General features: G+C 37.6%; 5 protein-coding genes and 1 non-coding gene across 8 annotated transcripts in view; 3 read left to right on the top strand and 3 right to left on the bottom strand.

The window, feature by feature from the left end:
* Positions 1-19876: 19876 nt before the first annotated feature.
* LOC104236879 (CSC1-like protein HYP1) lies at positions 19877-30112 on the bottom strand. 2 transcript variants are annotated; one of them, XM_009790922.2, is made up of 11 exons: positions 29926-30112; positions 28812-29216; positions 26931-27083; positions 25350-25413; positions 25054-25263; positions 24112-24297; positions 23169-23467; positions 22786-23062; positions 21952-22227; positions 20680-20913; positions 19877-20257 (listed from the first exon to the last, which is right to left on the bottom strand). In XM_009790922.2, the coding sequence occupies exons 2-11, from the start codon at positions 29090-29092 to the stop codon at positions 20090-20092; spliced, it is 2148 nt and encodes a 715-aa protein (XP_009789224.1). In that variant the 5' UTR covers positions 29093-29216; positions 29926-30112; the 3' UTR covers positions 19877-20089. The 2 variants fall into 2 exon arrangements, with proteins under 2 accessions (XP_009789224.1, XP_009789223.1); XM_009790921.2 differs by having other exon boundaries at positions 29837-30014.
* Positions 30113-36967: 6855 nt separating this feature from the next.
* On the top strand, positions 36968-43720 carry LOC104236878 (ARF guanine-nucleotide exchange factor GNOM-like). The gene is made up of 3 exons (XM_009790920.2): positions 36968-37095; positions 38303-39102; positions 39585-43720. Exons 2-3 carry the CDS (start codon positions 38392-38394, stop codon positions 43200-43202), a joined length of 4329 nt encoding a protein of 1442 aa, XP_009789222.1. The 5' UTR covers positions 36968-37095; positions 38303-38391; the 3' UTR covers positions 43203-43720.
* Positions 43721-44176: 456 nt separating this feature from the next.
* LOC104236877 (uncharacterized) lies at positions 44177-47123 on the bottom strand. The gene is made up of 6 exons (XM_009790919.2): positions 46947-47123; positions 45690-45813; positions 45225-45390; positions 45021-45083; positions 44850-44927; positions 44177-44751 (listed from the first exon to the last, which is right to left on the bottom strand). Exons 2-6 carry the CDS (start codon positions 45806-45808, stop codon positions 44641-44643), a joined length of 537 nt encoding a protein of 178 aa, XP_009789221.1. The 5' UTR covers positions 45809-45813; positions 46947-47123; the 3' UTR covers positions 44177-44640.
* A 6064-nt stretch (positions 47124-53187) lies between these two features.
* Positions 53188-53901, top strand: LOC138882354 (uncharacterized). Its single transcript, XM_070163037.1, has one exon. It carries the CDS (start codon positions 53188-53190, stop codon positions 53899-53901), a length of 714 nt encoding a protein of 237 aa, XP_070019138.1.
* A 15725-nt stretch (positions 53902-69626) lies between these two features.
* On the top strand, positions 69627-69699 carry TRNAA-UGC (transfer RNA alanine (anticodon UGC)). The gene has a single exon. It is a non-coding gene; the product is annotated as a tRNA-Ala (tRNA).
* A 662-nt stretch (positions 69700-70361) lies between these two features.
* Positions 70362-72089, bottom strand: part of LOC104214001 (uncharacterized) — a 2690-nt gene continuing 962 nt past the window's right edge. The window contains exons 3-5 of one of the 2 annotated variants that reach the window (XM_009763589.2): positions 71615-71764; positions 71305-71505; positions 70362-70671 (exon numbers count right to left, since the gene is read on the bottom strand). In XM_009763589.2, coding sequence (XP_009761891.1) covers positions 70561-70671; positions 71305-71505; positions 71615-71764 — 462 coding nt within the window. In that variant the 3' untranslated portion in view covers positions 70362-70560. The remainder of the gene's footprint in view (positions 70672-71304; positions 71506-71614; positions 71765-72089) is intronic. The other variant, XM_009763590.2, reaches the window with a different exon arrangement.

Here is a 72089-nt window from a genome sequence, read left to right as displayed (position 1 = left end):
GTCCATTCTATTTGTCCCGCAGTGATGGAACGAAGGCGGGATACCCAATCTCCAAAACCCTCTGGCAGCTTGAACCCTGAAATCCTTGTGTCAAACTCTTCAATGCAACTTTTCTCTGTGGATCCGTAACTCATATACTGAGGGCGATGACACAGGTGCTCGATCATCCATATCTGTAATAGCAAATTGCATCCCTCGAAGAAATCTGCCATAACTTTACAAGCTGTGGGAGCTCGATAAATCTCAGACACTATCATAGGGGCAAGAGTGCTCTTAGCGTTGGTAATCAGGACCTTGACGACTCTAGCCACCCGCAAATCGATATTCCCGTCTTTTCGGGGAAACACAACAAGGCCTAAGAAAGCTACCATGAAGGCGAAACGCCTATGCTCATCCTATTTTGTTCGGTTCCATTTGCTACAAACCCCGCTTTCTGGATCGTTGAACCCTCCTATATGCCCGTACCTCTGGTATATAAAACGTAGAGTGGAAAAACCACCCTCCAACTCGAAGTACGGGACTCCCTTGCTTATCTTTAGCAAATCCATAAATTTGTGAGAGTTAACGTCTCTTGGCGCGATCAGATACTTATGCCTCAGGTTGGGGTGAGTTCAAAATCCGAGAAGTGAAATACGTTATGGGTCGGGTCCCAAAACGTAACCAAAGCCTTTATGATATCTTCTCTAAGTCTGATCTTTAACAACCCGGTGACACCTCCCAAATGTAGACTGAACTTATCTTGCTCCAATTTTCCTAGATCCTCCCACCACATATGCAACTCCAAAGGGATCTTGTTCCTAAAGGTTATTGGCAAACTTTGACTCGTGCTCATTCTGCACATTTATTAGGGTGATTAAGTTAAAAAAATCAAGACTCATTTGACTCAAGGACAAAGTTGACACTTTTCTTTTTATTTTCAAATTAAAAATAAAATCCGGTTTTGCAAATACGGCCTTTCAGCACCTCGAAGACGAAAATTTTAAGGTTGTGTTGGCTAACCGGCGAAAACCTTGAAAAATGACCACAGACGGCTATTCTTGCAAAAGTAGCTTTCCGGCACCCTTTTAAGGACATTCGGCTATTTTTGATAAGAATGGCATCACCCTAATTATTTTCAAATAAAAGTAAAATTTTTGTTCTTTTGGGCTATTTTTGCAAAAAGGGAAGTTGGACCCGATGAGGGTTGCCTACATATACCACACCCTGTGAGAATCAAACTGGCGTAGTTCGGGCAATTTTGACAAAAACCAACTTTTCTTTTTTCTTGAAAACAATAAAAAATTCTCTTTTGTTGTTTTTTTTTTCTTCAAAATCTCGGCAGAGTTTCGGGATATTTTGGGACATTGGTTTTCAAAACAGGTAATTACCTCTCTTAGCCCTTACACCGCTATTTTTTTCAAACTCTCTCCTTTTATTCAAAAGCCGATCATCATGCAAATCCGAAGTAAATAAATGCACAAGTAGCAAGTAAGATGCATCATGATGGTCTTTTCATTTTTGGTACACCTGTCCTAGACAGACCCAACCCCTGTGTTGAGTCTCCAAAGTCAAAATGCACATGATGCAAACAAACGTCCTACTAGGGATCCAGCATGAGGTATTGTTATACTAGGTTTAAAACCTGAGTTTATTTGTTCTAGACATGGCTTACCCAAGCGGACAACTCGAGCCGGGGGGCTGCGTATCGGTAACCAAAAGATCATCTGGCTTTGCAACTTGTCCGAACCTCGTCCTATTTGGGATATGACACTAACAGAAAGAAGTCACGACCAGTGTGCACTCCTCAGGAGAGAGAAGAGAGAGGTTTCGTAGCAGTTTATATATACAGTTCAAATAATATCAAAGCGGTAAAAAGCAACTTTTAGCACATTAGGCCCAAACATGAAATAAAATCAGATAAAGCCGAATATAACAATTTATCTAAGCTCGAATTCTGAACCCTGAACCAGAGATTCTGGGTTCGGTCCCCAGCAGAATTGCCAGAGCTGTCACACCTCCTTTTTCCCACACCCCCATGAAGGGAGTTTTTCCCAACTTAAAGTGACAATCGAAACGGAATTATTTATTTATTAAATTCAGAGTCACCACTTGGGATAATTTATGGTATCCCAAGTCACCGGTTCGAATCCCGAATCGAGGAAAAGATTGACTCTGTATTACAGTCCGCGAACACAGAAATCCGGATAAGGAATTCTGTTAACCCGGGAGAAGGTGTTAGACATTCCCGAGTTCCGTAGTTCTAACACGGTCGCTCAATTGTTATTATTGGCCTAATTATCTGATTTTAAACATTTTTAGCCTATGTGCATTTTATTCTTTTAAACCGATTTTATTTAATTATTTTTAGGAGAGATTCAACGTCATCTAAAACACGTCTTGAACCACGTCACATAAATGTACCCGCAGTCCACGGCACATTTTATTTAACGTTGTTAGGATTTTGATTTGGGTCACATAAATGCGCACCCGAGTGTAGGAAAGTAATTTTTAAAATAGCGCGCCTAAAGCAACTACGCGTTTTTCAACTTTGCGAGGGCCATGGAAAATTCGCTAAATGGCGCGCCTCGGTTCCTAAGGACAAAACATTAATTAAATGAGGGCCGTGCATTTAAGATTTTTGTTTGGCACGGCACGCCTCGAATTATTCTAACCAAGAGGTTGCTAAACTAAATTATGAGGGCCATAATTATATCTTACCTAATACAGCTCACCTCAAATTTGTTTTTAAGAGCCCAATTAATTGACTAAGGCAAGGTTTAATGTGATTCTGATATTTTGCCAAAGGTTCGAACCTGTCAACAACTAATGGGCCTTGGTTAACGCGTACTCTTAGCCAGAAAACGGGGCATAAGGGGCGAAAATGATCCAAGTCCTATTCACAAGTATTTGGGCCCAAGGTGAGCCCAATTTCAGAACCCCCGAGCTACCTCAAACAGGACTCAACATCGAGCTTTCACAACGTATAAGCAGCGATTGAAACAACAAAAGAACGAGATAACTCCAAATGGCTAAACAAAGAATTACCATATACAGTTTTAAAATCATCCTTTAATTTACCAATGGATAATTACATGAAAGCTTTAGCAATGTCATGATTTTGAAAACAATTAGAAGTCTAATTCTTGGGCAACTGCACAACAGATGACTCTAAAATTTCGAAGCCTAAATTAACTAGAAGTGCTGATATGGAATTTAAACCTTAATTAGACTTCAAATTAATATAACTTATAGGATTAAATAGCCAAGGTCTTACAATAACCGAACATGCTCAATTAAATACTGACAGTATATAACCCAGCAATTAAAATCCCATTTCCCCTGAACCTCAACAATTAGACCAAAGTTCTCAACATGGCTTAGGCATTTCACACTTAGTAAACAACAAATGCAGAATACAAAGCATGCCTGTAATCGTAGCTAATACTTTAATTAGCAGAAAAACAACTGTGAAACACCATATACATTTTGATCCCAAATAGGAGTCCCAACCTATATACATATTCAATTGCCTATACAAGACTTGCTTACACCACTTCGGAATATGCTATTTACCTTGAGACTAAACATTTAACTGTAACCCAAACCAGATTTATAATATGCAAATGTCAGCTCATATGACACTTATCATTACAATTTACTACATAACGTTAAAGCAGTAGGAACAGGGAAACACTAAATTAAGCACAGCTTGTATTCCATCAAGTTTCTACTCGAATTACACAGTCAACATGAGCCAGAGAGATACTTGGAAAACAAAAAATAATAGAAAGATGAGAAGGTCAGCAACAGGCAATAGCAGTCAGCCTAGATTCAACCATTCAGCAGATGAAATCAACTCAGGAATGCCAATGGAACAGTAGAAAAAATAGTCCAAAAACCCAGCTCTATACCAACTCTTGAATTCCCAGATTCAAAACCTCTCTAATCAGATGCCATGACTTGAAAATAACCTTCTCAGAAAAATTTTAAACTAACACCAGAAATCCAGAAGCTGAATTTTGATGTAATTCAAGCAGTCTCAACAAAAGAATCCAGAAAATCAAGTTGTCAGTCTTTTTTCCTCTCAAAAAAAATCCCCTTGAGATTTAAGAAATGGATACCTTTATAGGCAAGGCACTAGGGCAGCCTAAAGAAATCAGATTTTTCATTTTGACCTTTTTCATATTTTCGTTTTTGCTCCAAGGTCCTTAGTCTAAAACATCAGAGTTCATATTAGTCCCCACCCCAGCTTCCTAGAAGCTTCCTAATTCAGTTACAAGAGATTTTTTCACCTAGACTCTCTGAACTACCCCTTAAACCTAAGTTATTTACCCTTCAACTCCTGGGTCAAATTGACCCAAATAGCAATCCCAAATCAGCTTTGCAAACCTAGCCTTATTCCCCTTTCTGGGCTTCTATTGACAGAGCCCAAATCCCACTCAAAATAAAAACTCACAAAAGAATTAATGAGCTGAATGGATTTGCCCAAAACCGGAAAACTTCAAAATAGAACCCAAAACAAACGAGGCAGAATTAAAACTAAACATGAATCGCAACTAACATGCTTTTACCCTAATCATGCAAAACAGAACAATGCTTACAGAACGAAAAATAATGACAAAAGAACAGATGAAGCAGAAGGAGATGAGGTCGGGGAGAAGAACAAAAGGACGAAAAAAAACAAAGTAAAAGAGAGATGATACCTACGGTAGACAGCAAACGAATATGGCTTAAAGAAAGATTCTAAAGTTTTTCGATTTCAAGCCGAAATCGGCCTCAATCACGTGTTCTTGTTAAGAACAAACGAGCAAGGCCAGTTTCGACTCTTAATCACTTTGTCAAAACTAGAAAACACTCAAGTAATTTTATTTTCCTTTCTGCCTTCCTAGATCCGAAATTGGCCTTGTTTGGTGATGAATTGAGGGAATATGGTGATGGGTTAGGGGTCAGGGGTGAGTGAGGGTTGTATGGTGTAATTTTGGTAGTGGTTTGAGTAAGAACCACTGTGACAATGGCGGATTGGGGTTCAACGGAGGAGGAGATGAAGTACAGGGATTTTGGATGAACTGAAGGGTCTCTGAAATGTTCGGACATTATTATGTGAAAAGGGGTGGAGTTCCTTGGCCGTTGGATGAAACAATATCAATGGCTGAGATTCAACCAATGTTAAACGGGGTCGTTTGGTGTTAATGGGGAAAGGGTCCGGTTTTGGACGGGTCAGGGGCTGGGTTATGGGCTGGCCTGGGCGGATTCAAGGGTTTTGGGAAGGGAATTGGAATTGGGCTTAGGCATTGAATTAAAATCAGTCCAAAGGTTGATTCACATTTCTTTCTTTTAATCCACTTTTTTTTAAAAAAAAATTAAAACTAAAAATGAAACAAAAATTAATTCCTAAATCAAATTGTCCTACCACATTAAATTAATTAACTTTATTAATTAAAACCCGAATTAAAGGAAAACTACCAAAGTTCAAAAATTAAAAGTGCAAAAAATAACTATTTTTGTGATTTTCCCTTATTAGAAAACATCTAAATTACTAATTAATTCTTACAAATGCAAAGTTAAATCCTAAATGTGAATGCAACATATATATTTTTTTTTGCATTTTTCATTAATCAAATAAAACAAACATGCACAGATAAATGCAAATAATTGACAGAAAATGTCACAAAAATCCACAAAATTGCAAACACTGAAAGAAATTATTTTGTTTTGAATTTCTGGGAGTAATTCATATAGGGCAAAAATCATGTGCTCACAGCGACCAAATGAAGCTGGGAAATTAAATGACCCAAATTACTGCAAATATCACCGACTTGTAAGCCACCCTCTGGAGAAGCGCTTTGTCTTCAAGGACAAAGTCATGGACTTGGCTCGCGAAAAGAAGATCGTGCTTGAAGATGAGAAAGCAAGCGCAAACCAAGTCTCTATCACCTTTGGCTCATTTAGTCCGGATGAATTATGCGGTATTAAAGAAAGTAAAGATGAAGAATTACTAGAGAATGACAAAGCTAAAGTCAATCAACCTGAGGATGATGAAGGATGGACATTGGTGACTCGTCGTAGGTGCCACAAAAGGAGCCCACAAAAAGAATCAATAGAACAACCAACAAGGAAAATAATGGCGAAAAGACCGAGGAGATGGAATCCAGTTAAGCACATAAAGAAAGCAAAAGTGGAGGTGCACCACCTTTAAAAGCCACAACATCCAGTGACCTTGGAGGATTTCTTGCCATGTTGGTTCCTCATGAAGATTTTCCGTGATGGTATTGAAGCCTCTTGTTGCAATGCTGATAAAGGGGAAGAAAAGAGTGACGACCTACCATTGGCACCATATGCAGAAAAGCTCATCGAGCCTATCCCTTAAGAAGCTAATGCGTGCGAGGAAAAGGTTACGTTCAGAAACGATAATCTTCTACTTGGTGACGCTCTTCACAATCGCCCATTATACTTGGTAGGCTATATAAGCGATGAAAGAATAAATAGAATTTTGGTTGATGGGGGATCCTCAGTGAACATTTTGTCAATTTGCACTATGAAAGAACTTGGTATTCCCATGAGTGAACTCTCAGAAAGTCGTGTGATGATCCAAGGATTCAACCAAGCCGGGCAAGAGCCATAGGCGCGATCAGACTGTAAATCACCATTGAAGATATGCAATCAAGTGCATGCCTACATGTGATCGATGCAAAGACTTCATACAATGTCTTGCTTGGAAGGCCTTGGATACATGAGAACAAAGTGGTCCCATCTACCTACCATCAATTTTTGAAATAATACGAGGGTGAAGTCGAGAAGAAGATAGTTGCTGATGATGAGCCATTCACCGAGGCAAAGTCACACTTCGCCGACACAAAATTCTACTTGATGAACCGTATTGTGAAGGAGATAAAAGTTGATGACGGCATCAAAAGCAAGAATGACAAGCCCACAACTAAAAGACCAGAGGTGACTACTCGTGAAGCCAAAGTTGTTACTGAGGAGATACATGCCAACGTGAATAAATCTCATAAAGGGGGTATTGCGTCTTATGGCAAGAAAGTAAGTCTTATGCTCCAATATGTCCCTAAAAGGAAGAAAGACGAGGGCATCTAATCTCCAAAGCAAGACGCTAAAGGAGTTAACTCTTCCGGTAAAATGAATTGAGGCAGTAAAGTTGTCCTCAAAGCCGCTTGCAAGGTTTGTAGCCCAAAATTGTTTGCAGAATGTGGCACTCCCTCAAAGTGAATAGACGAAGGTTTTGATCCTAATGCTTACAAGCTATTTGCAAAAGCTGGATACAATCCCAATTAGCCATCAAAGTTAGGGAAGCTTCCATCAGAAGCTACAACAAGGCAACCACGTGAAGGTCTGGGATACAAGCAACTGTCACCAGTGTGCATCTCAATAAGAAGGGCGAGTAGCAATTATATCACTGTAGAAGATGAATCTGCCGCTTCTAACAAGCCTTTTGTCTTTGATCGACTTGGAAAATCAACTGTGAGAACTTCTGTATTTGAGAGATTGGGTCCATTAAAGAAGGGGAATAAGTTCCAGAGAAATTTTCAAAGCATAAGAACACCCGTTTCGCCCAAAATCCAGAAGATCTCTAAGGATTTCCAAAGTTTGGTTCCTTCTAGAATGAGGCGACAAACAAAACTTGTGGTTTCATGTAAAGAAGTACTGAAGGTAAAGCCATATATTGTGGTATACACTAAGGAGCATGACGAAGATGAAAAAAGTATGAGTTCTTTGTATCATGTTACTGTGCAAGGTGAGAATGATGTTCCATCTTCAATGGAGGATAATGCAGAATTGGAGGATGTTTCACCATATTATCACATATCCTTCAACGAGTGGGACCCTCAAGAAGATGAAGATGCGAAAGACGTTCCACCCAAACTTGAAGAAGGAGTGAAGACGACAGTTGATGCCTTAAAAGAAGTTAACCTTGGCACCGATGGGGAACCAAGACCCACCTACCTAAGTGCTTTACTAGAAGCTGATGAAAAGAGCACTTATATTGAGTTACTCAAGGAGTTTAGGGATGTCTTCTCTTAGAGTTACAAAGCGATGCCTGGCTTGGACCCGAAAGTAGCAGTCCATCACTTTGCAGTCAAAAATGGTGCTCGCCCCGTTAAACAAGCTCAAAGGAGTTTTAGGCTGGACTTGGTTCCCTTGATTGAAACCGAAGTTAACAAACCCATCGAAGTTGGATTTATTCGTGAAGTTAAATACCCAACATGGGTTTCATTTATGGACGGTTCATCAGGCTATAACCAAATTCGCGTGGCGCCAAAAGATGAAGAGCTTACTGCATTCCGTACCCCCAAGGGTATTTATTGCTACAAGGTAATGCCTTTTGGCTTGAAAAACGCTGGTGCTACTTACCAAAGGGCTATGCAGAATATTTTGACGATCTTCTCCACAAGAATGTCGAATGTTATGTTGACGATTTGGTGGTAAAATCAAGAGAGAAGGGCGACCACTTGAAAGACTTGAGAATGGTATTTGAGTTGCTCTGGAGGTACCAACTTAGGATGAACCCATTGAAATGCGCCTTTACAGCTACTTCCAGAAAGTTCCTTGGTTTCATTATTCAACATCGAAGAATTGAAATTGATCAAGCCAAAGTAGATGCAATCTTGAAAATACTTGAATCGCGGGACATTCACGAATTGGAAAGTCTACAGGGAAAGTTAGAGTACCTTAGGAGATTCATCTCAAACCTAGCTGAGAGGTGCCAACCATTCAGTCGCCTTATGAAGAAAGGTGTCCCATTCAAATGGGACCAAGCGTGTAGCAATGCCTTTGAGAGAATTAAATCCTACTTGATGAAGACTCCAGTTTTGCCAGCCCCTATACTTGGAAAGCCATTGATACTATACATTTCAGCACAAGAAAAGTCTGTTGGAGCGCTACTAGCCCAAGAAAATAGTGAAGGGAAAGAAAACTCCCTTTACTACTTGAGCAGGATGATGACACCAAATGAGCTGAATTATTCGCCAATTGAAAAGTTATGTTTGGCGCTAGTCTTCTCAATCCAAAAGTTGAAACACTACTTTCAAGCTCATGTCGTTCGTTTGTTTCTAGTGCAAATCTCATCAAGTTCGTGATGTCAAAACCTGTCCTTAGTGATCGACTAGCAAGGTGGTACCTCCAGTTTTAACATTTTGAAATCGTGTACATCCCTCAAAAGGCTATAAAAGGACAAGCGTTAGCGGACTTCTTGGAAGATCAACCTATACCTGATGATTGGGAGCTAACTGACGAACTACCTGATGAGGACGCCATGGTCATTGAAGTTCAGCGTCTATGGAAGATGTACTTTGATGGTGCTGCACATCACAGAGGAGCTGGTGTTGGTGTAGTATTTGTCACTTCTCAAGGCGAAGTTTTGCCCTACTCGTTTATGTTGATGCAACTCTGCTCTAACAACGTTGCTGAGTATCAAGCACTAATACTTGGGCTCGAAATGGCTATCGAAATGAAGTGGTTGCAATTGCAAGTCTTTGGTGACTCTCAGTTAGTGGTCAATCAGCTTTTAGGTAGTTATAAGGTCAAGAAGCCTGAACTACGCCCATATCATGATTACGCTAAAAAGTTAATGGGGTGGCTCGATGATGTGACTATTCAGCATGTGCCAAGAAAAGAAAATAAGAAGGCGGACGCTTCAGCTGCCCTAGCTTCATCTTTAACCATGCCTGATCAAGCGCAAGTTACTGTCTGCCAAAAATGGGTAGTACCGCTGCCAAATAAGGCTGAAGGTGAAGAAAATGAACTCAAGCATCTTGTCGCTGTTTCTGAAGTCGAGAAAGAAGAGTGGAGACAACCCATTATCGACTACTTGTGTTATGGGATACTTCCAGAAAATCCGCGGAGAAGAACTAAAATCCATCGTCGTGCACCTCGCTTCCTTTACTACAAAGATACTCTATACAGAAGATCAATCGAGGGAGTACTCTTGCGATGCTTAGGGGAAGATGAAGCACTCCAAGCTTTGCAAGAAGCGCATTCTGGGGTATGTGGGTCACACCAGTCTGGACCAAAGCTCCACTTACATATAAAAAGTATGGGATATTATTGGCCAACGATGATAAAAGATTGCTTGGACTACGCTCGAAGATGCAAGGCTTGTCAATTCCATGCGAATTTTATTCATCAACCTCCTGAAGTGTTGCATCCAACTGTGCATCCTGGCTATTTGACGCTTAGGGATTGGATGTTGTTGGACCACTACCAAAGTCCTCTGGTGGGCACCTATACATCTTGGTTGCAACTGACTACTTCTCAAAATGGGCTGAAGTTGTTGCTCTTAAGGAGGTAAAGAAGGAAAATATTGCAAGTTTCATCCAAGTAAACATCATCTATTGCTTTGGCATTCCCCGTTACATAATAACGGATAATGGCAAGTCGTTCGACAATAGATTGATGAACAAGATTTGTGAGCTCTTTGGCTTCAAGCAATGTAACTCTTCGATGTATAATGTTGCTGCCAATGGTCTAGCCGAGGCATTCAACAAGACACTATGCAACTTGTTAAAGAAAGTCGTCTCCAAATCCAAACGAGATTGGAATGACCGTATGGAAGAAGCTCTATGGGCATATAGGACGACTTATCGCACGCCAACACAATCGACTCCTTATTCACTCGTTTATGGAGTCGAAGTCGTCTTACCACTTGAGCGTCAAATACCTTCATTACGACTGGATATTCAAGAAGGCATCACTGATGAAGAAAATGCTCGACTTCGATTAGTAGAGTTGGAGGCTCTTGATGAGAAGAGGTTGGAAGCTCAATAGAGTCTTGAATGTTATCAAGCTCGATTGTCTCGTGCCTTCAATAAAAAAGTTCGCCCGAGATCCTTTCAAGTAGGAGATCAAGTCCTTGCCGTATGAAGACCCATAATTACTTCTCATAACCCTGTAGGGAAGTTCACTTCAAAATGGGATGGGTCATATGCCGTACAAGAAGTTTACTCAAGTGGGGCTTACATGTTGGTTGATGCAGATGGCATGAGAATCGTCCCTATCAATGGCAAGTTTTTAAAGAAGTATTATCCTTGAAGTTGCTATGCTCCTTGATGCACAAGCCTAAACTGCATGTTGCTATGCTCCTTGATGCACGAGCCTAAACTGCATGTTGCTACACTCCTGGCCCGCATGAGTCTAAACTGTGTACGAACCCTGCAAAAAAAAAGAGTCCGCTAGGTTGAAAACTTCGAAAGAGGCGGCCTAGGCAAAAGTTAGGACATAAAAAAAAATAAAAAAATAAAATAAAAATTACCCAGTTTGAACTACGGTATGACTTGAACCTCTTCACCGAGGTACGTAGGCAGCTTAGAGTTTCATTCTAAGTCCAGTCGAATAAGTTCAAAAGATACATATTGCCCCAATTATTGTTCGAATGAAGTATGAAGGAATATAAGATCAAGCTGAAATGCCAGCCTCCTGTTGAACTTTGATCTCATTTGATTTAAAGGGGGCAACCCTCCATGGTAAAGTGATATCTTCAAGGTGCCGATTTTAGGAGGATGTCAAGTATTTGCATTGAAGTCCAGGGATTCTTTGTGCCTTCAGGTTCTCCAAACCTTCAAGTTTGTTGGTGTCCAAGTCCGCCCTCTGCCTTAAAAAAAGGGGATGTTTGTATCGGACTTCTTTTAACGGTGTTCGTTGTGAACTTTTAAATGTGTTCGTCTCGAACTTTTGAAGGCATCCGAGTTTTTAATGGTTTTCGTTGCGAACTTTTAAAGGTGTTCGTCTCGAACTTTTAAAGGCATCCGAATTTTTAACGGTTTTCGTTGCGAACATTTAACGGTGTCTGCTAGAACTATTAAAGGCATCCGAATTTTTTAAAGGTTTTCGTGGCGAACTTTTAAAGGTGTTCGTCTCGAACTTTTAAAGGCATCCGAATTTTTTAAAAGTTTTCATGGCGAACTTTTAAAGGCATCCGAATTTTTAAAGGTGTTCATCTCGAATTTTAAAGGCATTCGGATTTTTAAGGTTTTCGTTCTGAACTTTTAAAAGGCGCGTGTTTTGAACTTTTAAAGGCGCTCGTAGCAAATTTTAAAGGGTACCCCGCTGCCGACTTTTAAGGATTTCTACCACAAGCTTTAAGGATCTTTGCACGGACTTTTATGGGTCTTTGCTGCAAATTTTAAAGGTAGTCATTGTGAACTTTTAAAGGTCATCACCGCGAACTTTTAAAGGTCTTGACCACGAGCTTTTAGGCCTTAGCACAAACTTTTATGGGTCTTCCCCGTAAATTTTAATGGTATTCATCGCGAAATTTTAAAGATCTTTACTGAGAGCTTTTAAAGGTCTCTACCGCGAGCTTTTAAAGGTCTTCACCGCGAACTTTTAAAGGTTTTGACCACGAGCTTTTAAGGATCATTGCGCGAATTTTTAAATGTCTTCACCGCAAATTTTAAAGATCTTCACCACGTTAAAGGCCTTCATCTCGAACTTTTTGAGTGTTATAGGCATAGTTAAGTGATTTGTTGTTACAAACGAAAAAATATATAATTTTAGTAGGTAATTTTGGATAGTTGAGTGACCATTTGAGTAATGGACTCATGTAATGTAGGGGGAAGTTGCAGCCGGTATACTACAACTCAAATGTGTACGTAGTAGTATTACCCTCGTGTGGGCATATAAATTTTATTTAAATTAAATCCATAAAATAATTTGGACTATATTTTAAATTCAAGATATATTGATCCAAATAAATATTATGGGCTAATATATAAATAAATTAATTATATAGGTCCAACATATCTTAATCCGTTGGGCTAGCCTATTTAATTGGTCTAAAGTGATGAGCCCACTTCATTAGGCCCAAAATGTCATCTTCCTAAAAGCCTAGTTTGGTGTCACATGTCAAATGATGTGGCGCGCCAAGTCAAATGGAAGAGCCAATAGGATCGTGCCACGTGTGAAATGACAAGGCATGCCAAGTCACACTAAAAGGCCAATAAAATCGTGCCACATGGCAATTGACATGTTCTGGCCAATCAAATGCGGTCATGTCACACTTTAATTTGATTGGTCGGAAAGAGTTTGTTCTTATCATAACTCTTCCCTTCCACGACTATAAATAAGAGTTTTCATAACTCAGAAAAGGGACCAGAAGTTATAACAAGAAGCAAGAGAGAGCTCGTGGATCAAACGCTGCAAATTTCTCTACAAGTTTCAAGCTTCAAACAATCAAGTCAAGTTCAAGAAATCAAGTTCAAGCTCAAGAACGAAGAACAAATCAAGGTCAAGTTCAAGTAATCAAGCTCAAGAACAAGATCATCGTTCATGGCAATAAACATAGATTCAAGATCAAGCTCAAAGGCCCTTGAATTTAATTATAATTGGAAAGTAGAATCAGAGGAATCATAGAGATTGTAACACTCACATATTCAAAATAAAATACTACGATTGTTGCGATATTTTTCGGTCTTGATTTTATTTTCTTGACAATTTATTATCTACAAATTGGCATGCCCAGTGGGACTAGTCCTACCCTTCATCTCTTCCTCCTATAAATCGTAAAGTCCAAGTTTCAAAAGCAGCGATTTTATGGTCGAGTACTTCAAGTCTTGTCTTCAAATTTCGCAAGCCTACACCCCGGCAAACCTTAAAGTTGGGGGCATTTGTAGACATCGAAATTTTAATGGATCGAGCTAAATCCTATATTCAAGATACTAGAAGACCTCTTGAAATTCTAGGAGCCTGTTAGTGTTGCTTGGAGGCTACTCTACCAAAACCCTATGTCACTCCTATAAAAAGGGTTACATAATCCTTTAAAAAATATCTCAAAAAATAGAGATCATCTCGAAAATCCTATAAACTCATGGGATATTCACATATAATTCTTGATAATCAAATAATTCAAGAAGATCCACAACATACTTCATGGATATCAAATAAATCCATAAAAGCCCACAACTTCCTACGTTCGAGAAACACGTTGTTCTAGCCCTTGAATCACGGAGATAATCAGGAGAGAAGAATCAAGGGAACAAACAGAATTGTACCCGCATTATTTTATCAATAAAACTATGAACTTCATATTTATATTGTGGTTGCAATTCATTTTTGTATTCACAAATAATTTGTTACAAACACCTCGATCCATTTTTAATGTTTCCTTTTGTCAAACAAATTTAATTTCAAATAAGTGCTCTTTTAAAAAACAAAACAGAAATTAGTTATCTTTTTTCAAATCAACCCTTGCTCTAATTAATGTTGATATAATTTTCTACCAAGTCTAATTATTAGGATAGATGAAAGTGGTGTACTCACATAATCCTTATAATTAATGCCATTAAATAATTTTTGTGCTAAAACTTGAAAGGACACTTAAAAATAACTAGAGACAGTTAATGTACTTTTCTTTTTATACCTTTTCCCTATTTATGTGTCTAATTTTTTTTGGAGTGACTAGCTTCGCTCTTATTTACCCATGTTACTAATTATGCTTACTGCAGTCAGATAATTTTTTATGATAAGATTATATAATACTTTTAATATCATGAGTGAATACACTATAAACTAATTTTTTGAGACATCAAAGTGCACAATGGTAAATCAGAATAAATTAAGTAGCCGGAGTTGCATACAATATTATCACTCTGAAATGTGAAATGGCAACAAAACTTTATATGATTAACCAACGGTCAAAAACATATAGAGATAAGGGTGTCTCCATAAAATTAGTGGCATAAAGTCAAATTTTAATAAGAAACCTTATACTTTTTTTTATTAAGAAAATACATATATAGAAAAAAGTTAGCGTTACTATTATTTTCTTACTTGTTATTTTAGTATAACATTCTTAAATGATAAAGCTTTTAACTTCACATAAAAATATTATTATCTATATTAAGAAGAGGTAACTTAAATAAATAAGATGTTAGACATGTATTTTCAATATGTTACGTTTGATATTGTTGTAATATATATATATATATATATATATTTACTATTATGAAGATTTAAGTAATTTAATTTAAAGTTCTAAAATATTTTTAGAGTTAAAGAGTAGACAACTTTCTTTTTTTTGTCCAAGGTTTTTTGTACTTTTCTTTTTCGCAAACTTTAATATTGTCTAACTTGAAATAAAATCATATGATCCATTACTGAAAAATTTTGGGGACCTAAATCAAAGCTTTACTAGTCTCCTACTTGAGCCACCTGTCCACGCCTGACATTCTCAATCAAATTTTATAGAGTCTCAATTAAGATATGACAACAATCAATGAATGTGTTATTTAATTACCAAATGTGAATGAAGCTGGTTGAACAATACATTCATGGGACAACGATCTATAATAATTGTTGAACATTAATCAGGATGGCTCAATGGAACAGATGGCTTAAAACTAAAATATATTAAAAGACCCTGAAATTTCTTTCATAAAATTCATATAATATTGAGACCAAAAAAAAAGTCTACATGGCTTTGATTTAGTGGTGAGAGAGCAATGTATAATGTGTGGGATAGACACATGTCATATAGTATTGAACTCTCCCCTATACAAAAATATAGCATTAAGGGGTCGTTTGGCAGGGTGCACAAGAATAATGTTAAATATGAAGTATTAATGATGTTGGTATTAGTTATGCTTGTATTAATTATGCTGGCATTAGTTATGCTGACATATTTCTTATCCATTGTTTAGTTTGATGTATTAAAGCATTGCATAATTTCTAAAAGAATTATACTAGTCCATCACTTTATCTTTTTAAATATATATATATATATATATATATATATATATATATATATATATATTGAGGAATGTTTTTACGAAAAAGATGTAAAACAATTATTTGATTTGTCTACCTATATTATAGTATAGAACTAAATATTTATTTATAAAAAAAATATGCTAAGTATTTATTTACTAGGGTTATAATTTTATTTGTCACTTTCTTGGATTATTTCAAACTTGCATTAATATAATAACATATTTTAATCAAACATAAATTTTAAAAAATAATATTGTCTTTAGTTAAGCTAATGCATGCACTAAAACCCATTGTATTGTTAATACCATGGTTTCCTATGCATTAGTTATGCATAGGATAATACTAAATATGGTGTATAACTAATGCATAGGTCCAAAAGGTGTACCAAACAAGGTATTATTAATAGGAAAAATTTCACATAAGAACAACTGAGCTTCCTGCTTTTCAATTTTATAGCTCATATTTCAATTTACAACCAACTAGTCCAAAAATAAAGGCTAAGATTCAACATCCAACTCCAATAGGTTCTAGAAATTGCTATTTAATTTTTAAAAAAGATTGCTCGAGCTTTTAAGTTAATTTTCGAATTAGTAACTGTGACTCAAATATTAGTTCAACAAACCAAATCCATTTGGATGGTGAAAATTAAATTTTTAACAAGCTTAAACATGTGGGTTTAAATTTCGAATTTGATTTTGTGAGAAATTTGGAGTGGGTATTATTTAAACTTGTTAGAAATAGTATAAGGAGGTTGTATATAAAATTTGAAGTCATTTAATGGAGATTTGGACTGGTTTTGAATAAGAATTGCAATTGAAAATCGTGAAAGAAGTTCGTCTACATACGCTTGTATAAAGGTGTATAAAAGTGTATAATAGTGTATAAGATGTGTTTATACACTTATATACACTATTATACAAGATTATACATAATTATATAAAAAACTGACTTAGTCTTCTTCCTTGAGTCTTTTCTAAAATTTAACTCAAATCTTGCTCAAATCTACTCCAAATCACTTCAAATTTAAATTTTGAACTTCTTTTGATATTTTGAATCAATTGGAACAACACGCAATCCAAACAATTAACAAAGTCAAAAAATCCTATTTTCGAAAGCAAAGTTTTGAATAGTCTTCAATGATGAATTTCTACTCTTCAATTTTCTTACATTGCAACCAGGTGACACAGGGTAAGAAGCAGCAATGGCAGACGGCCCTTTGAAGCATATGTAGAAGATGAGAGAAGAAGAGAGAGTGAAAGTAATGTTTGTAAGAACACATATTTAACTCTGTAGCTTTTAGAAGTATTGGTTGTAAGAACATAAATTTTGAATTTGCTAGTGCTTTCAAAATATGTACAATATGGGCTAGGTTGGGTACACTACTACAAAAAAGACCTTTAGCGGCAATAACATGGGTCATTTTTGTTATGGTGTGAAATCATGTGCATTTTCTTATAATTCTTTCTTATTAATACACAAAGCCAATGCATGCATTATTATATCTAATGCATCCTACCATACGACCCGTAAGTGAAAATAGTAAAGGGGTTGAGCATATTATTCATCGTGTTTGAAACCTTATGCCACTTGTCTCGGGAATTTCTTATTTAAAAAAGATGAGACACAAAAGAACTTGTTTTCTGATGTGTAGATCAATCAAATGTAACAAAAATGAATAGCTAATTTAGAGAATTTGAGCTGAAATTAATTTAGTGAGAGAATAGTTTTATCTTATTAACTCATTCAATATTGTCTACCAAATTTTAAAAAAAAATATTTAAATTTAATATACTTTATCAATAATTATATAAATATAAACGTATATATATAATGATATAGTAATCCTTTATATTTTTGGGACTTTAAATATTTGGGAGCTTCATTTGCCTAACCCTAGAGCCGCCCTCGTATAGATAACTAGAAAAAGAACAGAAAAGAAATTCAAGAAAGAGCAGTTTTGTCACTTGCAAATGGAAGGACAAAGAAAAACGGTCTCTCCAAAGCGGCCAACCAGTAAGCCAATGGTCTTTTAAACTTCAACATAAAACTTAGCAACCACTCCGAATTCCAATTTTTATCTTCTCTTTTTGTCTTTTGGTATTATGTTCGATAAATGCGTTTATTGAGAGATTTTTGGGAAAAACTCTTATGTTATACCTGGAATATCCCACAAATGTAAGTTAAAAGGAAAAAAAAAATTACGGCATCGAACTTTTTCACTGTCGTTTTTGCTGGTAGTTACTGCAAAACTGTAAGTCCAATCAAAAGGATCATAGCACCCTTTTTTGAGTCAGAAGATCAAACAAATTGCACGGCTAAAATTTAAGTTTATGGGTTCAGAATTTTAATCGTTTTACAGTAATAGATTCTAAATTAATAATGTATATATATTCAATAAATTTTTAAAACAAATATAGAGTTCGAACCAAAGATATTGGATTCCGCCGAACCCGTACCCGAGATTCTAGCTCCGCCCCTGAATTGCACAGTGCAATGCCAAAACTTGCCCTTAGTTGGATTTCTTCAAATCCTTTGCACCAAATTTCTTCATCCAAATTTCTCTAACAATATTTTTCTTTTCTTCTTTCTTTTAGTTTCAGTTTCGCATTCCGCAATTTTTAGCTTCACATCAATTAGTAATATAATCTTCTAATAACCATTGTCAATGCCAAAACCAAACAAAACAAAAAAGGAGAAAAAGATAAGAAATAGCCTTCTAACACCAGTCTTGAACAGAAATGAATTTCTTTTTCCCTTTTTTTTTCTTTTGGCGTCAGACGCCTAAAAACAACCAACAAAGGCAAAACGAAAAACAGCTATAAAAGGTGACAAAATGTCATTGCGTCCGTTGTGCTGGTTTTGCTTATTTTGCTCGCTGCGAAATGGCCGTAAAACTCCCACTAGTAGTTAATGCAGAGTGGAACACCTTATTTTTAACCATGGAGAGGTGTTCTCACATGATTGGATTTGTCTACTTTTATCTAGAGGTTTAAGATTCAAGCTCTAAGAATTAATCTTTTTTTTTTAAAGAAGATAGCCTTTTTTGAGGCCATTATTTAAATTCTGTCCCCGTTAACTTGGTGCTCTAAAATTTACTTACAACAAGCAGAATTCATCCAACATTTTAAAGGCAAAAATTAGCCCACTGGGTTAACGGGGATAGGGTCAAAGAGTGGCTTCAAGGAAGGCCATGCGGTACAAATGTTTCATGAATTATTACTTTATTAGTATAGAAAAAATGAGAAAGAAGAGTAGCTAATTTTTAAAAATCAAGAAAAGAGATGTCAACGGCCACTTTAAATCCTCCACGTGGAAGTTTCAAAACAATCAAGAACACTTCTACTTGTGACGTAACTTCTCGTATTAGTTCATTATGACTAGTTTTTTCAACCCCTAACCTATTATATACGGTCTCCTTGACTTCTTCCATCTGTTTAAAGCACACACGCTAAAAACGTCCCACTCAAAGTAACTATATAGGAATCAATCAGCAAGAGAAGAGACCATATGTCAAATGATCAGCAAAAGGTCGGATTAACTCGGACAATTAGCGAAGCCAGAATGGCAAGATATAGTAATTTTTTTTATAAGATTCCAACAAGAAGGCATTAAAAGAACTGAAGCCAAAAAAAAAAATCACATACAAATGGAGGCGTCAAGCAAGAAGAGAATATTTAATGCAATTATCAAACAATTGACCAATCAAGTAACTATAGGGAAGCATTTGGTGTTATCCACAATTTGGCACTTTCTAGTTCGTCCGTATTAAAAATACAGACTATGAACATTTCAGAAGGATCAGGTTTTCCAGTTGGTTGCCAACTTTAATTAGCCATCTCCAGTTAGTTGTTGCCTACCTTGCATGCATCGTGAAGATTCTTGATCAAGTCTCTTGTCTTGACAATAAAAATACCGTAAAAACTTGCCTCAGTACACCTTTGGAGAATTTTTGAATTACTTGTTTCTAATTCTAACGACTTAAAGTATATCAATCTAGCTTGAAAAGAACAATTTTCTTCAGGCATGAACCCGCCTCGCAGTAGGCAGCAGAGAACCAGAGTTGGTCATGGAAAACTGAAAAGAATATAAGCATGTGAAAAACAGCCGTAGTTGCACCATCATGGTTTCAAGGTACATACCGCGCAACGTCAACTAGAATATGGTGTTATCCAAAGTATCATGCAAATCTCAAACTATATAATTTATTACTCGAGCTAAATCATTGAACAATCGCACAACTAAAAGATGGTGTTATACAGAGTAGCAGATTGAACTCAAAACTACGTATTGGTGAGTCCCATAATCAGATCATCTTACAAACCTGTAAAATTCACATGTTTGCCAACTAAAAGTATGACATAACTACAACTAGCAATAGCTCAATTACATCCTAAGTATCAGCTTCAGAAGTGCGGAGAAGGGGAGCATTGATACTTTCACTATTTCCAGAATATCGGGCACGCATTAGTGCTGGATCTTGATAAGCTGTGGCTAATCTATCATGAAAACTTGCCATTGTAGGATCATTTTGCTCCTCTCTATCCTTTTTTAGCAAGCTCTGTAGTGTTTGTGGAAAGGCAGAAAATGAATCACTATACACGTTAGGAAAGGACAACACACGTAAGGAGCCAATAGAACTTTAAGAACTGAGAAGACTGCATTAAGAATCAATCGATCACTATGGTTAAGAATCAATCACTTATCAGATTAAGTGCCAGTACTGTTTTTTTAAAATCACTATACATTAGCAAAACACAACTAGTTATCACAAAGTAACCGAATAAGTCAATTGCTAAATTGAAAAGTTTGTCAAGTCCACTCATTTCTCTTAGGGCACAAATAGGACGAACATATTAACAATGGCTAACAGAAAAGAAATAACTTCTGCACTAGTTGCTTACTTAATAACTAAAAGGATTTAGGGGAAAAACCTTAAAAAAACAAGAGCTAGATAACAAGTACAGAACTACGCAGATGTACCTCGACAGAATAAGACTTGAACATAGGTAGGAAACGTCTCCGGCAATAGCTGTTGAACACAAGAGTAAGGATTGGAAGGGGAACTATTAAGCTTGAAGCAAGAGGAAGTTTCTTTAGCCCAAATATTCCAATGGCTATAACATGCATCAGTATCAAGGAGAAGATCATCGAATCGTGCACTATAGGCCACAACTTTCCACCAGTCTCATACTTGGGTGCATAAACATTAAGCAGCTGCTTGGAAAAATAATAGAACATAATCAATGCCAAAGCAAGGCCAATAGAAATTTTGGTACTTCACAAAGATCTCTCCAACAGCCAAAATAAAACAAGTAATAGTAATTTTCAGGCAGTCAACTTGGACAAAACTCTTAAAACAAAGAACTCTGAGGTCCTAAAAAGTCAAGCAACCTGCTCCTCTCTTTAATACATACTAAGTGACTCCTAATCATGACTTGCCCTGACATACAGCACACTAACAATAGGTTTTACGGAGTTTTTCAGTGACCATATTGATGTAGTCGCACCTAATAGAAATAAATATATGTGTCCTCTCTCTAACAACATCTTTTTGATGAGGTGGTCACATAATTTAACATGGTACCAAAGCAGAGCATGTAGAAGTCATGACTTCAAGTCTCACCGCCTTCAGTGGATTTAAATTGAAAAGAAGGAAATAACTAGCACTGAACTTAAAAAAGCACAAAATAAGGTGTAAGGTGATCCAAGAGAACATAAAGCAACTGAAAACAATATGCTTCAACCTGGCATCATTTCAAAAGACAGAAGATCAAACCTATAGGACTAAAGGAATGATATAAAAAAAGAGAGGGAATTTATTCATATTAAATAAGTATGAAGTAGAAGAACCCAGATTCCAAATGAACAAATTCAAATTTGAAAAGGATCTTCCTTATTCTTGAAGAATGAGGGGCAAAGGGATTGATCAAGAAAGATCTTTTGTTCTTTTATATAAGATCGAGATTGGATTCGCATATGTTTGGTAAAGAGAATAATCTTATCCTTTGAGAATAATAAAAAATGGACAGTGTTCAATTGGAACATGAAAATGTGACTAAATTGGTCCTGACCTAGTAGGAAAACTAATCCATCAACTCTGAGAATTGACATAAACATGGCATGTTACAAGAGGAATATTTGGTAAATAATTTGAAGATCTCAACATTCCATTTTCTCTTTTTAATACTTCCTAGTTCCCAGAATATAGAATTCATCATTATGTACCCAAAGAATCAGAAGAAAACAACCAACCTGGTTCCGGTAGATGAGATATCCCAGACAGTAGTAAACCAAGAGGAATGGCAGAATTAGGGGAGCGAGGAAGAAGTATGTTATACCAAGGAGGCCAAACAAAAGAATCCTGGGAATCTCACTGTGGTAAGGAACTGAAGGGACCTCAAACTCATCATCAAATTTCCTACAAATATTTCTCTTTATAAAATTGAAAATGAGGGTCGTCAGACGAAAAAGTTCTGAAGAAGTGCTGGTCCATCCAGATGTAACCACATATGCAATAAAGAAAGTTGCCTGCAAGAACAATAGGAAATCAATCTTCTCTAGTAGTAACTGCTGATTATTCAATGAGTATATATCATTCAAACATTGAACATTTGTCATCTTTCCCATTAGAGTCATTCAGCATAACAAATAGTACTAAAAGAAGCATGTCAGATCCATAATACACATATGAGGTGTCAGAATTTTCTGCCTTCCAATTAGCATTCTACTACATTTCTTTCCTGTTTTGTCTGAATTGCAAGGACTTGCAGCTTATCCTCTCAACCAGGGCATAGGTTTGACTGGCACACTTGGTTTCTATCTTCTCTTTGTTAAACAGTTCTTATCTTCTCTTCACCCAACTCTTTTTGTAGCTTAAAAATAGTGGTATCTTATTATGGTTGCTTGTCAAAGTAGCTTGTTTGTCCCAAAAGGCTCCTTCCATTTTTCACTCAAAAGTTGATAGCAATTTAGCCAAAACCAATAGATTGAGCTACCCTTGATATTGTACAAAATGTCGGAACACATTTTAAGGATCAACTTCTTCTGCTCCAATAAGACGATTGACATAATAACTGAAACACTCACCTGTCCAGGAACTGCTACAGCTAATACAGCAGGTATTTTCTTGGGCTCAAGAAAAATTTCAGCACGATAGAGAGCTGTTCCGGAGAGCACATTTGCAAAGAAAATGTTCCATATAGTAAACCACAGAACTTTGATGCATGCACTTTTCTCTATCTGGCTCAAAGCAATGTACCCTTGTATGGATGAGAGCATAATCATTATGGATGGAACAAGATATAGAAACAGCTGAAGTACAAGACTAGGAAGATATCCGGTAATCACTTGGCTAACAAATGCTCTGCAAGGGACATTAACTTATTTTACCACCACGCAAAGACATCAATAAGTATAGTAACATGCTCGTTAAGCAGAAAATTTCCGAAGTATTCAGTTTTACCACTTACATTCTAAGTAAACCTTTCAAAAAAGGAAACCAGGTTTCCAACTGCTCAAGATGTGTAAGCCCTTGGACGATTAAAACGGGTATAAGAAATAACACTGTAATGAGGACACATGCTACAATGACAACCAAGTTGCTAATCCATCTCTTTAGAAATGATGCTGAAAAGAAAGGCCAATACACATCCTCTGGATCAGGAGCTGGCTCACTGACCCATTGTGTGGGATTTACACCTTGCTGCATGTGTATAGCTGCAGCTGCAGCAAAACGTGTCCTGAAAGATACAAAGGCAGCTCCTACCTCCTGTTATATAAGATATGCATAATTAATTGAAGACAAATTGATCCCCAAAAAAAAAAAAATTGAAGGCAACCAGACAGTTGTGAAGCCTTACTTAAAAATAATAGGATGTAGATGAGCATGAAATATAACATTGTTACCCCACTTGTGGGATTATACTGGGTCGTTGTTGTTGTTGTTGTTGTTTTAGAGACCAACAAATTGGAAACAACTAATTTTCTTCTATCATTTACCTAAGGCTCTTTGTTACAACATATATGTGAAGTAAGCAATAACATGCGGGTGGTGGAACTGCTTCACATGCTCCTTTTGGAACTTCTGTCACATTTTGAATTCGAAATTCTTCAGCAGGTGTTGTTGGTTCCAAATGCTCTCAGGATTTAGCAAATTTATCGGCTGGACGAATCACGCAGTTTAATTACATAACTTGGTTAAGCTTGCTTCTAAAATGCATCTATGACCAGCTGCACTTAAATTCATACTGTTGAATGTATTGATAATTCTATACACATAAAGAAGAGTAGACCCTCATGTAGACAAAAACTAAGTACTAAAAGAAGAGTGCTAGCCATGTCCAGATACAAATTCCGTATTGTGAAACATACATCTTGCGTACAGAATAAGAATATGTAAATCCTGAAGATTACCTTTCCCAGAGTTGAAGATTGTTCGGCCCTTACATTTTCTTCTATATCTTCTAGCTTCTTTTCATAGTGATCAAGTAGATCAACTCTGTGTCCAAAAAGACCCATGAAACCAGCACGCCTGGACCTTTCTTGATTAGGGTTTGCTGATTTCAATCGCACGAGCCTTCTTAACTTATCAGCATTTTTCTGCACGAAAGATTGGAGAGCCCGCCACAGCAAACAACAAATTGGTCAATATGTTCTGGCTTCCAAATTATAGTTCCGTTTGCACTACTATTGTGGAAGACTCGGCTTCACAGCAAACTCATATAAGATAATGACAGATCAAAACGTCATAAAGTTTAAAAGTATTGTTCCTGTAATCACTTCATTTTCAATATTGCATTCTACATTCACGTCATTTCTTTTCTTGCATGTTGAAATTTTTTTTGTCCAGTGCAATATCAAATAATGCATGATAATATGGACCCGTGAAGTACAACAGAATGTGGAGTGCACATAAAGATATTACCTAAATGGGACGAAATTTATTTTGAGGAACATAGGGCTTAATAATAGATGAATGCATGTCATTCACCAATGTGTTTCCGCTGTATCATGAATTGCATTCTACCATGCTTTATCAGATAAAGGTATAGTCAAGAAACTTCAGCTACCTTATAAATAATAAATAAATAAAAAAAGCAACTTCAGCAATCGAAAAAAGAGCATTGGCTGGGCAAGAATAAGAGGGTACAAGCACACACCAACCTCTGTTTTAACAGGCAACAATAAGAGGGTACAAGCACACACAACTGTTGTTTAACGTAAGGGAATAATAAAAGAAATATGCCAACTCAAAAGGGAAAATATCACTAGCAAGTGATGACAAACGGTAAATGAGAAACTACACTATCATAACTGAAGTTACTGAATTGAAGTTAGAGTGGCTATCATTCTTACAATGAGACCTTGTAGTTTGCTTGCTCGCCGGACAACCCAGTGTGAAAGATATGTTGTAGGATAGTACTCCGTGAAGAAACTTTCAACTGTTTCACTGTAGCTTCTTCCTGATGAAACTGGTATACTTCGAACTAAAATAGTAAACTGATGTGGATGAGGTTTTGATGAATAAAAGTAAGAAACTCTCTTTGATGAAATATAGTCATACTCCTGGAAATTAGGTGGCATCTCATTGTAAGTTGAACTTTAGCAATGATGAACAAGAAACAAAAGAAAGAATGTGGCAAATCACTTACAAAGTAAAGAAGATAGCAGACCACTGCCGTGAAGATATATACAGCTGAGAAATGAATCCATAACCTTGAAAGACAAAACAAATAACTCTTTCAGAATTTAGTTAAGTGCCAACTACCAATATCAAATTATTTGTCCAACTCATCACGTGATCCTCTCTCAACTTCCATTAGTAATTAGTAAATGATTATAGATACATTTAGTTCAAGACATTGACAGCATAACAATGTTGATGTATAAGATGCAGCATAATAGGTGTGGAGCTGTTACTGAACACTCTGATACACTCTGATAACGATGTTATTCTTTGAGGGACCCACTTTGAGCATTCTGTAGATAAATATCGTATAGCTTCAAGTGTCTGAGCATAACTGGTAACCAGGTGAGAAATTTAGGATGTATGTGATTGATGACATGCAATCTGCTATCTTGAGCAGAGCTGAAAGAAAAAGATATTTCTTATGACCAAGAGAAAACCTAACAGCTGACAAAAGACGATTTAACACAACAATATTTAAGCCATAATTCGCTCGCACTTTTAGAAGAAAGCCAACAGCATAACTTTTACTTTGAAGGCTGATACTCATTAACCCTCTAACAATGTCAAGAAAGCCACTTAGTGTAAGAAAGTCACTTAGTATTTACTTCTAGCAGAATCCTAATGTGTCTCTTTTTATCACTTCTGCTCCTTTTTTAATTAAAAGGGAAATGCTTGATTTCTTCTTGCCTGGTGGTCATTCACATCATTTTGGATTAACGTCATCTGTATCCTGTACATTTATTACAAAACCAACCTACAAGAACAATTTTTCTTAGTCTATCAGCATTTCCTAAAGGACTAAACACAAAATCGCCACCTAGTTCCATGACCATTTCTAAAAATATAGGCTAAACTGGCTTTTTCAGCACACTACACTCTCGTCATTCTTTATTTTTTTTAAGAAGATTCTTTTATAATTCTTTAGAAATTGACATCCAAATTGAAAAATCAAGAAATATGCACAAGTATCAAGGGTACCATAAATTCTGGTGAATGATGAGTTGAATGTCAAAGCGATTTATATCAGGCTTTTGCATAGTGGTTCTCAATCTAATTTCCATTGTTGGTATGGTAACAAAATGCTTCCTGTTAAAAACTTATACATTCATGGATACCAAAGTCCTGGACTCTGCCACACCACTGTTTGAGCAGCATAATATCAAACGACATCTTTTAGCTACACTTTGTTACTAAAAGAAACAATATTTTCACCAAGACTATAAACCGAGTTGATTTCAGTTTCATGGAAAGACAAGAAATAGGGCAGCCCGATACACAAGGCATCACGCATTCACGCAGAGTCGGGGGAAGGGCCGCACCCCAAGGGGTGTGATATAGACATCCAACCCTAATACAAGCATTAGTGACTGCTTTCACGGCTGAGAAAACTATACCGTTGCTCCAAAAGACAAGAATGTGTTCCAATTTTTAAACTGCCAAAAGGTCGGTTTTACTTTCACCATGTCAATATTCTATGTAGTGAGAGAACCTCTATTGACATCATAGTTGAATAAATTTTAGGGTGGAACATGAATCTGTTTACCTGTTTGATCCATCGTCAACATTTGATATAGTGAATGATTCCAGAGACTTGTTGGGCAAGTCAAAAATATCAAGACTTAGTTGTTTCCCCATGTAATTGATAGGAAGAAGAATGAAAACCCCAACGACGACAGCAAAGGCAAATACTCTAGCACTGTTGAGATATGGGAAACCAGATTAGCTCAAGACAATGCAATCAGGTAAAAGAAAGTAATGAACCAGATTAAGATACAAAATGTGGGGTTCTGATTTTGAATGAATACTTTAATGTTAGTTTTGCAATATTCGAAGCATAGAGTTGTTTTTTTCCTTTTCTTCAAAATAAGGTGTTAGAAGTGTTAAGTTGTTAAAGTTCGATATTGTCTGATATTGAAAAACTATCACCTATAAGAAGGTGCTTCCTGTTACCATACTAATCAAGCAACATACTCTGCTGATTTCCTCTTATTTCTCACAGGGATATGAAAGCATCTAAGGTCTTGGTGGAAATTTAAAGACTCCATCCGTTTTAAATTAAATGAGGTACTTTCCATTTTAGTCTGTTCCAAAATAAATGACACATTTCTACATTTGGAAATAATTCAACTTTTAACTCTTCATTTTACCCTTAAGGAGAAGCTTTTATAACCACACAAATGCCGTGGCCCCACAAAGCTTTTACCCCTTAACACCACAAGTTTCAAAAGTCTTCTTCTTTTTTCTTAAACCCTGTGCCGAGTCAAACTACCTCATCTAAATTGAAACGGAGAGATTAGCTTTTTGACTTACCAGCGAGGTTTTATGCCGCCTACCAGCCAAATTTCTATTTTCTTTTCATAGTTTGCTGCTCTCACTTTAGTTAACCTTCCCAGTAGATATGCTCCCCTTACCACCAGCCAGCAATTTCTTTTTCTTTTTATTTTTCTTTTTTCTTTCATTTTCAGTATCCTTTCGGCAGCTATCCACTTTTATCAATACTTTTTCTCTGATTACCAAAGTGTTTTGACATTTAAGTTGTTCTACCAAACAGAGAACTAATAGGAGGGCCATTTGTCTTATCAATTTTTCTAGGAGAGAATTGACAACTTTTTGAGCTACTTTTCTGGCAATTGTTTTAACGATAATAGTCATGCCACTTTCTGGCGACAAAGTAGCTCTTGTGTTCCCATAGTAAGCAAACTCAAGTTGGTTTACCATCTCAAGTTTGAAGGGCGTGTTAGAATTTTCAGTGGTAGTGTTAGAAGGTAGAGTTAGAATGAGAGCAAAGTTGGTATATTATATGTTATCACAGGGTGAACAAATATCGTATATATGGTATATTCACATTGATAAATAGGTATATCTTCAACTCCATATTAATCAAGAAACGCATTTGCTTTCATAAAAGTAATCAAGTAACGCGTTTTCCTAATCTCTTCAGTATTTCTCACAGTAGTCAACACCTAGTCTCCATGACACACGCAATACTAGTCAACACCTAGTCTTTTTAGTAACACGTACAAGTTGCCAAGTTACTCAGCATCACTGTAGTTACAACATATGCTGCACCGTAGAACTACAATGGGAAGGGTAAAAAATCACTTCAACATCCCCAACATTTTTGGGGAAGGCAGACAACAACATGGACAGTGATCCTAGGCCCATATGTAAACTTTAGAATAACCTGCCAAACATTTCTAGCTAGCAAAATCAATGGTGTATTGCACCAACTCTCAGTAATATGCTTTCTTTCCTATTCTACAACTGGGAGGTTTTATTGTTGAACAACTACTCTAACAAAGGCAAAACCTGGATATAAAATGCAAATGTCACTCACTGGAAATAAACATACTGTGTGAAACAAAAGCTATAAAAAATATATTATTCTTGTCAAGCCTTCATCATGAAACAGTGCTGAAGTAACCTGAATATAAAAATGCGCATGAAGACAACGCCATCCAAGCCCGAAGCAGACAAGAGCTCTGCTTCTGAGAGTTTCCATGCCCTTGTCACCCAACCAGCAGAAGGCAACAATCTTTCCAAATTGAAATCGTTTGTTTGCTGAGATTTCCCCTCAGCAACCAAACGCGGTGCATAAACTTCAGCATTTCCTGGCTGCTTTCTCAATATAGAATACAATGTGAAGAAGAGAAAACAAAGGCCAAGATTGATTCCAACAGAAGTCAAAAGTGCAGAGAGGATCATTCCTTAAATCCGTTCACTGAACTGTCTGCTTACAGCATGAGAGCTTCAATCCAACAGCATCAGAATACTAATGGCACAGAGAATAAGCACTCATGCACGCAGTTTATCACAGCTTCTAGATAGGCTGCAAAACCATGAAGAATCAACATTTCAATTCAAAAGTGTGTAACTGATTACCACAACAAGGGAACAACTGGAAATACAGCCAAGATATAACTCATGGATGTAGTGAACTAAAAAAAGTTGGTTAATATTTCAACAGCTAGTTAACAAAGCTAACCAGTTAGTTAAACTAGTGATTGGCGGGAAAGTTAGTTATAAGAGGCGAATATGGAGGATCTTTTTTGCTAGTAACACTGAGATAATGGTACTTCTTCGATCATAAGAGCTACGAAGCTCCACCAGTATAAGGAAGGAAGCTAGACTAAGGAAACAGGCACAAAATGGTTTCTTCTTCCTTGGTCTCTCTCTCCTCTTCTTATTCCTCTCCAAATCTCTCCTCTTCTGTCAATTCTCCTCTTTCCTTTCCTAAATTAATTAGACAGGGAGTTATAATTGCCAATTAATTAGATAGGAGTTATAATTGCATCCTCCAATTGGGCAGCATTCTAATTGTTCATTTCAATAAAGCTTCCACTTCCTTCTTCAATTTCTTGTTAATTGAGATAATTATAGTATATGTAGACTTGAAACATCACCATTTGCTTAAAATATACAAAGGAGAAAATAATTAAAAAATAGTACCTGATAATAGAAGTTACGCGGTAACAGGGATTGCACGCAACGTAGTAAATGAAACCCTAATGAAGAAGATAAGAAATTCAAGCTCAAACCTTTACTAAAATTATTATGAGGAACAAGGAGGATGCCGCACGAAAAGGGCGAGCAGAGCAGGAGCAGCAGTGAGTGAGGTTTAAGTAACCGACTGGAGATAGATTTTGGACTTTCATTATAACCGACTCAAGTGTCTCCAACGCCATTCTTACCTAACTTTCCATTTCCCAATTCCGTCACTTCCCCAAAGTGGAAACTTCACTAGTTTGTCACACTTTGCAATTAGTCCCTTCACTTTTACTTCGCAGCTATGCTATCCGTTCACTTTTAGTTGGCTGATTTTTGTCCTATGTGAATTACTTTTATAAATTCAAGAAAAATAAATTTTTTCTATTTTTTATAATTTCGTAGATTTTTGTAGCTTTTTGCTAATTGATTGCATTTGTCTGCGCATGTTTAATTTTGTTTAATTCATAAAAATACAAAAAATGCATTGCATTTGCATGTAGGACTCAATTTTACATTTTTAGATTAATTAGTAAATTAATTTGTTTGACAAAAATAGAAAAGATCACAAAATGACTCATTTTGCATTGAATTTTGTAGCTTTTTTTTAATTTGGAATTAATTAATTGTTGTGAATATTACGTTGAGTAATTAGCTTAATTTGGTGAATTATTTTGTTTTTAAGAGTTAATTTGGTTTATTAATTAATTTGGAAAGAAAAAAAAAAGGAAGAAAACAATTGAAATTGAAAAGAAAAAGAAAGAGAATAAAAAGGCTGTTGATTTTGGGCCATTTTATCACAGCCCAAATAATTTCCCCCCAGACTAGTTCAAGATTCGGCTCAAATTGTCCGAATAACCTAAGACATTTCATTTCACTTCCTCACCCTGTTCATCTTCTCTTCATCCTCTCTCCATCTGAACCCTAATCCGCCGCCCTAAAAGCTCACCATCCCTACCCGCCTCAAAATCACATCATAGAATCTCCGTCCTCTCCTCATGCCAAATCCATAACCTGTTCCCTTCAAATCGCCCTTAAACTCTTCGAATCTGAGATCGAAGGTCAGGCACTTGAACCTTAAACTACCCAAATCCACTCAAATTTGTACCCCACAGTCACTACTCCAGATTATTTGCCCAAATGAATCTAGATTTTACCGAGTTTGGGATCTAGGGCTAAATCTGATTTCAAAACTGGAGTCGAGTTGAAGTCTGTTGTTCGTCAAGGTTCGAAGCTCGCCTTGACAGGGCACTCTTGTTTGAGGGAGTTCGTTAAGACGAGTTTCTCACCCTTGAAGAGCAGTTCGAGTTGGCCAGTAGATTCGCCTCTATTTTCATTTGTTGTGGTTAGTCATTTAGTTTTCTTTCTTTTCTTTTGGTTGCGTTGTCCGTATTTGCCCTCTCCGGTGTTCTTCTTCTCTCTTTCTTTTCTTATTCAAATGTGGTTGCATGATAGGCCTTTGAATCCGTATGGTTATACATTGGTCATTTCTAAATTCCTCTGATTAATCTTTGTTACAATTCCGTGGTTTAGTTTGAATTGGCCCATTAGGTTTGTTTTAATTCTATTGAATCGGATTGTGGTTGTTTTCTTCTTCTTCCAAACTCGTTGTGTGTTGGTCTTTGTTTAGCTTGGGGCCTGCATTACATACAGACGGGCCCATTAGTTGAAGCCTAGAAGATTGTTGGGATAATTTTCAGAGGGTAAATAATATGAGTTTAAATGGTAATGTAGGGAGTTTGGGTAAGGGTAATCTTTTGTAACTGCCTGTGAAGCTTCTAGGAAGCAGGGTTGGGGGCTGTTTTGAAATTTTGATAATTAAGATAGAGGTATCTGAGCTAGAATGAGAATTGAAAAAGGTTTTAGGTGCAAAATTAAATCATTAGGGCTGCCCAAAATGCCTTGCCTATAAAGGCGCTCTACCTTGGTATTCAAGGCAGAGGGGAGGAGATAAAAATTGGGCAAAAACTGAAACAGCTAAAAAACTCTTGAAACCACATTGACTTTCTTGCATTTCTTTGGGGAAAATTGCTCAAATCTTGCTCAGTTTTGCTTGTTTGATCCTCTTCATTAGTTTGAACTTCTGAAAACTTCGAAATTCTGCACTTGGGTTGGAAAAATGGTTTAATTTTGGGGATTCAAAGATCTGGTTGGAACTGCTGGTTTGGGTTACTGCTTATTTGTTGTTTTAGCTGGTTCCTCAAGGCTTAATTGGTTGATTCCAACATTGTTCCATTGCTTTTCTGCTGTTGCTATCTACTGACTCTGCACTTCTTTTGTTTCCCTTTATTTCTAGGTATTTTCAGCACTATGGATATCACTTAGGTGTAATCTGAAGTTTGGGATTTAGAAATATGAAAAGCTGGTGTTATTTGTAGTTCGAATCTCATTCCTTCTTCTTTCAATCTCGTAATGGCTGTAATATTTAGCTCTTGAACTGTTTTGACTAGTACATTGATCATGGATAGGGTGAGACTGAAGTTTTAAAGTGATCTGTTCCTTCTTTTCAGTTATCAAGTTTGTTCGAATTTGGTTTAGGTGAAGGAATTGTTTTGGGTATATTTGCAGTAACACTTAGGCCAATATTGGATTGTCTGATGTTGTTTGAATGTTCTGTGATTAGACTTGGTTGCTTTAAGATCATGGCTATCCAATGTCAATCTTACAGGTTCTGTTAATATGAAACCTAGCTGAAGTTTAAATTCCCATGTCATTACTTCAAGTTAACTGGAAGTCTTGAAATTTAAAGTTGCATGTTGTACAGCTCTCAAATTGAATTCTAAATATTTTTTGAAACTATGTCACTGTTAAAAAATCTCATGAAATTGTTTGTTGAGTAGTAAGAAATCTGATTTAAAAATCGATTGCGTATACCTTGATGTTTTCTGTTGGTAGTCATTTGGGTTCACATCGTCACTCTATGATTTTTCAGATGCAGCTTGGGTGCTTTAGGGATTCGAAGTCGAGTCCCTACTTGCTAATCTCAGGCTCCTGAAAGTTTTGGGCTCATCTTGGGCCTAAATCTGAAGAGATTTGCAAAATTGGAATTATGTATTTTGTATCGTTTGGGCCTGTTGGTCTAATTCCCTCGTTTGTTTGGTTATTGAGAAGGTAATGTCTCTTTAGGTAATTGCTTTGTTAATAAGACGCCTATTGGTAGCGAATTTGGTTTGAAATTTAGCGTAGAAGATATTCTGATCTCCTTTAGTTTTTTTTTCGGGGTGTGCCATATTAGCCAAATATATAACTTATGACCCTCAAAAGTTTAGTTTCAAATTTCCTTTAAAAATTGGGAATGAGGTGCGCCGTGCCAAATAAAAATCTTAAAATGCACGGCCCTCGCTTAATTAACTTTTAACCCTTAGAAATCGAGGCGTGCCATTTAGTTAAATTTCCATGACCCTCGCAAACTTGAAGATCCGTGGTTGCTTTAGGCGCGCTATTTTTAAAAAATTACCTTCCTAAACCCGGGTGTGCATTTCATGTGACCCAAATCCAAATCCTAACAACGTTAAATAAAATATGTTGAGGATCACGTGTGCATTTCATGTGGCGTGATCCAAAGGCATGTTTTATATAACGTTGGAATCTTCTTTAAAATGAATAAAAGCGGTTTTAAAGTTAATAATGCACATAGGTTTAAAAGTGCTTTAAAATTAGATAAATAGGCCAATAATAATAGTTGAGCGACCGTGCTAGAACCACGGAACTCGAGAATGCCTAACACCTTCTCCCGGGTTAACAGAATTCCTTACCCGAATTTCTGTGTTCGCGGACTATAAAACATAGTCAATCTTTCCTCGACTTGGGATTTGAACTGGTGGCTTGGGACACCATAAATTATTCCAAGTGGCGACTCTGAATTTTGTAATAAAATAAGTCTCGTTTCGATTGTCCTTTAATTGGAAAAACTCTCTTGCACTACCTTCGGGTGGTGTGCAAAAAGGAGGTGTGACAGCAGGTATACTAAAAATAGATTTTTATTTTTACCTGTTATTTTACGCATATCAAGACAATTTTTTTCTTATTATACCCACAATATTTATTACTCATTTCAAATCATTTTCTCAAATCCAATCAAATATGCATCAATTAATATGGGTATCAAGGTAAATTATACACTTCATTTATTATTTCTTAAGGAGCATGAAAACTTAAAACGTGTCAAGTAAAAGTGAACGGAGGGAGTAAAAAATAAAATGTAAAAATATTTATAATATTTTGAAAAAGTTGTATATTCTATCCTATTTGTTTTATATGCAACTTTTCCTCCTTGATGCTAAAAAATTATTGAGCTCTTTGTACATTTGATAACTCTTTCATTTTGATATTTATATTTTTTCCTTAATGACATTTTATACCAATTGACACGTGATATTGAAGCCAATAATACTTATATTAAGAAGCTCATTATTGTACTAGAGTATATATTAACTTTATTTATCAAAAGGTATTATGTATTTTTTCTTAAATTAAGTATTACTCAAATACAATCATATAAACTAGAAGGAAGAGATTAACAAGGAATGTTTAACTCCTAAATAGTAATGCCAATCTAATTGGAGCAAATGTAGAAAAAAGTATAATCATAATGGAAAAATTATTTTCCAATTAGAAAAAGAGCATGTAAGATCTATTTTATTGTCTAATGTAATCCTTCCATGCCTACATCAATGATAATTAAACTTCAATCTCAATCAAGTTGTGATCAATATATGAATCATCAATAATTAGAGCCGTTCAAAGTCGAACCGAAATTGTTAACTGAATCGAAGCGATGACTTATTGGTATCGGATTATCTGGATAATGGATAGTGAACAGATTGACGGTTTGGGAGCTGATTACTCAATTTTCTTATCGGGTAAACCATTAACCCGTTAAGAATTTTTTTATTACGCTAGTTTTCTTCATGTTTAGGATGCTCGTCTGGATTTTGTATAGTGCAATGAAGTGGAAGTACTTGACTGATCATATTGTAGTCCAGAACTGAAAATAATTTGTCGAATTATCCGTTGGTTTTATCAGTAATAGTTGGATTGTCTGGTTTTATGTCTTTTTTTGCATGCATCTAACAAATTAAAGTCTGATTTTCTGGATTTTTTGTTTTACAATATGAATTTCTTGTGAAGAACAAATGTTACTGAAAGTTTGATTGATTCATACGTGTATGGGTAGTTTTTTTTTTTGAGCAAACAGAAAACATATATATTAAAATTACGTAATGCTTGTTACATCATGGCCTAGTTGCGTGCCTCTTAGGACACATTGATTTCCTAAGCTTGCTAATATATTGCAAGCATCCATTGATAGGTATTTAACAAAACAACGTTGATTGTGTTTATCATACATTACAGAATTAACAACAACATTAGGAGGGGATATAAAAACTTTTTCTTCCTTCATGGAGTTCTTCCCAGCTCGGTCATGGTGTGAGCGACCTTCCCTAAATGTGTGCTTGAATAGCGTCACATTCCCTTGGTGTATTAACGACCTGCAAACATCGACAATATTATCAAAAAGTCTATTACCACATTGTATAGTTTGTATTGCCTCCGCACAATCCGTCTCTACTTTCCGTGGAATAAATCCCACTCATGGGTTGTTTTGAGTCCTTCCCTTATTGCCTTTAGTTCTGCCTCCAAAGAGCCTCTAGCCTGTATGGATTTTGTGAATCCAACAATCTAGTGTCCATTTGCATTGCATAATACTCCCCCCAACCCACTTTGGCAGTCCTTATGACTAGCATCGACATTTAATTTGTATCATCCTTTAGGAGATTTTTGTCACTTGATTTGTAATTGAATCCTTTCAATGGGTAGTGGGTATTTTCCGTAAGAAGCTTGAATTCCACAGCCTTTTGAAAAATATTGTTTATGCTAATAGAGTGTCTCGAGTTGTTTTGATTATTTGCATTCCTGTTAGTCCAAATTTCCCATAGGGCAAAAGAGAGGATATAATTCCATAAAAGCCACTGTATAAGTAATTTTGAATATGAATAGATTGGAACTTGGAAGAAGACTCTTCAATTCAAAAATAATGTTAGATCTTATATGGTATTAAAATTTTGGTATTGATTTGAAATCGTTTGGTATTGATTGAATGATTGTTCAAAAAAATTTCTATTTGGTTTAGTCGATAAACCGCCCAACAATCGTTAATCCGAATCAATCTGCCCGTTGTCTTATTGGATGGCTAACAGATTACTATATCTATAATCCGATAACCGATAAACCGAACCGATAATCATACCCTTTTTTTGGCCATAGATTTTGCCAAGTTTTTTTCAATTTTTTTTTGGCAAAACATGTTTTTTTGGCAAAACATGTTTTTTTTTATATAGATTTTATCCATATTTTGGCAGATTTTGAAAACAAAATTTTCAAATCCCAAAACTAGCTCTGGACCTGTTTTGGCCCAAAATATTAATGTTGAATTTTTTAATAATTTTAAAAATTACCCTAAACTTTTATATTTTATAAAAAAATCCCACCATCTATTATGACCCAACTAATCCACCAGCTAATTACTATAATTTTCTTTTGGACTAATGGATCTTGTAACATATTGCAATTTGACGAATTATAGCGGCTAGTAATTGTGTTATTAGCAGTTGATATTAAAATATCATGTTATGATTTTAAGATAGTGTATTATGTAGTTTATTATAAAAATGATAGTGCGAAACTTATCTATGTTCAGGACTATGACTTGTGATAATGATAATGAATGACATCGATAAAGGTTCTGCATATACAGGATTGACAAGTTTGTTTGTTTAGTATTGTTGGGTATTTTTGATAGTTTTTAGAACTTATGGGTATAAGTTACATTTTATATTTTTCCAAAATAAAAAAGTAAAATATATTTTGAAAGATTATGTCCAAACAAATTTTTATTTTCAAATCAAATTTTACCCAATTCAAATTTTTTAAAACAAATTTAAAAATCTATGCTCACGCTAGCCAGGAGTTTTTCACAATTTTTATACTCGTGGAAACACTAAATAGCCCTTCCAAACTTGCAAAAAGGAAAAAGATATAATAAAAAAGGGTCCTCCAAGTCCGAGTATCGGATTCTCGAGTCCCGACCCGTTTCATAGAGATTGACAAATTAAGGGGACCTTCAAAATCAAAATACCAAAAGTGTTTGTCGTCTGTCGGGACTCCACTCCGAGGACCCTGCGACGATCAGCTCTCAATTCGGGGCTGGGATCGTCTATAAGGTATGCCAATTTCCAATTGGATCCACTGCTTTAGTCTTCCAAAATCCTTGAAGCTCAATGCTCACTTTTACTTTATATATTATTTTCCATTACTCAATTTTGTTGATCTAAGTGGCCATTGATTTAGATCTGGATCTTCCAATTTGAAGCTATTGTTTTTTGGTTATTTCTGACGTCTATAGGGCAAATATCTCATTTTGAATTATTTTAAGGCTGATTTCATACGCTTTAGAATTTCCCAAAGGGATGATCTTGGATCGTTTTCAGATCTTTGGTGGCGTAATTGAGATATTTAAACATGATGGTGCTGCTGAATTTTGTTTTCTGCCCCCCCCCCCCCCTTTTTTTTTCTTAAAGGGGTTGGATTGAAATTTGTAGTTGCTGTTGTTCTATTGATTCCCAAAATGCTGAAAGCAAAAGCTTAGTCTTTATGTTTCTTAGTAACATTTCTTGCTCGAAAAAGTCTGATGTAATTGCCTGGCAGAATGATCTAGTAAAAGGGACATAACCTAGTGCTTTGTAGTTTTCCTCCTATTAAGCTTTTAATTTGATTTATTTAAATGTTGAAAGAGCCTAAAAGGAAAGGCTTGATTTTGAACAGTCGCAAGTGGAGAACTAGGATTAATGGAAGGACACTTGACGAGCATGTACTAATGCACTAGCTATGTTACTTGAAATAATATGTGCTAGCATGGTAATAAATCTCTGATTCAAAATTTTCTTTAACATCGTAGCTTCTGTGGCCGCTCTGCATATTTTTTTGAAGTGCTATGCTTTAGATAGATAAGAAATTCCTTATTGCATGCCATGTGGAGAGAATTTTGGTATGCATAGAACTCCATGTTTATCACAACAGACCTGGATTGCATTGTGTGTCTAAGCATCCAACTAATTGGTTTTATTACGTAAGTACCTTTTTAGAGTTTCTTCTTCCTTTTTTTTTTGATGTCTCAATGCTGGTTGTCTCATTTTTTCTTAAGTAAAAAGATATTGATGTTGGTTGTCTTCCTAGTGGTCATATGGTTCTGCCGCGAACCTGTCAGGTCTTTCCACCTTTAAAGTGTTAGTTTCACCTCCACATTTATCAGCGTAAATGAGATGCAGAAAGTGTTTTATATTCTTTGATACCTTACTTCATTGTTTTACTTGTCTCTATCTACTTAAAACTGTTGACTATAACCACATCTAACAACTTACTGCTGCTCAGGGGAATGGTTTGGAAAAGCAGCTCCTTGATCCATGCTGTAGTTTTTTAATTCGTTTCTAATTGAAGTGAACTGAATCAAAAGTTAAACTATGATGGGGTGCCTTAATCAGCAGAGTGAAGTCAATACTCCAATTTCAGAGCCCAAGGGTTATACTCTAAAGCCTTCCAGAGGTGCCTTAGAATGTATGGTAAATTCAGAAATTGGTGCTGTATTAGCCGTCATGAGGAGAAATGTGAGGTGGGGATTTCGTTATGCTGCTGAAGATGATCAACTAGAGTATTCTCTCATCCAATCTTTCACGGAATTAAGGAAAAAGATATTCTTATGGAGACATGAGTGGAACAGTGTTGATCCACTTCTATACCTTCAGCCCTTCTTGGATGTGATACAATCTGATGAGACTGGTGCACCAATAACTGGTGTTGCATTGTCATCTGTTTACAAGTTCTTGACTCTTGGAATAATTGAATCAGCTAACATGAATGTGGACAAAGCTTTGCATCAGATAGTTGACGCTGTGACAAGCTGCCGCTTTGAAGTGACTGATCCTGCCTCTGAGGAAGTGGTGTTGATGAAGATACTTCAAGTTCTTTTGGCTTGTATGAAAAGTAAGGCATCAGCGACTTTGACCAACCATCACGTATGCAACATAGTAAACACTTGCTTCCGATTGGTTCATCAAGCAAGTGCTAAAAGCGAACTGTTGCAGAGAATAGCACGCCACACGATGCATGAATTGGTTAGATGTATCTTCTTTCACCTGCCTGACATTGAAAGCAAAGTGTGCGCTGGCCCAGAGGTAACTGAGATTCTCGTTCTTTTCACTTTTTTTTCCAGCCCTTGTATTGGTTAGCTGGAGTTAGGACATTCACTTCAAGTGCACGTAATTTTTACAGGCATTGCCCAAAGCACTGTTCCACGAATGATTGCTTGTTATCTTTAGATTTTATATGCATTTTATTAGAACTTTTTATGACATCAGTTTCATAATCAGATGTTACTTTACACTAATTTTGGGCTAAGCCCAAGCTGAGAAATTTAGCTGCTTCTCCGAGAAGTCCTTAAACTGCGTCTCATGTGATGCATTTTATACGTTTAGTTGTTTACTGACCATGTTGGGGACTTGGGTGTTTTGCGTCCTTTGATGGTTTTCATGACCTCTGATTACGTCAGCCTAGGGTTGATTGAGTATTATATATAGTCTCTTAAGTTCTTGAAACATGAATACTAGTATCACCTTCTTGTATATTGCGACTCATAAAGCCATTAACTTTCTTGCAGGCTGGCAAGAAACAAGAAGACAATGGATGTGTTAGTGTAGAATCCATGGGCAAGTCACCATCTGCTGCTGTTACTTCAAATGTATCCTCAGTCACTTTGGTGAGCGTAGGGGATGAAACAACAGATGAGAAAACTGGAAATGGGGATATTGCTTGTAATGGAGAAAACTCAATGATGGATCCTTATGGGGTCCCCTGCATGGTGGAGATATTTCATTTCCTATGTTCTCTTCTGAATGTGATGGAATCCATTGAAATTGGTTCAAGATCCAACCCTATAGCGTATGAAGAAGATGTCCCATTATTTGCGTTGGGTTTAATTAATTCAGCCATAGAACTAGGTGGTGCTTCTTTTGGGAATCATCCCAAGTTATTGGCTCTGATACGGGAGGAGTTGTTCCGCAATCTGATGCGTTTTGGCTTGTCAATGAGTCCTTTAATTCTTTCGACAGTTTGTAGCATTGTTCTGAATTTGTATCACCATATGCGTTGTAAGTTAAAGCTACAGCTCGAAGCCTTTTTCTCTGGTGTTTTGCTGAGGATTGCCCAGAGCAAGCATGGAGCATCTTATCAACTTCAGGAGGTTGCCATGGAAACACTTGTTGACTTCTGCAGACAGCATATGTTCATGACAGAAATGTATGCAAATTATGATTGTGACATATCCTGCAGCAATATTTTTGAAGAACTTTCCAACCTGTTATCAAAAAGCACCTTTCCAGTTAACAGCCCACTTTCAGCTTTAAATACTCTTGCCCTGGATGGTCTAATAGCCATGATTCAGGGTATGGCCGAGAGAATAGGCCAAGATTCATTAGCTTCAGAACAAGGTTCATTTAATTTCGATGAATATAGACCATTTTGGACAGAAATATGCAAGGACTACCATGATCCTAATCATTGGGTTCCTTTTGTCCATAAAATGAAGCAAATAAAGAAAAAGTTGTTGGTTGGAGTTGATCACTTTAACCGTGATCCAAAGAAGGGTATGGAATTTCTCCAAGCAGTGCATCTGTTACCTGATAAAGTTGACCCAAAAAGTGTAGCATGTTTCTTTAGATTTACAAATGGCTTGGATAAGAATCTTGTTGGGGATTTCTTGGGAAGTCATGAAGAATTCTATATTCAAGTGCTTCATGAATTTGCAAGGACATTCGATTTTCGGGATATGAACCTAGATACTGCCTTGAGAATCTTTTTGGAGACGTTCAGATTGCCTGGAGAATCACAGAAAATACAGAGGGTGCTTGAAGCGTTCTCTGAACGATATTATGAGCAGTCACCAGATGTTCTGGTTAACAAAGATGCAGCACTCGTGTTATCGTATTCACTTATCATGCTGAACACGGATCAACACAATACACAGGTCAAGAAGAAGATGACGGAGGCAGATTTCATTCGCAACAACCGGAGAATAAACGGAGGAAATGACCTCCCTCGAGAATTTTTGTCTGAGCTCTACCACTCCATCTGTGAGAATGAGATCCGGATTTCCCCAGATGGAGGTGCTGGTACCCCATTGATGGCACCAAGCCATTGGATTGGTCTAGTTCACAAATCAAGGCAAACTTCCCCGTTTATTGTCTGTGATCAGGGACCTTATCTTGATTATGATATGTTTTCTATGTTGTCTGGTCCGACAATTGCTTCCATCTCAGTGGTTCTTGATCATGTGGAGCAGGAAGATGTCTGGCAGACATGCATCGATGGATTTCTTGCCATTGCCAAAATTTCAGCCTCCTATAGCTTTGATAATGTGTTGGATGATTTAGTAGTATCTCTTTGCAAGTTCACAACTCTTTTGCTTCCATCATATACTGATGATTTTATTGTCACATTTGCCCAAGATAATAAAGCTAGACTGGCAACTTTAGCTGTCTTCACAATAGCAAACAAGTATGGGGACCATATTCGCTCTGGTTGGAAAAACATCCTGGACTGCATTTTGAGCTTGCATACATTTGGCCTTCTTCCTACTCGTCTTTTTAGTGATGCTGCTGATGACGTGGAGTCTACTTCTGATGCAGACCAAAGCAAACCTGCTGCAGCTTCCCCATCAGCACCTCATGTGCCTTCATTGGCCCCATCAAGGAAATCATCTGGCTTAATGGGGCGATTTAGCCAACTGTTATATCTTGATGCAGAAGAACCTGTGCCTCAGCCAAATGAAAAACAGCTTGCCGCCCGCCAGCAGACTCTTCAGACTATTCAGAATTGTCACATTGATAGCATCTTTGCCGAGAGTAAGTTTTTGCAAGCAGAGTCACTTTCACAGCTTGTTCGGGCCCTTGTGATGGCTGCAGGACGGCCTCATAAGGGAAACTTCTCTCTAGAAGAAGAAGAGACTGCAGTATTCTGTCTGGAGTTGCTGATTGCAATCACAATAAATAATCGGGATAGGATAATGCTTCTTTGGCAGGTTGTTTATGAGCACATAGCAGGTGTTGTCCAATCAACAACAATGCCTTGTACTTTGGTAGAGAAGGCTGTTTTTGGGCTGCTTCGCATATGCCAAAGGTTGCTTCCTTACAAGGAAAATCTTACAGATGAGCTCCTCAAGTCACTGCAACTCATCTTAAAGCTCGACGCAAGGGTCGCCGATGCTTTTCTTGAACAGATAACCCAGGAGGTGATGCACCTTGTCAAAGCAAACGCTATGCAGATACGATCACATATGGGCTGGCGGACAATTATATCTCTGCTTTCTATTACAGCTCGGCATCCAGAAGCTTCTGAAGCAGGATTTGAAACATTATCATTCATCATGGCTGATGGGGCTCACCTACTGCCTGCTAATTACATCCTTTGTTTAAATGCAGCCAGTCACTTTGCTGACTCCCGCATTGGAAATGTTGATCAAGCTGTGAGATCCTTGGACCTGATGGCTGGGTCACTTGTTTGTCTTGTTAGATGGTCTCGCAAGACAAAGGAAGCTCTGGGGGAGGAGGCTGCTATAAAAATGTATCAGGATATAACTGAGATGTGGCTGAGGCTGGTACAGGGACTCAGAAAATTTTGTTTGGATTGGAGAGAAGAGGTGCGGGGTCATGCCATCTTGATGTTGCAGAGGTGTTTGACAGGGGTTGAGGGGATACACATTTCAACCGATCTGTGGTTGCAATGTTTTGATCAGTTGGTCTTTACATTGCTGGATGAATTGCTGGAACTTGCACCACAAGGTTCCATAAAGGATTACAGGAGCATAGAAGGAGCAATTTTTCTGTCTCTGAAGCTCATGTTCAAAGTGTTCCTACAGTGTCTGCAGCAGCTCTCACAGTTGCCATCCTTCTGCAAACTATGGTTAGGGTTATTGGATCATACAGAAAGATGCATGAAGATGAAATTCAAAGGTAAACGGAGTGAGAAGATCCCAGAACTCGTCCCTGAACTCCTAAAGAACACTCTACTTGTCATGAAAGCTAGTGGACTTCTGGTGCCAAGTGATCCTGTAGGAGGGGACAGTTTCTGGCAGCTAACGTGGTTGCATGTGCACAAAATATGCCCATCCCTTCAATCGGAGGTTTTCCCTTCTAGTGAATTGGGGCTGTTGCAAAAGCAGCACATCCAAGCCGGATGTAGCCCTCTCTCAGAGGGAAGTGTTCTAGTCTCACCTAGTTGAAGCACATCTTGAAGATTCATGTTGTTGACCATACTTTCATTTGGTGAAACTGACATTCTTTATCAGCACCATCATTAGCATGGTGAGAAGATAAATTGTGCAGCTGAGAACGTGCTGGGCATTAGGCGAAACACGTTCATTGAAGCACAAGCTGCAACCTGCTGGAGCAAAGCTGGTTTCTGGTTTACAAGTAGTGATATCTCCATTCTGAATGTTATATGGTGCTTTACTGTTAAAAGAGCCTTTTCGCCTTGTTGGCTTTCGAGGGAAGATTAGGGAGGGGGGTCAACTCGTGCAATTTTGCACTTCTGTAGCGGTCACTTCACTTTAAGTTTGATAACTTAGTTGTTACCATTTCGGCTGTACAATATTGGCTATACTACAAAATAGTGATTGATATTTGGTAGTATGAAATGTTACGGTCAGATTGAACCGTAGGGTTTCTTCAAAATTATTTGTTTCAATTATAAGATATCGAATGCTGATATTGGTTAGTACGCAAAGTGTCTGTTCTTTAACTGTTTAGTGCTAGAGACTACTAATAACAGGGTTATGAAATACAGCATATACAAAATAACATCATATATTACTCGAGATTTAGTTACCTAGTGTTCTCAGGTTCTTTTACTGTCTAATTTACCTTCTTATTTTTGTTGCTTTTTCAGAAGTAGATTAATTTGGTGACATAAATATTAGAAATCTAGGCTCATTTAGAACTTTGAAGCATTTCTTTGTACTATTAAATGAGTTTTTATTTCCTTTCAACATTAGGTTTTGCTTACCTTAGTGGAAGTAAATTTATATCATGAGCCACAATAAAAAACCAACCCTTCATATATTTCTGTTTTGAAAACTTTCTAAGCACAATGAATCTGTACTTAACATTAAAAAGGAACGAAACAAACCTCCATTTAGGTGTAGGACACCACTAAGCACCTAAGGAGGGATTCAATTCCTAATAAAAAGGGCCAAAATAAGGAGAAGGATGGATGTGAATCCGCTTTCTAACGAAGTTAAGGAGTTGGTCCATTCTTGCCAAGATATAAACTTTAGCATCCATCGAGCACATCTAAACCAAAAACGAAAGTGCCTAGATTTCAAATGGATTTACACCCCTCTCTACTGAGAAATTTCAGTCGACACCACAAAAGTTAAAGGCAAAAAAAAGAGAGGAGAGAAGGTATAAGTTAAGGTTGATAGAGAATGGGTAGAAAACTCAGATACACAGAGAGCACTAAATATTGGCAAGTTTGGAGCGATAACTATGCTCGATATAACTGTTGCCATATACTGACGATGATGACAGGGGTTCTTAACCACTCAGCAAGTTCCATCACCTATAGTCAAAGCCCAAAATGCTGAACTTGGATATTGTATGGAACGCTTGTCTTTGTAGACCTTGATTCTGCAGCATCAGAAGACCTGCAATAGCTCCACCTCATTGAGCAATCTGACTTCTCATTACTTTCAGAACAGCCATCAACATCTCTAGAAACTGCTCAATAGTTTGAATTTGAGCATCAACAGCATCAAAAGTCTTTGTGCACTCCTGGTTGTAAATGTGTTAAACCATAAGTTTCAAGTAAGCCAATTAGCAATTGACTGTCCATAAACTGAATTTAACATTACTTGAAGTTAAATACCAACATTTATGGCGTCTTCAAGAGCCTTCTTCCTTGCCCTGGTATTTGCAATTTCAATAGCTCTGCTTCTTGCTAAAATAATCTGCAGGTCAACATTATTATCAGCCTAAATCTTTAAAACTAAATAAATAAATGGCTGACTGGTGTAAATGTCCAGAAAATTTAATATTTTTACCAACTTTCCGCGGAACATGGCCCTCTTGAGAATCAGATAAGAAGCATTCAATATCTCTGCATTCTGCAATACAGGCATTTTTAGTAATAAACCAAGCAGAAATGCAATCATGTAAAAGAGAAGTAACCCGAAACTACTAAAGGCCCCATATTGTACAACACTGGTAGAACTTGCTGATATGCCCCATACAGAGGAATTGTGTACCTTTCTTATTGCGTTGAAAGCAGTTGGATTTCCCGTCTGTAAGCATCTAGATAACAGCCCAGCAGGTTGCCAGAATGATTCATGAATACCAGTAAGCGTAACACAATCAAATGCCACGGCTTTTAAGACGTCAGAATCATCAGCAAGTTTCTTGAACAGTCTGCAGCTGTGATAAGGAAATCAGCATCAGAAGCAACATAATCTGCAAGATAATCATAAGAGATATGCAGATGCCTTTTGATGTTGTAAAGGGAGAATTTTTTTAACACCCATAGGACACTTGTTGGGTCATAGTCAGCGGAAGTTGATAGACATGCGTCAACTTCGACAGAAATTCAACTTCAAAGTTAATCATAGCAAGAGAATTGGAAAGGACAAAGAAGTCAAGGTAAATAGATGTCATCAGTTATCTAGAATTAAAAAACCTACAAAAACAAGAAAAAGATTCGGGGAATGAATACTTACACCGAAACAGTCCGAGCAAGATTTCCAGCTCCATCGGGTGATAGGGCTACATGATACATAATGTGTTTCAACACATCAAAGTTCAGATCTGTTATTTTAGATTGCTTCCTCCGCTTCATAATTGCTGAAATAAGTTAAAGAATTGTTGTTTAACCTCTTTTGATTCTTTTATTGGAAGAGAATAGCAGATTAAGGACTCCCAATATTCCAATCAAATCCAGCTACTGCTTCCATGAAATCCAATTCAATACCCTTGATTGGCTGTAGGCTACAGCCAAGTAGAAAGAGACCATATTCAAGAATTCCAAAAGGCTTGCCATAAGCCCATAATGTGGAATTGCAAGATAATGTCAATCAAAATAAGATAAATGAGCCATGTTAATAGATAACTGTAAAGCTTCTTCACTTACGTAAGCACTGCTTCACAATGTAAACCAGTAGCCAAGCATCATACGAGCATAGAGAATATTCAAGCTCGCTAATGAATAGCTTGATGATTTTAAGAATACTTGTTAAATCAAACACTGAGGTCATTTGAATTACATAGAATCAAGAGAGAGATAAAGATCAAATTTTTAGAGCTTAACATCCTAATTTTCTATGGTAATTTGAGAATGAAAGATTCATCACAATCTTCTGACTTACTTAGAAACTAAAAAAATGTAAACAAAAGCATAGGACATGTGCAAATAGAGCGGAATGAATATAAAAGATTCATATAGCCAACCCTTTAACTAGTTTAAGATTGAGGTTGTAGTTTTTATTCAGGCCATAAGCCCATAACATAGTCCACATTCCATGTTAGATTAACTTAGAAAACAACAGCAGGGGGGTTGGGGGGGGGGGTGGAGGAAATCCAAAACTGAAAACCCAATATAAAAAATTGAACTTTTAGGGTTAACTAAAAAACCTAATGCAACAAGAAACCTAGACTTGAGCTATAGGATATACCCAGTTTATACTTTATGCCATTAAAAAAATCATCTTTTTAACACCCAGATAACACAAGCCGATAATCTTGATCATCTTCGATTAATCAGAAAATCCCAATTGAAAAATCAATCAAATTTGAGTACTGGTATAGAGCAGAAGAGATAAAAATCCAAAAAAGAACGCCCTAGTGCAGCAAAAATAAAAATTGCACAAACAGCGTATCATTACAAATCCGTACTATTTTAAACCGACAGATACAGAATCTCCAGCATGTATACGCGGTAAGAATAGACGGAAAACGAGAAGGCTACGATGGTCAGATACCTATGCCGACAGTGGACGGCGGAGCCAGAGTATGAGGATAGTACGATGATGACGGTGTCAAAACTATGCCACCACTGCTCTGAGCGTTTTCACTTTCTGTCTTCTTCAGGAAAGACCAAGGGTAGAAACCAAACAAATAGGTTTTCCTTTTAAAGTAAGTTTAAAATCACACTGGATAAATAATATGAGTACTGATTTTGGAATTTATAGAAAAATATTTACTTATATAAAATTTAAATTAAACATATAAAACTATGTATAATTTATGTAATTACATTGTTTGGTGAATCCAATATAGTTTTGGTTAGGTTTTTTCTTTTTCTTATACCGGTATAAAAAAAATTCTTTTTTGAGATAATAAGAAATTTTTTATATTATTTTTATACAAGATAAAATATGAAATAAAAATATGCATATTAAATAATAGGTGGATTAAACTAACAAATAACAAAAATATCCTTTTATCTGCTACTATACAATTTTTCTACGGAAAATGGCAAAACTGTCCCTATCGTTTGTTAAATGGTTTATAAATACTCTCCGTCCATCTATCCGTCCACAAAAATACATGACGTTAATTATATTAACAAAAATACCCCCGCAACTAACGTCAGAATTGATGGGTCTTTCATTTAATGACGTGACAATTTTTAACTGGGCCACGTGACATTATTGACCAAGAATCAAATATGGGTCTTCTTTTTACCCATTTACCTGGTCCGACCCTATTTATTTAACCCGCCTAATTATTTTCTTTCTTTTTCTTTGCTTTTTTTTCTTTTCTCTTTTTCCTTATCACCCAACAAACCAACTCTCATCTCACAAAGAAGTTTTAGCGTTTCTTTACTGAAACAAATCTTTCTTTATGTGTGAAAATATGACTTTGGCTTTCACTTCTTCGTTTGCAATTTATGGCTCTTTGTCCTCCTTTCCTTCTTCTTATGAACATCCCAAATGTAACCCTTTACTTCTTCTTTTTTATGTTTTATAGATTCAATCTTTATCCTACAATGTGATAATTTCAAGCTTTTTAGTTCCTGGATTTCAATTTCTTGTGTGCTTGCATCAGTTTTATGTAGTTGTTTTTTCTCTGTTATTTCATGGCTCTTTTGTCTTCTTATGAACAATCCAAAGGTTCTCATTATTTGTCCCCTTCAAAGTTTCAATATTTCTCCTAGATTTGATTGATATATTTGGACAATTTTAGCATCTGGGCTCAATTTTTTTGTTTCAAATTTTTGGTATGTTTTGATCCTTGTCTTCTTACTTAACAACCCATATGTATATGTTGATCTTCCAGTTAAGAGTTTCAATACTTATCCTGAGTTTGATTGGAGAAATTTCAGAATCTGATTTAAATTTCGGGTTATTTGATTTTGGGTTTTATCTATTCTTTAATTAATTTTTTATTGTGTGCATGCAGTGTCTCAATTGGAGAAGAAAAAAGGGGGAGGTCAGATGAGTGGGAATGGGTGTGATAGATAAATGGGTCGCATAAGGTAAATGAGTTTAATAATATCCATTTTTTGTTCCATTCAAAGATTGTCACGTGGCGCAGTTAAAAATCGCCACCTTATTAAAGGAAAGACCCACCAATTCTGCCGTTAGTTATGGGGGTATTTTTGTTAATAGAATTAACGTCGAGTGTTTTTTTGAACGGATAAATGGACGGAGGATATTTATAAACCACTTAATAAATGATAGGGGTAGTTTAGGCCATTTTCCCATTTTTTTTATTGTGTTTTATGTTCTACTATTACTAGATATCTGCTTGTTTGCTTAATGTTTTTGCAAACAAAATTTTTTTTAAAAAAACAAACCTATTATATGATGTGAGACTAATTTTAAACATAATAAACCAAGCACTCAAAAAAGAATTAATTCACACACAACTAATATATGCCTAACTAATATCTCATAAATTTAATTCTTAACTAATACCTGCTTAACTTAATTCCTACATAACTGTAGACAATAAATTTGCGTCGAGAAAATAAAATCAAGACCGAAAAATATCGCAACAATCGTAGTATTTATTTCAAATATTTGAGTGTACAATCTCTATGAATCCTCTAATTCTTCTTTTCAATAGTAAATAAATTCAAGGGTCTTTGAGCTTGATCTTGAATATGTATTTGTTGCCACAAACGATGATCTTGTTCTTAAACTTGAACTTGACCTTGATTTGTTCTTTATTCTTGAACTTGATTTCTTGAACTTGAACTTGAAACTTGACACTTGTGGAGAAATTTGCAGCGTTTGATCCACGAGCTTTTTCTTGCTTCTTGTTATAACTTCTGGTGTCTTTCTGAGTTATGAAGACTTCTATTTATAGTTGTTGAAAGGAAGAGTTATGATAAGAACAAACTCTTTCCGACCAATCAAATTGAAGTGTGATATATCGGCATTTGACTGGCCAGAACATGTCACTTGCACACATGGCACGATTTCATTGGCCTTTTAATGTGACTTGGCATGCCTTGTCATTTTGACACGTGGCATGATCCTATTGGCTCTCCCGTTTGACTTGTCACGCCACGTCATTTGACACGTGGCATGATACTGGGCCTCTAGGAAGATGTCATCTTGGGCTTAATGAAGTGGGCTCATCACTTTAGCCCAATTAAATAGGCTAGCCCAATGGATTAAGATTTATTTATTTAATCAATATATATTGGGCTTATATAATTAATTCATTTATATATTAGCCCATAATATTTATCTGGACCAATATATCTTGATATAGTCCAAATTAATTTACAAATTTAAATATCACAAATTTTATACGCCTACAAATGCCCCATACTTCAAGGCTCGTTAAAGTGTTGACTTGTCGGAATCGAAAACGGGTAATGAAATACTGACGGTCTACCAAATTTGGCTTAGACCAGTTTAAAGCACAAAAGATTGTCCATGCGATTTTGTTACGTGTACACCCGGTCAATTATTTAAACAATATAATGACCATTTAATTTAATAGGAATAAGACAAAATATTGAAAGTTGTGATTTCAATATGAAAATTTCCGCCTTGACACTTGATTTCCTACGATTCCTTTTGGGAAAAGGAAGTGTTTCCTCATTGTGACACAATTTTATAGAATTAACTTTGCATACAACAACTCGAGTCCATCTTGGATTCATTGTCGCCGCAATAAACAAATCAGAGTCCTTTTAGGAGTTCACGATATAATTTCGATCCCACATCGGCAATATAATATTGTAAGCGCCCTATGGAGATCTATATAAACCCCTGGGCTCTAATTTGTTGAGCATCAATTCGCAGTATCTGCAACCTAATTGAGTCTATTTTTGTGCACTCAGGAATATTTATAAGGTAATTTCTTCTTCTTTTCTTTTTGTTTTTCTTGTTTTGTTGTCTTTTTTTTCCTTTTTACAGGTCAAGCGGGAAAGATATGTTCTTGTTCAACAAGATGATCCATGCATGAAGAAGATAATCTTGGGGTGTGAGGGGATGAGTATTCATCCTTGCCCGATTCTTCGAGAGATTACTCTCAATGTGGCCCAATTCTTGGAGAGATTACTCTCAAAATGACCCGATTCTTGGAGAGATTACTCTCAATGTTGCCCAATTCTTGGAGAGATTACTCTCAAAATGGCCCGATTCTTGGAGAGATTACTCTCAATGTAGCCCGATTCTTGGAGAGATTACTCTCAAAATGGCCCGATTTTTGGAGAGATTACTCTCAATGTAGCCCGATTCTTGGAGAGATTACTCTCAAAATGGCCCGATTCTTGGAGAGATTACTCTCAATGTGGCCCAATTCTTGGATAGATTACTCTCAAAATGGCCCCATTCTTAGAGAGATTACTCTCAAAATGGCCCGATTCTTAGAGAGATTACTCTCAATGTGGCCCAATTCTTGGAGAGATTACTCTCAAAATGGCCCGATTCTTGGAGAACATTTCATCCATTTAGACCTTTGTACCCATTCTAATATTCTTGATTCGAACTTTGATGACCCCTCTTTTCTTTTTCTTTTTTTTTAGCACGAAGAGATGGCAAATTTCAGGGACTATACCTCACCTTCCTCAAAACTTAGATATCTCATCATCGAGACTGAAGATGGCATAGAACAAACCAAGCTTTTGGTTCACACCTCACAAGCCAACCGATATGCAGCCCCATGGCCTCCTCTAAGGAACTCCCTTCATGTAGAGAACTGGACCTTGGAACACAAATCGATTTCTAATCCATTATCCAAGATGTGGTCTCTCCAAGCGCCAATCCATTGCCATGTAAATATTGCTAGCACCCTTCCAAACTTAGGAAGTCGCATAATTCAAGGCGAAGTACATTGGGAAAACACAACAACAATCGAGGCCGAGTATCGTCATATCCAAGGATATTGGGAATGGGCTAAAGACGTACTTGGTAGAAGCCAACAAACTCTGAGTACAACAAAGATTTACGATGCTGTCTATGCCTCACTTTTCACTTATGATCGAAACTCGAACATTTTGCAAGCATTTTGTGAGGCTTGGTGCCCCAAGACGAACACAGTTCTTACATCAGCCGGGGAGCTATCTATATCTCTTTGGGACTTACATATCCTTGGGGGTTTGCCCATTGTGGGTTCTCCGTACGAAGAACGGGTACCTAAGACAAGAGAACTCATCGGTTTGAATGAAAAACAAGTTAGATTTATTCCTCGATCTTGCGAGTATTTATTTTCCGCATTTCATCATCTTAAGGAGCGTACGAGTGCTACCCAAAAGGTCTCCTTCATCAAGTCGACAAGTTTTTGGTATAAAAAAGCTTTAATATATAGGCCTTCCCCGTTGCGAAAGGAAAAGAAATCCGCACGCCTAAAGTCAACACATAATCTTAATGGAGTTATTCCCGAGACGACGAGGTGGTCGAGTGATCAAGAAACAATATTCTCTAAGCTTAGGGTGAGGTCTGACAAGAAAGATGAGGCATATGTAGCGGCATTCTTATAAATTTGGCTATGTTCCTTTGTGTTCCCCAAGGTAGAAAACTCTATTCGCCCAGAGACTTTTAAGATGGCAAGCATGATGGTAGGCGGGCGACAAATTAGCCTTGCAGTCCCAGTTTTAGCGAGTATTTATCATGGTTTGAATAAGATTTCGCGTTCTTCCCAACTCGATCAGGTCAAAGTTTCTTTTCCCATTCATTATGTTTATGGCTGGCTTGCACATTACTTCAAAACCCACTATCCACTTGCTAAGGGTCCGTTTGTCCCTTTGATGGTGGCATACTCAGGAGAAGGGGCTGCAAGGTACTTTGACGAGAAGGATGGAAGAAAACGCATCCACAATAGGGAGGATATAGTTTGGGCACCAACAATGTTAACCAATTCCCGTCCTTATTATTACGTGGATAACGATGCCCCTCAAGAGTTGGAATCAAATTACTTAATGAGCTTACGTTTTAATTACCTTTCTTTGAGGTATGGTAACTCATTCATCATCGAGCCATATAGCCCGCATCGGTTTGGTCGTCAATTTGGATTTTACCAGAATGTCCCCGGCTTTTTGGAGAACGATATCCGCAATACCTCTCTAGATGAAGGAATCAGATTTTAGAGGATTTGCACACTGTATCGATCTATGTCACGTGTGGTTTTTCCCCCAATGGGAGATCCTATGTAGAAAGAAGCCTTTCTCCACTAATTATATGTCTTGGTGGGAGAAAACGCATGGGAAGTTTCTCGAGAATAACTTACAAGCTTTGGTAGACAATGTTGGGCTAAAGTGTACAACTCCTCTAGGAGGTGAAGATCAAGGTGTTGGAAAGACGCTGGCAAAAGTTAAAAAAATATCAACTCCAATCCCAAAAGTAGTTACGCAACCCAAAAAAATGAAGCTTAAATCCTCAAAGGCAGCTTTGAAAGAAGTGGTGTGCACTTCAATAGCTATAGAGACACACCCTCTAGTTCCTCCATTTAACACGCGTGTTCCTCAAGACACAAGCCAGAGTACCAATGAATATCAAAATTGGAAAAAGAAACAGCCTAACCCAGTAGAGATCGTAAAGGTTCAAAGTGTTGATAGTCCCTCAAGAACGCATACAGCTTGTAACAAAAAGGTAAAATACAATCGCCTCGCTCATTCCTTTTTTTTAGGAGTAGTTTCACTATAAGTTACTTACTTTCTTTGCCTTTTCTTTATGCAGTTAAACACCATTGGGCATCCGATGGTATCCCCATGCCAAGCCGCAAGTGAGTGATGAATCTATTGGAGGGCCTACGTGTAAAATGAAGTCATCGTCAAAGGCATCATCTCTTCCTCATGACGAATCCCTAAAAAGACAAACTCCAAATGAGATAACTCGCATTTCACCAATGACAAATACTGCGGTATCTATATTTGAAGGAAAAAGCATTGTTTTCAATCGCAAGAAGGAATTCATTTTGGGACTTTGGGAGGACATTTGCAATAGGCTCTCCAAAACTCGTCCGGAATTGCTCTCATCTTATAGGGATCAAATCATTGAGATTTTCGAGGATATGAAGAAGGCGAATATTCTGGATTTTTCTCCATTAGAAGATTTACTGAATTCTCTTTTTGAACTTGCTGCATCATATGACCAAGAGCGATCCAATATGGCTGATAAGACGAGTGAAGATGAGAAGCTAGAGCTGATTTCCAAAGCTAAAGAGCGTCTCAAATCGTTCAAACTTGAAGCAAGTGAGAAAGTCATGAAAGTTTCCTCTAGTGAAAAGAAATTGAAGAGAGTCGTGAAGAAGTTGCAGACATTACAACAAGAGAGGGAGAACCTCGAAGGTGTTATAGAAGCGACTCAAAAGGAGGTTGAAGAGATTCAGAAAAAAATTTCAACTGCCGAGACTGAGGTCTCTTCATATGACAACATAAATTTGTTAACTGTTGATGATTCGGCCAATTTGGAGGAGAAGAAGAAGAACTTGGAGACTAGCTGTCAAGAACTGATCAACTACAAATTTGTTTAGATTAGGCTGTTAGCATTATCTCCCCTTTTATTTTTTTATATTAGGTTGACCTAGTGGATATTTATTTCATCTTAGATAATATTGTTTCTCGTTTGCTTTACATTACCTGACATTTATCTTAGTTGCATAATCTTTTACTTTACGCACTTGTAACGAAAGATTCATATCTTGTCGTGGGAGAGTCCAAATAATGAACTATTTGATTTTTCGAAAATTAGATTTCAATATCTAAAATATATCCAAAATTCAGAATCAAGCACCTTCAGAATCGCCCTAGATAATATTTTGGGACCAACTTTAGATCCCACCACGTTGAAAATTTCAGATTTGCGCAGTCTCACCAAAAAATTCATATCTCGGTGTAAAAGTATCGAAATTGCAAACCGTTTGATTTCAAGAAAACTAGACTTCAAAATCTAGAGCATATCCAAAATTATAAATTAAACAATTTCAGAATCGTCCCAAATAATAGTTTGAAACCAACTTTATATTGCACGTCGCTATCAATTCCAGATTTGCCCAGTCTCACTAAAAAAATCATATCTTAGTGTAGGAACGTTACAATTATGAACCATTTGATTTATTGAAAACTAGACTTCAAAATCTAGAACATATCCAAAATTATCAATCAAATAACTTCAGAATCGTCCCAGATAATATTTTGAAATAAACTTTAGGTTCCACCATGTTGAAAATTTCAGATTTGCGCGACTTTGCCAAAGGTTTTGTATCTTGAAGTAGGAACACCGAAATCATGAATCTTTTGATCTACTGGAAACTTAAATTCCAAATATATAACATATCCAAAATTCAAGATTTAATGCCTTACGGATACATTCAGATAATATTTCGAAGTCAAGACTAAATTCTGATACACCGACAATTTCAGATTTGCGCAACTTCACCAAATATTTTGTATCTTGATATGGAAGCCTCGATATCAGAAGACGTCTTACTTGTTATAAATCGAAATTTAAGATCCATATTCTCACAAATATCTTGGGGTTCAAATCTCACTGAATTCGAAATGTTGCGCCAAGCAATCATTTCCTTATACCTGTGTTTCCTTTTGACGCCTCGCTTCTCTTCCCCCTTTTTTTTAGGCAGAGGGCGGACTTAGAGACCAACAAACTTGAAGGTTTGTCAAACCTGAAGGCATAGAGAATCCCTGGACTTCAATGCAAATGCTTGACATCCTTCTAAATCGGCCCATTGCAGGTTTCAATTTACCAAGGAGGGTTGCCCCCTTTAAATCAAATGAGATCAAAGTTCAACAGGAGAATGTCATTTCAGCTTGATTTTGCATTCCTCCATACTTCACTCGAACAACAATTGGGGCAATATGTATCTTTTGAACTTATGCGACTGAACTTAGAATGAAACTCTAAGCTGCCTACGTACCTCGGTGAAGAGGATAAAGTCATACCGTAGTTCAGACTGGGTAGATTTGCCTAGGTCGCCTCTTTCGAGATTTTCAACCTAGCGGACTTTTTTTTTTACATCCTAACTTTTGCCTAGGCCGTCTCTTTCGAGACTTTCAACCTAGTGGACTTTTTTTTGGGCCGTACACAGTTTATACTCTTGCGGACTAGGAGTGTAGCAACATGCAGTTTAGGCTCGTGCGTCAAGGAGCGTCATGACTTGCAGTTTAGGTTCGTACGTCGAGGAGCGTCATGACTTGCAGTTTAGGCTCGTACGTCGAGGAGCATTACAACTTCAAGGATAATACTTCTTCAAAAACTTGCCATTGATAGGGCCGATCCTCATACCATTTGCATCAACCAGCTTGTAAGCCCCACTTGAGTAAGCTTCTTGTACAACATATGGCCCATCCCATTTTAAAGTGAACTTCCCTACAGGTTTATGGGAAGTAATTATGGGTCTTCGTACGGCAAGGACTTGATATCCTACTTGAAAGGATCTCAGACGAACTCTTTTATTGAAGGCGCGAGACAATCGAGCTTGATAGCACTCAAGACTCTGTTGAGCTTCCAATCTCTTTTCATCAAGAGCTTCCAACTCTACTAATCGAAGTCGAGCATTTTCTTCATCAGTGATCCCTTCTTGAATAGCAGTCGTAACGAAGGTATTTGACGCTCAAGTGGCAAGACGACTTCGACTCCATAAACGAGTGAATAAGGAGTCGCCTGTGTTGGCATGCGATGAGTCGTTTTATATGCCCATTGAGCTTCTTCCATATGGTCATTCCAATCTCGTTTGGATTTGGAAACAACTTTCTTTAACAGGTTGCATAGAGTCTTGTTGAATGCCTCAGCTAGACCATTGGCGACAACATTGTACATCGAAGAGTTACGTTGCTTGAAGCCAAAGAGATCGCAAATCCTGTTCATCAACCTATTATCGAATGGCTTTCCATTATCCGTTATTATGTAACGAGAAATGCCAAAGCGATAAATAATGTTTACTCGGATGAAACTTGCAACATTTTCCTTTTTTACTTCCTTAAGAGCAACAACTTCAACCCATTTTGAGAAGTAGTCAGTTGCAGCCAAGATGTATAGGTGCCCACCAGAGGACTTTGACAGTGGTCCAACAACATCCAATCCCCAAGCGTCAAATGGCCAGGATGCAACAGTCAGGTGCAATATTTCAGGAGGTTGATGAATAAAATTCGCATGGAATTGACAAGCCTTGCATCTTCGAGCATAGTCCAAGCAATCTTTTACCATCGTTGGCCAATAATATCCCATCTTTTTTATATGGAAGTGGAGCTTTGGTCCGGACTGGTGTGACCCACATACCCCATAATGTGCCTCTTGCAAAGCTTGGAGAGCTTCTTCTTCTCCTAGGCATCGCAAGAGTACTCTCTCGAACGACCTTCTGTATAGAGTATCCTTATAGTAAAGGAAGCGAGGTGCACGACGACGGATTTCAGTCCTTCTCCTCGGATTTTCTGGAAGTATCCCATAGCATAAGTAGTCGATAATGAGTTGTCTCCATTCTTCTTTCTCAACTTCAGAAAAAGCAACAAGCTGCTTGAGTTTGTTTTCTTCACCTTCGACCTCATTTGGCGGCGGTACTACCCATTTTTGGCAGACGGTAACTTGCGCTTGGTCAGGCAGGGTTAATGATGAAGCTAGAGCAGCTAAAGCATCAGTTTTCTTATTTTCTTTCCTTGGTACATACTGAATAGTCACATCGCTGAGCCACCCCATCAACTTTTTTGCGTAATCATGATATGGGCGTAGTTCAGGCTTCTTGACCTCGTAACTACCCAAAAGATGATTGACCACTAACTGGGAGTAACCAAAGACTTGCAATTGCAATTGCTTCATATCAACGGCCATTTCAAGCCCAAGTATTAATGTTTGATATTCAGCAACATTGTTGGAACAGAGTTGCGTTAAGGTTAAAGAGTAGGGCAAGACTTCACCTTGAGGAGTGACAAATACTACGCCAGCCCCGGCTCCCCCACGATGCACAGCACCATCAAAGTACATCTTCCATGGAGGTTGAACTTCAACGACCATTGCGTCCTCATCAGGTAGTTCATCAGTTAGCTCCCAGTCATCAGGTATCGGATGATCTGCCAAAAAGTCTGCCAATGCTTGTCCTTTTACAGCCTTTTGAGGGATGTACAAAATCTCGAATTGTTGAAATTGGAGGTACCATCTCGCTAGTCGATCACTAAGAACAGGTTTTGAAATCACGAACTTGATGGGATTTGCTTTAGAAACAAGACGGACAACATGAGCTTGAAAGTAGTGCTTCAACTTTTGAATTGAGAAGACTAGCGCCAAACACAACTTTTCAATTGGCGAATAGTTCAACTCGTTAGGTGTCATCATCCTCCTCAAGTAGTAAAGAGAGTTTTCTTTCCCCTCACTATTTTCTTGGGCCAATAATGCTCCAACAGACCTTTCCTGCGCCACAATGTATAGTATCAATGGCTTTCCTGGTATAAGAGCTGCTACAACTGGAAGCTTCATCAAGTAGGTTTTGATACTTTCAAAGGCATTGCTACAAGCTTGATCCCACTTGAAAGGAACGCCTTTCTTCATGAGGTGACTAAATGGTTGGCACCTCCCAGCCAGGTTTGATATGAATCTTCTAAGGTATGCTAGCTTTTCTTGTAGACTCTTCAATTCATGGATATCTCGAGGCTCAGGCATTTCAAAATGGCATCCACTTTGGCTTGATCAATTTCGATCCCTCGATGGCGGACAATGAAACCAAGGAACTTTCCAGAAGTAACTCCAAAGGCACATTTCAACGGATTCATCCTAAGTTGGTACCTCCAGAGCAATTCAAATACCATCCTCAAGTCTTTCATGTGGTCACCCTTCTCTATTGATTTCACCACCAAGTCGTCAACATAGCATTCAACATTCTTGTGGAGAAGATCGTCGAAAATATTCTGCATAGCCCTTTGGTAAGTAGCACCAGCATTCTTCAAGCCAAAAGGCATTACCTTGTAGCAATAAATACCCTTGGGGGTGCGAAATGCAGTGAGCTCTTCATCTTTTTGTGCCATGCGAATTTGGTTATATCCCGACGAACCGTCCATGAAAGACATTGCCTCGTAACCAGTAGTAGCATCGATTATCAACTCCGGAATAGGAAGCGAGAATTCATCTTTGGGACATGCATTATTGAGGTCCCTGAAGTCAACGCATACTCGAATCTGGCCATTCTTCTTCCTTACAGGGACAATACTTGAAACCCATGTTGGGTATTTAACTTCCCGAATAAATCCAGCTTCAATGAGTTTGTTAACTTCAGTTTCAATCAGGGGAACCAAGTCTGGCCTAAAACGCCTTTGAGCTTGTTTAATAGGGCGAGCACCATTTCTGACTGCAAGGTGATGGACTGCTACTTTAGGGTCCAAGCCAGGTATCTCTTTGTAACTCCAAGCAAAGACATCCCTGAATTCTTTGAGTAACACAATATAAGTGCTCTCTTCATCAGCTTCTAGTAAAACACTTAGGTAGGTGGGTCTTGGTTCCTCATCGGTGCCAAGGTTAACTTCTTTTAAGGCATCAACTGTCGTCTTCACTCCTTCTTCAAGTTCAGGTGGAGCATCTTTCGCATCTTCATCTTCTTGAGGGTCCCCATCATTGAAGGATATGTGATAACACGGCGAAACATCCTCCAATTCTGCATTATCTTCCATCGAAGACGAAACACCATTCTCGCCTTGTACAATGATATGATACGAAGAACCTACCCTTTCTTCATCTTCGTTACGTTCCTTAGTGTAGACCATAGTATATGGCTTTACCTTCAGTACTTCTTCACATAAAACCACTAGTTTTGTTTGTCGCCTCATTCTGGAAGGAACCAAACTTTGAAAATCCTTAGAGATCTCCTGAATTTCAGGTGAATCGGGTGTTCTTGTATTTCGATGATTTCTCTGGAACTTATTCCCCTTCTTTAATGGACCCAATCTCTCAAATACAGAAGTTCTCACAGTTGATTTTCCAAGCCGATCAAAGACAGAAGGCCTGTTAGAAGCGGCAGATTCGTCTTCTACAGTGATATAATTGCTACTCGCCCTTCTTATTGAGATGCGCACTGGTGACGGTTGCTTGTATCCCAGACCTTCACGGGGTTTCCTCGTTGCAGCTTCTGATGGGAGCTTCCCTAACTTTGATGGCTCGTTGGGATTGTATCCAGCTTTTGCAAATAGCTTGTAAGCGTTAGGATCGAAACCTTCATCTGTTCGATTTATAGGGAGTGCCACATTCTGCAAACGATTTTGGGCTACAAACCTTGCAAGCGGCTTTGAGGACAACTTTAGTGCCTCAATTCGTTTTACCGGAAGAGTTAACTCCCTTAGCGTCTTGGTTTGGAGATTATGTGATCCGCCCTCGTCTTTCTTCCTTTTAGGGGTATATTGGAGTGCGGGACTTACTTTTTTTCCATAAGACGCAATACCCCCTTTATGAGATTTACTCACGTTGGCGGGTACCTCCTCAGTAACAGTTTTGGCTTTACCAATAGTCACATCAGCTCTTTTAGTTATGGGTTCGTCATTCTTGCTTTTCGTACCATCATCAACTTTCAGCTTCTTCACAATGCGGTTCTTTAAGTAGAACTTTGCATCGGCAAAGTATGACTCAGCCTCGGTGAATGGCTTATCATCAGCAACTACCGTCTTCTCGACTTCACCCTCGTAGTATTTTAAACATTGATGGTAGGTAGATGGAACAACTTTATTCTCATGTATCCAAGGCCTCCCAAGAAAAACATTGTATGAAGTCTTCGCGTCGATCACATACAGCCATGCACTTGATTGCATATCTTCAATAGTGATTCCCAGCCTGATCGCGCCTATGGCTATTTTCCCCCTTGGTTAAATCCTTGGATCATCACACGACTTTCTAAGAGTTAGTTCATGGGAATACCAAGTTCTTTCACAGTATGGATTGGCAAAATGTTCACTGAGGATCTTCCAACAACCAAAATCCGATTTACCTTTTCATCGCATATATAGCCAACCAGGTACAATGGGCGGTTATGAGGAGTGTCACCTAGCAAAAGATCGTCATTTGTGAACGTGACCTTTTCCTCACAAGCATTAACTTCTTGAGGAGTGGACTCGATGGGCTTTTCCGAAGATGGTGCCAACGATAGGTCATCACTCTTTTCTTCCCCTTTGTCAGCATGGCAACAAGAGGCAACAATGCCCTCATGGGATATCTTCGTGCGAAACCAACTTGGTAAAAACTCCTCCAAGGTCACTGGATTTCGTGGCTTTGAGGGTGGTGTATCTCCACTTTTGCTTTCTTCAAATGCCTAACTGGATTCTTTTTATTGGTCTTTTTACCACCATCTTCCTTGTTGGTTGTTCCACTGATTCTTTTTGGGGGCTCCTTTTGTGGCGCCTACGACGAGTCACCAACGTCCAACCTTCATCATCATCAGGTTGGTTGACTTCAGCTTTGTCGCTCTCCAGTAATTCTTCATTTTTATTTTTTTTAAAATTGCATAATTCATCCGGACTGATTGTGCCAAAGGTGATAGAGACTTGGTTTGCGCTTGCTTTCTCATCTTCAAGCACGATCTTTTTTTCGCGGTCCAAGTCCATGACTTTATCCTTGAAGACAAAGCACTTCTCTAGAGGGTGGCTTACAAGTCGGTGATATTTACAGTAGTTTGGGTCATTTGTTTTCCCAGCTTCATTTGGTCGCTTCATCTCCGGAAGCTCGATGAGATTTAACTCGAGGAGTTCTTCAAAAATGGCTGGCACATCAGAATCCAGGAATGGGTACTCTTTCTCTTGCATTTCTTTTAGAGTCAGCTTCCCACTTGGCTTATCTTGAAACGAAGTGGATTTCATACTCTGCTTCTTGCTCTCCTTCGTCGTGAACTTCACAAGTGACGTATTGACATTCATAGCTTCTTTGCTTTCAGACTTGGGTACGAACTTTCCCCACTTCCTGACTTCTTGCTTGTCATTCACTTTGCGAGGTTCATAGATGGGTAGCCTTTCATTTCCAGCGGAAGCCATGCTCAATTCCATGTCATGGGCACGAGTTGCAAGTTCTTCAAATATGCTAGGCTTGATACCTTGCAAGATGTAGCGTAGTCCCCAATGCATGCCTTGGATGCACATCTCTATGCCTGAAGCTTCACTAAGCCTGTCTTTGCAGTTGAGGCTTGCATTCCTCCAACGATTGATAAAGTCGATAACCGGTTCCCCCTTTCGTTGACGAGTATTTGTAAGCTCTATCATACTCACCGTGCGTCTTGTGCTATAAAAGCGATTGAGGAACTCTTGCTCTAGTTGATCCCAACTGTCGATAGATCCAGCCTCGAGGTCCGTGTACCAGTCAAAAGCATTTCCTTTTAGCGAGCGGACAAACTGTTTGATGATGTAATCTCCATAAGTCCCAGCATTGTTGCACGTCTCAACAAAATGCGCAATATGTTGCTTTGGGTTACCTTTACCATCAAACTGTTGAAACTTCGGGGGTTGATAGCCAGCATGCATCTTCAATATATCGACCCTTGCAGTGTACGGCTTTGCATATGTAAGGGAGGATTTGGCAGCAACTTCATATTTGTTCTTAATAGTTCCTTCAATGAACTCCTTCAGTTGATCGATTGGAATCATCCCTTCAGATGAGACAGGGATAGCCTTAGTGGATGCTGCTTGTCTTGGGGGAGAGTCACTCTCTAGAACTTCTGAGAGCTTGCCGGGTGCATGGGTAGATTCTTCTTCCATCAAGATTCCCACTCTGTCTGTTAGCTTGTCAATTCTAGCCTCTTGATTTTGCATGCATTTGGTTAAGCCAACGATTGCTTCCATCAAGTTTGCCTATTGCTCCTCCATAGATGAAGTGTTTGTCACCATAGCTTGCATGATTGTCGTGGATGACGGAGAGTAGCATGAATTTTCACACAGATTGATCCTTGACTGGCTCACGATATGTGGTGTAAGTGGGAAGGATCCATCACTTGAAACATCATTATCTTCCTTCACAGCAGAGTGCTTGGAGCCGGAGAGGTCAAGCAGAGCAAGAGTTTTCTTGATCTTTTCAGCAACATCGCTTCCTCCTTCAGATGCGTTTGTAGAAGATCTTGATCCTTTTGAGGATGAAGATCCGAAAATAGGGGTTGATGCGGACGACACTTGGGGTGCTTGTTGTCCTAAAGAGCTTGCTTTGCTCCTCATAACTGGTTCGAAGCTTCCAAAGGTGACATCGAGGATGCTTTCCACATCAGCATAGAACCTGGAGTTAGCAGCCTTGGTGGATGTTGATCTGGAGTTGATTTTCTTCGAAGCCATTTCAATGTTCTTGAACTTTGGTAATTGAAAAGTTGAGATGAGAGGTAGATAGTGTCCCACTGGGCGTGCCAGAATTTGTAAACAATAAATTTGCGTCGAGAAAATAAAATCAAGGCCGAAAAATATCGCAACAATCGTAGTATTTTATTTCAAATATTTGAGTGTACAATCTCTATGAATCCTCTGATTCTTCTTTTCAATAGTAAATAAATTCAAGGGCCTTTGAGCTTGATCTTGAATATGTATTTGTTGCCACAAACGATGATCTTGTTCTTAAACTTGAACTTGACCTTGATTTGTTCTTTATTCTTGAACTTGAACTTGATTTCTTGAACTTGAACTTGAAGTTTGACACTTGTGGAGAAATTTGCAGCGTTTGATCCACGAGCTCTTTCTTGCTTCTTGTTATAACTTCTGGTGTCTTTCTGAGTTATGAAGACCCCGATTTATAGTTGTCTCTTTCCCACCAATCAAATTAAAGTGTGACATGGCGGCATTTGACTGGCTAGAACATGTCACTTGCACACGTGGCACGATTTCATTGGCCTTTTAATGTGACTTGGCATGCCTTGTCATTTTGACACGTGGCATGATCCTATTGGCTCTCCCGTTTGACTTGGCACGCCACGTCATTTGACACGTGACATGATACTGGGCCTCTAGGAAGATGTCATCTTGGGCTTAATGAAGTGGGCTCATCACTTTAGCTCAATTAAATAGGCTAGCCCAATAGATTAAGATTTATTTATTTAATCTATATATATTGGGCTTATATAATTAATTCATTTATATATTAGCACATAAAATTTATCTGGACCAATATATCTTGATATAGTCCAAATTAATTTACAAATTTAAATATCACAAATTTTATACGCCTACAATAACTAATATTTATAACTTAATCCTTATATAACTTATCTCTAAACAAAATGATGTCATAAAGTATTAAGTACTAATGTTGCATTTTTACATTATTTTTTGGGGATGGTGCCCCTTGCAAAGATTAATAAGGAAAGACTTTTGCTCTTTCTTATTTTTATTTGTACTATTTCGATTGTTTTATAATGTAAGCCCGTATATAAACTATTGGGTTGATATAACCAAATAAAAAAAGTTTTTTGAATAACCATAAGCTATTTATTCAAGTCGAACAAGGAGTCGTACAGGAGGGTGCATAAAAGTTTACGTGACGACTAGATCGAGTGAGCTGCTTGGATTGGACCGTAATGCCTTGAACTTTTCTTATTCTATTGTTATTATATCTTGTTCTAGATAGTGATGTTGTATTATTTGGCGACGGTAATTTATAATTTGCACTATCAGTCCTCGAAATTGTATTTGGATACTTCTGTTTGACCAAAAAAAGTACGAAACTTTTTTTTTTTTTGTTAAACTAACTAAATAAGAAGATGAAGGGTAAATCCTAGTTAAGAATAATTAATTCTAGATCCGAGATGAATAATATAAATAGAAAAACATAGTTGAGTATGAACGCAGACAGTGATCATGACCGAACTTAATAGCACAAAGAAAGATGCATTAAGTAACATTAAATGACAATAAAATGTAAATAAAGGAAAAGATTCACCCAATCTTGAGTGATACGGGTCCTCTTTCATTTGATAAAGATGAACGATAAACAAATACAAGAACCTTAGGACCCTTTTCGGATTTTATGATCACAAATCCTCTAATCTCTTTGGAGATGAGTGTTTACATATTTTTTAGAGAGAGGGAGAGGGAGAGAGAGAGCCCCCCCTCCTATTTATAATGGGTTTCCATATAAAAAGTACAACTAGAGAGAATATTCCCTTTGAGAATTCTAAAGCAAGCTAGCTATTTCATCACTGCCTGACCTCGGCCTTATTGATAATTGTTCGACCTCGGCCTATCCGACCTCGACCGTATTGATGACTGTCTGACCTCGGCCTGTCCAACCTCGACCTTATTGATGATTGTCTGAACTCGGCCTTCCCGACCTCGGCCTTATTGATAACCGCTCGACCTCGGCCTTATTGATGACCGTCCAACCTCGGCCTGTCCGACCTCAGTCTTATTAATAATTGTGCGACCTCGGCCTTATTGATGATTGTCCTACCTCGGCCTTATTGATGACCGTCCGACCTCGGCCTATTGTCTCTGCGTCCCGAATTTCCCTGATCTGATTTTGGCCCATACAGTTAGTCCCTCCGCTTATCGAGGTCATCTCTTAGTCGAGCTTGGTGAGCGGACTTCATTAATCGTAGTTCGAGAAATTCGGATGGGGAAGTCGACTAGTGTAGATAGCGGCTGAGGGTGCCGATCTTCGGGCGAGGAGGCCGAATTACATTTGGGCGAGGAGTGTTATTTCGGGCTAAGGCCGAAATGTTAACCCGTTGTAATTCGAGCGAGGTCAGATTCTTTTTTTTAGCGATGGCCCTTGGCCGTAGGGGTGTTATTTGGGGCTAAGGCTGAAATATTAACCCGTTGTAATTCGAGCGAGGTCGAATTCTTCTTTTTGGCGATGGCCCTTGGCCGTAGGGGTGTTATTTCGGGCAAAGACCAAAATGTTAACTAGTTGTAATTCGAGCGAGCGAGGTCGAATTCTTCTTTTTGGCGATGGCCCTTGGTCGTATGGGTGTTATTTCGGGCTAAGGCCGAAATGTTAACCCGTTGTAATTCGAGCGAGGTCGAATTCTTCTTTTTGGCGATGGCCCTTGGCCGTAGGGGTGTTATTTCGGGCTAAGGCCGAAATGTTAACCCGTTGTAATTCGAGCGAGGTCGAATTCTTCTTTTTGGCGATTGCCCTTGGCCGTAGGGGTGTTATTTCGGGCTAAGGACGAAATGTTAACCCATTGTAATTCGAGCGAGGTCGAATTGTTCTTTTTGGCGATGGCCCTTGGCCGTAGGGGTGTTATTTTGGGCTAAGGCCGAAATATTAACCCGTTATAATTCGAGCGAGGTCAAATTCTGCCTTGGCCGTATGGATGTTATTTCAAGCTAAGGCCGAAATGTTAACCCGTTGTAATTCGAGCGAGGTCGAATTCTTCTTTTTGGCGATGACCCTTGGCTATAGGGGTGTTATTTCGAGCTAAGGCCGAAATATTAACCCGTTGTAATTCGAGCAAGGTCGAATTCTTCCTTTTGGCGATGGCCCTTGGCCGTAGGGGTATTATTTCGAGCTAAGGCCGAAATGTTAACCCGTTGTAATTCGAACGAGGTTGAATTCTTCTTTTTAGCGATGACCCTTGGCCGTAGGGGTTATGTAACGAAGGATAAGCCAGGCAATAGAAACATTGGTAAAACTCGAAATGCCCTCACTTTCCAGCTTAGCTCAAGTGATCTTGTCGTCATGATAGTATAAGCCACTGCAATAACCTGAGTTGAAATAACCTCAATCACATATAAGTGAATATGTAATATAACAAATGGTAAAGGAATAATAAACTCGAGCAGATTGTTAACATCAACACATTGACCACAACATGTAAAAATATGTGTCTTCATATGTGATATGTGAAATTTCAATATACTTTTCATATTTAAGTGTTGCTATAGACTCAGGTACAGTTAACGGCACAAGCTGCGTTCTTCACCTCACTTAGGTACCGCTTAAACGCGTGCACTGAAGCCGTGCAACAAGGCATTACAATCTGCACCTTGTAGCTAATAACCACTGTTTTGAAGAGGGCATCACTAAATGTACAAAACAATATTAATTGTTAAAGCAATAGTAGATACTGGTGAATATTGGGTGTTCCCTGGGGGAGTCCCAATTTTGCTTAGCTTCTGTGTTTCTTGGGTGAGTCCCAGTTTGCTTAATTTTGCTTGCATTGGAGAATATGAGGCGTTTCCTGTTCGCGCATCTGGGAAAATGCTCCTGCTTCTATCCCACTTAGAAAAATAGTTAGTTAAACCAAGTAAAATTATTCGTTACCTCGATTTGATTGGTCGGCGAGTAGGGAGGAATGTTACATTGAGCTATACGAGTATTCCCCTCACTAGGAAAGAAAGGAGCAATCGTCCAGCTAACTGCTATTTCAGCTAGAAAACCATCAATGTGCTAGAAGAACTTGAGTTTGCTTTTGGCCATTGATGCTTTTCCACTCTCCACATAGCATGCTGCTTTTTGAGTCCCTTTCGAACCAGAACATGAGTCGCTGGCCCCTAAAGTGACTGCAAAGTAGAGATAGATAGTGCAAAGAAATGTTAGGAGGGCAATCGCAGTTAGCAGGAAGCGGTGACGCTGAAGTAGAGTCGAACAACTCTCAAATTCATCACCTCGTGAATGTTGTCTTTTTAATGATGATGAAGTTGAAAATGCAGTCTGCGTCTGTGACCTCCCATGAGGTGAAAATATATTAACTTCAAGAACCATCGCTTATATACTGAATATTTTGCAACCGGATAGAATTCTCAATAGAACTCAATAAGGTAACCAGAGAGCACAATAAACAAAATGATAAACTAGCAAGCAATAATTAGACTAAGATTATCCAATCTAATACACCTGGACTTGAGCAGTGTCCAAAGTACTGAACAACTTTGAGATGCTAATGTGGTCCCTTATGCGACTGGCACAGAGAACTACATAATCCAGTTGAACATGGTCTACTTCTACCTGCAACCCATACTGGTCCTTGAAATGGGTGGATTCTTCCCTTTTAGAATATAAAAACCTGCCTCCAGGAGGACTCAAACTTGAGATCCAAATTGTAGCAGGCATTAAGAAACTACTACGTAAGTCAAGTTTGCATATCAGGATAGATTTCACATATGAATATGTTCCTGCGGGTGTTTCAGTAACTAGATGAAATTTTATTTCAGCTTAATATCAAACGTGCAGTTATATCCATGAACCCTGCAGTTGAACCAAAGAGCATAAACCTGTTCCCTAGTTGTGTCATTCTTTGGCTGAGATTTTCTTACCTAAGGGATTATATTAATAAGTAACATTTACAAGGAAATGTTCTTTCAGAAAGTTGTGACATGTGACTCATGAAGATTTTGTGGGTCATTAGTAAGCAAAAACTGTGGTAAATGTATGTGTTTTAGAAGCTACACAAGAACTTGCTAGAATCGAATTTTAGATCTAGAAGAAACTAAATTTTTAACTAGAAAATCCCCCCAGACGACGCCAAATTGTTTGACCAAAAAAAGTATGAGACCTTTTTTTTGTTAAACTAATTAAATAAGAAGATGGAGGGTAAATCCTAGTTAAGGATAATTAATTCTAGATCCGAGATGAATAATCTGAATAGAAAAACATAGCTGAGTATGAACGCTGACAATGATCATGACCAGACTTAATAACACAAAGAATGATGCATTAAGTAACATTAAATGACAATAAAATGTAAATAAAAGAAAAGATTCACCCAATCTTTATTGATACGGTTCCTCTTTCATTTGATAAAGATGAACGATAAATAAATACAAGAACCTTAGGACCCTTTTCGGATATGATGAAGGTCTGGGATCACAGATCCTCTAATCTCTTTAGAGATGGGTGTTTACATATTTTCTAAAGAGAGGGAGAGGGAGAGATAGAGAGCCCCCGTTTTTGGAAAGTCCTCCCCTCCTATTTATAAGGGGTATCCATATAAAAAGTACAATTAGAGGGAATTCTACTTTGAGGATTCTAAAGCAAGCTAGTTGTTTCATCACTGCCTGATCTTGGCCTTATTGATGATTGTCCGACCTCGGCCTAATCGACCTCGACCGTATTGATGACCGTATGACCTCGGCTTATTGATGATTGTTCGAACTCGGCCTTCCCGACCTCGGCCTTATTGATGACCGCCCGACCTCGGCCTTATTGATGACCGTCCGACCTTGGCCTGTCCGACTTCGATCTTATTGATGATTGTCTGACCTCGGCCTTATTGATGACTGTCCGACCTCGGCCTTATTGATGACCGTCCGACCTCGGCCTTATTGATGACCGTCCGACCTCGGCCTATTGATGACCGTCCGACCTCGACCTTATTGATGACCGTCCGACCTCGGCCTTATTGATGACCGTCCGACCTCGGCCTTATTGATGACCGTCCGACCTCGGCCTTATTGATGACCGTCCGACCTCGACCTATTGTCTCTGCGTGCCGAATTTCTCTGATATGATTTTAATCCATACAACTTCATACTTATTTAGAGTTATATTATGATATTATCCATGTTAACTTGCTTATGTCTCTATAGTGTCAAAATTTGTTAGTTATTGCTTGTTAGTTCGTCTTGAGGTTTAAGGTTACATGTCATCACGATCTTGGTAAGAATTTGAATTGTGATATTCTCTCAACCACCTTCATTGTATGGATGTTATCTTCTTTTCAAGTAGGTTTGGATACTGAACTGAGCGAATGGATCTCGGCTAAGCATATTTGTGTTTTATCGATTCAATTTGTCTGATTTTGATCAAATCACGACTCAATTTGACTTGACTTGATCAAAATTCAAGTTTGAATTTTGGCTTGACTTGATCAAAATTCAAGTTTGTATTTTGCCTCAACCGAGTCGTATAATTATCCCCTAAATTCAAGTAATAAGTAAATTACTAGTATTTAACACAATTGGTTATAGTTTTGTTTACTGTACTAAATAGTAATTAATTATGTACTTGTTTATAAATATACCTAAACTTTTAATCGTATTGACTCTTATAGTTTCCATTATAAATTATTGTTGGAACTGTATATGAATATTCAAGTTAAGAAAACTTTTGTTTAGTCATCCCACTCCAGTTTATGCAATAGTATTTGATTGGACACGTAATTTAAGAAAAAATGGATGATTTTTCAAACTTATAGTCTAAAAAAAGATGTAGATATTTGTATTGTTATAAATATCTCATTTAGGTTAAAACTAAAATTTAGAGTTAAATTTAATTTCTAAATATAGCAAAAATGTGTTTTTTCTTTTAACGGGCAGATTAATATAGCAAAACAGAAAATAGTGATATAAGACCAGAGTAAAAATAGAACCAACAGGGGATGTAGCTCAAATGGTAGAGCGCTCGCTTTGCATGCGAGAGGCACGGGGTTCGATCCCCCGCATCTCCATATCGTTCGTTTTAATAATTATTTTATGAAGCATTACACTTTGTAGTGCATTTTCCAACAAGTCAGACGTAACCTGGAAAGTTATTAATCTTTTCTTGGAAGGGTAAAGTTCTCATAGACGATTTTATCTCATTGAATCTTTAGTGTGAAATGATCATTCAGCAACAATTTTTGACTGATAAAGAACAATAACAACAATAAATCTTGTGAATTCTCGCAACAATAAATCTTGTGAATTCTCGCAAATAAGGTCTGAGATGATAAGATATACGCAATCTTATCCCTACCATAAAATGACAAAGTGTCTGTTTTCGATAGTCCCTCGACTATAGTATTTCTTTCCCCACTATAGATTCCCTTTTCCCACTGATAAACATTTTATTAATACTCTCTCCGTTTCAATTTAGATGAGGTAGTTTGACTCGACACAGAGTTTAAGAAAAAAGAAAAACTTTTGAAACTTGTAGTCTTAAAAGCTTAAGAAGTAAACACTTTGTGGGGCCATGACATTTGTGTGATTTCTTATTAAGGATAAAATGAGTAAAATGAATAATTTAAAATTGAATTATTTTCAAATTTAAATATGTTATTTATTTTTAGTGAGGGAATAGTACTAGTTCTTTCCCTTTCCTGAAAAAGACAAAAAATGAGGGAGACAAGTGTGCCTGTAAGTAGTAATCTTATTTCATACTTGCCTTTGCGTACACGATATCACTAATTAACAAAGTATACACCAATAATGTTATTCATTGTTAGCTTGATTAGTTGAACAAATACAAAAGGCCCACGAAAAGGAAAATTCACACCGAGCTTGGAGCGTTTCTCTTATTTTCGGTCTTCTCCTTCAATGAAAAGTCTAACTTATTGTGGAGGCGGAATATTTTTGTAGTTTTCCTTCTTGAATTTTGTGTAATCGGCGAGCAGATTATCTCTTACTTTATGCTGCATACTTTCCGCCATATTCTTCATAACCTGTGATAGCATATACAAGGCAAAGTTAGAAAGATCATTTGCTAGTAGCTAGTCCTTACTAAATTAGTGTTTTAAAATACAGGAATACCATTATCTTCTAAGAAAATAAAAAATCTCGATCGTAATATCATAAGTTGAAATATTAGTAAAACTCCAACTATTAGTGTTCGATTAAGCAGGGGGGCAGCCAAAAATTTCAGAGATTAAAAAGGGATCTTTACACAAATAGGCGGATGGATTCTCTGTTTACTTTTCCTAGCAGATATACATTGATTATAAACGATTATACTCATATTATATATTACTATGAATTAAGGGCAACCCGATGCACTAAGTTCCCGCTATGCGGGCGGGGTCCGTGGAAGGGCCGGACTATAAGGGTCTATCGTACGCAGCCTTACCCTGCATTTCTGCAAGAGTTTCCACGGCTCGAAGGAGGTCACGGGTTATAGTACATATTATACATATGCCGGCTATTTTTAGTGTAAGTGGTTAGATGGACGATTATTTAGGTTAATTCTTCTAAAATATCACACGTCAATTTCAACCGATGAAAGTAAATTTTTGAAGTAGAATTATTGTATGCATGGTGTAAAATTCTATTTTAAGTAGTTGAAAATTGTAGTTTCTAACCGATTGTGTAACATGTTGATGAACATGTGGAGGAACCAAAGCAAGCATAGGAGGCGGAGCGAAGCTAAGGCTCATATTGAAATGACCTTTGATCCTGCTTCTTGTTCCTCTTCTATCTGGGTAAAGTGCTCCTTCCATATTAATCCTGAATTCTGATGGTTTATTTTCCCCCTCTGTTACCCCTTCTAGATCCCATTTTGTCTGCATATATAGCAAATTAACCACAAGTAATTAATTATTATGTACTTACAAAGATAAATTTAGATTCTCGATCGAGTATATGCAATTTGAAGTATATATATGTACTTACAATTTTCAGCTCGAGAACAGTAGAGGTATTGGTGGGAACGCCAGAAGGGTACTCTTTTCCTTTAGTTTTGTATCTAATTCTCATAATAACAACAGGCCAGGCTGTGAGGAATAAAAAGACTATCGGTTCCATTCGGATTCTCCATTCCTCCTGCACCATATACGTATGAGTTTAATAATACAACAACCCAGTGTAATCTCACTAGTGGGGTCTGGGGAGGGTAGAATGTACGCAGACCTTATCCCTACCTTCAAGAAGGCAGAGAGGTTGTTTCCGATAGACCCTCAGGAAAGCTAAAAGAAGGACAACAACAAGCATACCAATCGGAAAACCGAAGCAAAAATACAAAACTAACAGTAGGTACTATAATTAGAAAGCCGAAATGAAAGCAACAACAAGTAATAAAACAGAAGTCAAGAGATACGACTACGGACAACGCTCGGCTACCTATCCTAACCCTTTACCTTTATTCTCA

This window comes from Nicotiana sylvestris, chromosome 2 (genome assembly GCF_000393655.2).
Source record: "Nicotiana sylvestris chromosome 2, ASM39365v2, whole genome shotgun sequence".
Classification (NCBI taxonomy): Eukaryota; Viridiplantae; Streptophyta; class Magnoliopsida; order Solanales; family Solanaceae; genus Nicotiana; species Nicotiana sylvestris.
Note: the sequence above shows the minus strand (reverse complement) of the source record. Positions and strands in the feature narration are given on the sequence as shown.

Excerpts from the sequence above, each read along its gene's own strand:
- LOC104236879 (XM_009790922.2), bottom strand. The coding sequence starts at position 29,092 with ATGATCCTCTCTGCACTTTTGACTTCTGTTGGAATCAATCTTGGCCTT. Across the intron at positions 22,228-22,785 it reads CTGTAGCAGTTCCTGGACAG|GCAACTTTCTTTATTGCATA; the intron begins GTGAGTGTTTCA and ends TTGTTCTTGCAG. Across the intron at positions 20,258-20,679 it reads TCAAGTCTTATTCTGTCGAG|AGCTTGCTAAAAAAGGATAG; the intron begins GTACATCTGCGT and ends CAAACACTACAG.
- LOC104236878 (XM_009790920.2), top strand. The coding sequence starts at position 38,392 with ATGATGGGGTGCCTTAATCAGCAGAGTGAAGTCAATACTCCAATTTCA. Across the intron at positions 39,103-39,584 it reads AAGTGTGCGCTGGCCCAGAG|GCTGGCAAGAAACAAGAAGA; the intron begins GTAACTGAGATT and ends ACTTTCTTGCAG.
- LOC104236877 (XM_009790919.2), bottom strand. The coding sequence starts at position 45,808 with ATGAAGCGGAGGAAGCAATCTAAAATAACAGATCTGAACTTTGATGTG. Across the intron at positions 45,084-45,224 it reads CTTTCAACGCAATAAGAAAG|AATGCAGAGATATTGAATGC; the intron begins GTACACAATTCC and ends CCTGTATTGCAG. Across the intron at positions 44,928-45,020 it reads CCATGTTCCGCGGAAAGTTG|ATTATTTTAGCAAGAAGCAG; the intron begins GTAAAAATATTA and ends GTTGACCTGCAG.
- LOC138882354 (XM_070163037.1), top strand. The coding sequence starts at position 53,188 with ATGAAGTCATCGTCAAAGGCATCATCTCTTCCTCATGACGAATCCCTA.